Raw genomic sequence first — 72,089 nt, 5'->3', positions numbered from 1 at the left:
AACAAGGTGTTTATTAGATTGTCAGACTTCGTGGTTATGAACTTATGATATAAGGTATGGTTTTTTTCTATGTTTGTTTCGTGATTATTACTGCATTATTGTTCTTGATTACGTTGTGAAGATATTATAGATTCATTGAAGTTTATAGCTAATGTTTTACTCAGTGGCGGATCTAGGGGTGTTTTGGGGGTTCCGGGAACCCTCTCGGTTTGGAAAAAATGAAAAAAACAGTGGAAATTTTGTATGATTTAAAAAAATAGTGAGAATTAGTAACAATCTACTAAAAGGAACCCGATAGAAAAATTCTTGGATTCCCTATTGGTTTTAGATGATGCAACATGATTCTTGTTTTGATATTTGTGTGGTTAGATTTGTGCTTTATTTATTTAGCATGTTTCAGGGGTTTAAACTATGAATCTAAAAAGGATAGAATCATAGAATCAAAACTACGTCATATATCTCTCACTATCAAATACCAGTGTTTTTAGAACCGAACCGGATTGACCGGTTTGGCCAGGAACCAAACCAGACACATAACCGGTCGAGTTGTGTGTATTTCAATCGTTTTTATTTGGCTGCCGGTCGGACTGGGTGGTCATACAGTGGCGGATCCAGGGGTGTTTTGGGGGTTCCCGAGAACCCCCTCAGTTTGGAAAAAAATGAAAAAAATAGTGGAAATTTTATATGATTTAAAAAAAAATAGTGAGAATTAGTGAAAATCTACCAAAAGGAACCTGGTGAAAAAAATTCCTGGATCCGCCACTAGTCGTAGAGATTCATTAAAAAAAAGAACGGTTTGGCAAGAACCGTGATCCGCATAATGGGTTGAGATCGGGTTGTAAGTTGTAACCCTATACTCTGAAACCGGTTTGAACCTGGTCAAAGCCGACCCGAACTGGTCAAACTTGGTTTTAAACCGGTCAAACCTTATCAGGGGCGTCTCTGAGAATTCACGTACTTTGTTCGATCTTGAAAAAAATGTGCCCTTTCTTAATGTTTTATTATTATTTAAAAAAAAATCAAATTAGTATTGGGCTCAATAAACCTAATGCCAAGTGGGCTAAATACTAAACCATAAAAAATGATTTGTAAATGGGCATATATTGGAATTGGTATGTGTTTATTTTTATTTTTAAAAAAATAATGTGTACATATTGAATTTTTAAAAAAATCACGTGCCCTTCAAAATCACAAGCCTTGCGCGGAGGTCCTCCCCGCACACCATCAAAACCGCCACTGAACCTTATCCTTTAACATTCTTCAACCGGGTTCCAACCCGAACATGTTCTAGCGAAACTGGTTTTGACTTTTGTTGACCTAACCTGGAACCGGTTCCAACTCAAACTGGTTTGGGCAAATAAACCCGGTTTGTGTATGGTCGAGGCGGGTTTCAAACTTTTCTTTTTGTATTTTTCCTTGCAAATTATTATTTACACGTTATATTTTGTTTATTTAAAACTTCATACTTTCTTAATATTGTAAATTCGCACAAAAATAACATAAAGTATTGTCATATTTTATTTTAAAATAGTTATATATTCTTATGTTGGATTTATTAAATTATTTGTCACGTCACCCGTTTTTTAATCCGGTCCAACCATTGAACCAGTAAGGTTGCTGGTTCGATGACCGGTCCAGTTATGAAAGCCTATAACAATTATGTTGTATCAAAGCCTGTTTTGTTAGTGTTCTTGACATTACTATTACTAGTTTAGTAATTTGGAGCCTTTGTATATAGTAAAAGAGGCCCAATTTAATAAAATAATCCTGTTTTTCTAATGAACACTTGTTATGGAAACAGGTTTTTACACTACTAAATTATTAAGGATGTCTTCAGCTAATGGGACTGTTGGTCACATAGTTTCTTCATCATCAGGGATTTCATCAAATCTTCTTCACATGTCTTCCGTTTCCTCTGACGAAACTTGTTCGAAAAGAGCCTCGTTTGTTACTCAGTCATCAGGAATTCTTCGGTCTACAGCTTTTCGCGAGTATATGAAAGAAAATAACACTAGCTCTTGGTGTACTGATTCGCTGTCTGATTTTCTTGATTATACCGAAAACATGTCGTCCGAGGATGTTGGCAAGCCAAACGACTGGCAAGATTGGGCCGATCAGCTTATTGCTGATGATGACGGTGCAAGTCCGAATTGGAACGAGATATTAGTTGACACTCCTGTTGCTGATCAACATCCAAAGGTATCACTTACATTTTTAATAATTTTAGTTTATTTATTTTGGTCATTTAAAAGATATGTCACCATTTACGGTTTATTATGTATTTATACATTTTATTTATTTTAGATGGAATATTATGTGCGAAAACCGTCCAAAACTACATTGTCACTGCAATTAAACACACCTGTTCCTGCATCGCCTGGAGAGGCTTGCACCCCGATGACACCATCGTCGTGTGGAAGTGGGTCCCAGAGCAAGCCTCGTATGCGTTGGACACCGGAACTACATGAAGTGTTTATGGAGGCAGTCAACAAGCTCGGTGGAAGCGAAAGTATATCTATATATCAATATATATATTTGTTTCTTGCTTTATTTCTCCCTTGCTGTATATGTTAGTGGTAGTTACTTATGTAATTGGTCGTGTTTAACCGTAGGTGCTACCCCGAAGGGAGTATTGAAGCTAATGAAGGTTGAGGGCTTAACCATATATCATGTAAAAAGTCATCTGCAGGTGCGCGTTTCTGGTTTTTTTTTTTTTTTTTTTTTTTTTTTTTGCTAAATGCTTCAAGGGATCTTGTTTTATTTCATGGAAGATAATTTTTATTTTGTCTGTAGAAATATCGGACGGCTAAATACAAACCTGAGTCTTCATCACAAGGTAAACAATATATTCTTTAATTTTTTTTTGTTTTATTTTGTCACTTTGGCTGTGTTTCATGTGACAATTAGTTTCTGGAAGTGTTTTTGAGAATCAAAAAAAAAGGAGGGGGGGGGGGGGGGGGACACTTGCAGCATGCTTTGGCTGTGGTTTGACCCATTTGTTTAAAACGGGTCGATTTGGGTTATATTATATCTCCAATGAGTCAAAACGGGTAAAAAACGATCATTTTTCCGAAATGTGAAATTTTAATGTACATCCTCGCTACGTATGCCATCACACGTTTCTAGACTAGACGTAATATGTATCAATGAATTTAGTGATACAAATCTACAATTGATAAATGACTTCTTGCAGGACCTTCAGAGAAAAAGCCTACTCTAACGCAAGATTTACCGCCATTGGATTTTAAAACGTAAGTTAGTTGTTTATTTCCCCTTTAAGAAACACATTTTAAAATCTTTTTCTATATGCCAATGACCAAATTTCTTTTCTCACTTGTACTCAGTTTTCAGTTTTCCCCTTACGTTTAATGTTTATACGTATAAATGTATAATGTTTAATATAGTAATATCGTCATAGTAATTTGTAATTTTTACAACAGGAGTTCCGAGATCACTGAAGCACTAAGATTACAGGTGGAAGTACAAAAAAAATTACATGAACAACTTGAGGTATGCTTGGAATTCCTTTTTTGTTTAGTTCTTACCATAATTTACTTTTTTGACACTAATCAACGCTTGGAATTAGAGGTGTCGTTTTTGACCCATTTAATTACCAATGGGTCGACTTGGGTTACGTTTTATACTTTTCTTAAGGGTCAAATGCTTAAAATAATAAGAGTAAAATGCACGGATAGTCCTTGTGGTTTGGTGAAATTTCACCTTTAGTCCCCAACTTTTCAAAATTACACTCTTAGTCCCTGTGGTTTGACAAGTTGTTACTCGGATAGTCCCCAAAGCGGATGGAGATTAGTTTTTCTGGTTAAGTGGGTGTGAAATGACAAGGACTATCCGAGTAACAACTTGTCAAACCACAGGGACTATCCGAGTAATAACTTGTCAAACCACAGGGACTATCCGAGTAATAACTTGTCAAACCACAGGGACTAAGAGTGTAATTTTGAAAAGTTGAGGACTAAAGGTGAAATTTCACCAAACCACAGGGACTATCCGTGCATTTTACTCAAATAATAAAATCTGGTTAAAAAGAAAACGGGTCAAATGGGTGGAACAAGTCAAAAGTTACCAAATCGTTCGATTCAAAAAAATATATTAGTGTTGTAATATTGGTTAAAAATTCTTGGGCCAATCCGACCCGGCCTATTTTGACCATTTTGCCACCTCTAGTTTTGATTCAGGCCCTAAGGTGTGTTTTTTCTTTTAATTTTGTTTTTATTAAGAGGCATTTGACTAACCTTTCAAAGTCAAACATCATATTTTATTTTGTGATGAAAGATTGAAGAGTTAAATGTCATTTTAGTCCCTGTGGTTTGGGCCATTTTGCCAGTTTAGTCCAAAGGTTTCTTTTTTCGTCTGTAGGTCCAAAAAGGTTTCACTGTTGCCATTTTAGTCCACTGGGTTAACTTCATCCATTATTTCTGTTAACGAGAAGGGCGATTCGGTCGTTTTATATGGCCGAATTGCCTTTCTAGTTAACAGAAGTACATATAAAATGATCGAATTGCCCTTCTAGTTAATAGAAAAAATGGATGAAGTTAACCCAGTGGACTAAAATGGCAACGGTGAAACCTTTTTGGACCCACAGGAGAAAAATGAAATCTTTGGACTAAACTGACAAAATGACCCAAACCAGAGGGCCTAAAATGGCATTTAACTCAAGATTGAAATTACAAAAAAATAACACAAGCTGCATGTGTGCAGATTCAAAAAAACCTACAAAGGAGAATAGAAGAACAAGGCAGATACCTCCAAAAGATCTTTGAGAAGCAATGCAAGTTTCAACCCTCATCTTCCACCCTTGATAAATCAGAAACCGAGTTGACCAATGAAATCTCAAGTTCTCCAAGCCAACCCGAAACAGAACCCGGCCCGATTAAACTTGGACTAACTTCATCAGAAAAGCAACAAGAAGAAGAAGCTGACCACTCAGAATCACAACCCTCAAAACGTGCTAAATTAAACGAGTCATCATCTTTAGAGCTGTAGACATAACGTAGATACAAGCGTGCCTAGAGTCTAGACTTTGCTTGGTTACAAATGTAAATATGTATCGGATTTGCATTCTTTGTTTTGGCAGCCTAAGTTGAACTAGATGAACGTTTTCTATAAGGATTATTGCGGTTGGAAACGGGTCGGGCCAATGATTGTAGTCAAGTTCTTGTGGCACAAATCCATAACAGGTGTTTAAATATGATATCAGAAAATGTTTGTTACTAAGAGGGCATAGTCCAAGTAGTACTGCTTGTGGATTATGGGTTCAAGTCTCATCAGAAACGCGTTTTAAATAGTATACTGTATACTAATATTCGATTATGGTAAATGAGTTTGGGTAATCGGGTGAGTTTCATCTAACCCCAACCCACAAATATTTGTTAAACAAATCCCCAAGCCGAATAATGGTCCATGTCGCGACTCCTATTTTTTGACTTGTTAAATTTATAACTTATGTCTCATACATCCAAATTGTTTTTTAGTAAATTTAGAGGTGTCAATTCTCAATACGACACGACTTGAAGTGTATTCTGGTTAGAGTTGATATCTTTGACATAATTTCTGTGTTTTTACCGACCAATTTCACACGATTTACCATGTTTAATTTAATTTCAGAAATTACACTTTTTAAAATTTTAAAAAGTCAATAGGCTTATTTTTAACTGTTTGAACAAACTCGTGAAGCTTTTAAAATAAATTTTGTTGTTTTTATAATTTTCTAGTGAACGATCAATAAGCTGCGAAACATTGTAGATCATCATAATCATACTCAGTAAATCCCACCAATAGCAAAGCTAAGGTAGGGGTCTGAGGAGGGTAAGATGTAGACAGTCTTATCTTTGCATCGTAGGAATAGAGAGGCTGCTTCCAGTGAGACCCCCAGCTCGATAGTGGTTTTGCATCGAGCCTTGGGCATAAGGCACGTAACACTTAGCAATTTGGACAAAAGCCGATTAGTGCATTTACCCCCTTGTCTTTCGACTATCAACGCCATCACATGATGCATGATTAACCGTCCATCGCTTTTTAACGTTATTTTCACGAAATTAGTAAAATAACGTTAAAATTAGTGCACTTTCACTTTTATCCCCCCCACATATACACATTATCTATACATATAATAAAAGAAACCACTTTGGGGACACTTGTTATCATATTAAGCCATGTCTTATAGATAATTATAATTTTAATTTAATCTCTTCTAATTAATTATAGATAATCCTCCTACTAAATATTATTTAGTTTAATTATATTTATCTATTTACTTCAAATTCAAACTTAGTTATCTAATTTGATATTAGAGTAAATTACGATTTTTGCCCATGTGGTTATATCACTTTTACTCTTTTAGCCCAAAAAATAATTTTTTAACATCTGAGCCCTCAACGTCTTTTTTATAATCCTTTTGAACCCTCAACGTCTTTTTTATAACCCTTTTGAACCCTCAACGTCTTTTTTTCTAACAATTCCTATAGAAGATAATATAGTCTTTTGAAATATTTATTAGATTTCAAAATTATTTATCTTGAAATTAACAAAAGACTACACTAAATATAAACTAATATAATGTAAAGAGTTAAATGTCATTTTAGTCCCTGTGGTTTGGGCCATTTTTTCAGTTTAGTCCAAAGGTTTTATAATACACAGGGTTTATACAAATATAACAAGAAATAACTTTTTATTAAGTGGTATATAAAATTACATGTGCTCAACCCATACAATACATAAGGGTTTTAAAAATGTAACTTTTTTCATTATTTAATATATAAAATTACAATGAGTAAATTGCCATTTTAGTCCCTGAGTTTTGTCTAAATTTGTCATTTTAGTCCAAATAGTTTTTTTTTTCCTCTGGGTCCCTGACTTTTCCCTTTTGTTGCCATTTTGATCACATACACTAACTCCATCCAAAAACTCCATCTTTAACCAGGGGTATTTTGGGGATTTTCATTTTAAATGTTTTCAATTGCCATTTTGATCCAATTCCAAAAAATCAAAAAAATTCCAAAAAATCAAAAAAATTCCAAAAAATTCTAAAAAATCATAAAAATTCTAAAAAATTCTAAACTGACACCGTTTCAACGCGAACCGTTTCGACCCGAAAAAATCTAAAAAATTCCAAAAAATTTCGAGCTGAACCGTTTCGAGCCGAACAGTTTCGACGCGAACCATTTCGAGCTGAACCGTTTCGACGCGAACCATTTCGACCCGTACCGTTTCAACCCGAACCGTTTCGAGCTGAATCGTTTCGACGCGAACCGTGCCTCGAAACGGTACTGGTCGAAACGGTTCAGCTAGAAACGGTTCGGTTCGAAACGGTTCAGCTCGAAATGGTTCGGCTCGAAACGGTTCAGTTCGAAACGGTTCAGCTAGAAACGGTTCGGTTCGAAACAGTTCAGCTCGAAACGGTTCGGCTCGAAACGGTTCAGCTCGAAACGGTTCGCGGCTCGAAACGGTACGGGTCGAAACGGTTCGCGTCGAAACGGTTCAGCTCGAAACGGTTCGGGTCGAAACGGTACGGGTCGAAACAGTTCGCGTCGAAACGGCTCAGCTCGAAACGGTTCGGGTCGAAACGGTACGGGTCGAAACGGTTAGCGTCAAAACGGTTCAGCTCGAAACGGTTCGGGTTCGAAACGGTTCGAGCCGAAACGGATTTTTTGTATTTTTTTAGAATTTTTTAGAATTTTATGATTTTTTAGAATTTTTGTTATTTTTTGGAATTTTTTTGATTTTTTGGAATTTTTTTGATTTTTTGGAATTGGATCAAAATGGCAATTGAAATCATTTAAAATGAAAATCCCCAAAATACCCCTGGTTAAAGATGGAGTTTTTGGATGGAGTTAGTGTATGTGATCAAAATGGCAACAAAAGGGAAAAGTCAGGGACCCAGAAGCAAAAAAAAAAAAAAACTATTTGGACTAAAATGGCAAATTTGGACAAAACTCAGGGACTAAAATGACAATTTACTCTAATATTTTTCTAGTATTCATCCAGACTATGTTTTAGAAAATATAAAATATAATATAAAGTTATAACGAAAGCAAAATATATTTGCAATTAACTAATATAATAGTATATGTAATAATGTTTTTTTACTATTTATCAAGAGAATGTTTTAATATATATATATATATATATATATATATATATATATATATATAATAATGTTTTAATATATATAATATAGATTTGTTACCTAAAATAATACAAGTATTTAAGTATTATTCAATACATATTATTTAAAATAATGTTGAGAATTTAGAGTCGGCACTTTTGTTTAACATGGAAGTGTTTTATTATGTCAAAATTATTTACATTTGTTAAGTTTTTTACGTAAAAATTAAAATCTGAAATTACCTTCGAGATATAAATTGAAAACAAAATTCAACAGAATTTTAAAAAGATTCTGGTAGTCAAGTGTACGTGTCAGTGCCAAGTCAGATAATATTCAATTGAATATTGCTGAGGTGCACAGAATCTTATTCAAAAATAATTGAGTTAATTACTCTTTTCGTCCCTGTGGTTTGTTAAAAATCACTATTTCAGTCCATTAGTTTAAAAACTGTGATTTCAGTCCCTGTGGTTTCACTTTTGTAACCATTTCAATCCACCTTCGTTAACCCCATCCATTTATTCTGTTAAGTACACGTGAATTGTATTCTAGGACCCACTTGTTAAAACACAACCCAAGCTACCCCACACCACACCATTCCATCCCTACTCTCATTTCTGGCAAAAGTTTCCGGTCATCTTCTTCGGCATCACAACCCCACCCTCTTAATGTCCGACGACCCATTACCCCACCCCAATTATTATCTTCCTAGCAGCATCAATTAACATAATAACTTTGAAAATAATGCTTACCTGGATATTTTCTCATTCTAAAATCCAAAATTAAAATTTTGGAACCACATATGTAAAAATAGTGCTAGACTTCTACTTCTACTGAAGTCATGATGGGTCGAACCCTATAATCCAATTTAAGTCCATATGTCATACAACAATAAAATCATATAAATCCAATAATAAAATCATATAAGTCCATATTTAATTAAAACAAGGGTAATTTAGGTATTTCATTAAAAACTTAACTGTAAAATAGACGGTGTTAGGAGACTGGACTGAAATGGTTACGAACGTGAAACCACAGGGACTGAAATCACAATTTTTAAACTAGTGGACTGAAATAGTGATTTTTGACAAACCATTGGGACGAAAAGAGTAATTAACTCAAAATAATTTGTCTCCTCCTTACGCCTCCTTTTCCGTATAAGTACAGGATTAGTCATAACTCATATATAGATAGCATATCATCTTACTTACTGTAGTCCTTCACAATTCACTCCAAGAATAATGGTGATGTACAACCAGGAGAAGAGGTCCCATTCGGCCAAGTGGACTAGTCGCGACCATTGGCTGTTTCTAAATGCAGTGGCTAATGGCCCTCAACGTATGATTGATACCATCGGAGAGTGGCAGGAGCTAGTCAATGGGATTCCAGGTAAGACGCCCGATGAGGTCAAAGCATACTACAAGGCGGTGGAACACGATTTACTTGAGATTGAAGCGGGTCGGGTTAAGTTACCGAATTATCCTGATGATGATGATGATATTGGAGGGGAATCATCGGTTGTTGAGGAGGTTCCTGCAAGGGCTGGAGATTTATGGAAAGGGGGATTGGCGGAGCATATCGAGAATGATGGTGGTTACAAGGACGGCTACACAAGTGGCTAGCCATGCCCAAAAGTATTTCCTCCGCCAGGCTTCACTTAAATATCAAGATAATAACAAGGAAGAAAATAGAAAGAGGAAGAAGAGGAAGAGGAGCAGCATTCATGACATCACCACCATGGTGGTGCCTGTACAGCCGAGTTCAGCAACACCACCAGCCACTAGTTTGAATGACGGTGACCAAGGAACAGGAGTTCCAGCAGGACCAACAACATTGTCAACCCATGGGGGACAAAGCATTGGCAGCCACGACATAGCCGCAACCATACAACCAACATCACCAACCACTAGTTTATATGGTGACCAAGCAACAACACTGTCACCCTTTGGCAGTGGCAGAGGAGCACAATCATCAATAACACAATGGCCGAGCAGTACCACCACTGCAGTGTCACACACACAGCCGATATCATCATCACCACCAGCCGCTAGTTTCTATGACAGCCGAGGCAAAGATTTGTACTGTGGCCAAGGACAGCCAGTCACTAGTTTCTATGGCGGCCAAACAACAACATCATCACACTCTGGCGGTGGTAGAGGAGCACAATCATCAATAACACAATGGCCGACCAGTAACACCTCCAGACACTAGTTTCTATGAGAGTCGAGGCAAAGATTTGTACTGTGGCGAAGAACAGCTAGTCACTAGTTTCTATGGAGAAGCAGTACCCCTGCGGTATGAAATCATGGCTGCTAAAGATTACTCTGAAGAAGTATTTGGTTTTGAAAATATCAGCTACGTTAGTGAGCCTATCTTCGAATAGCACAGGGTTAACCTCAACCATAATGGCAAATTGAACTGTGAATATCAAGAACAATTGTTAATAGTGTTTGGATTTGAATTGGTTTCTGTTTATTCTATTGAAAATCTATTATTGCATGATTTTTTTGCTTGTCTTTGGAGCATCTCCAGTTGATCAAAACCAAAAAAAAAAAAAAAAAATATACAAATATGGATTGGAGTAGCAAAAAAATGGTATGTGAGAATATTTAAAAACTGCAGAAAACGCAAGTAGCACAAGTTTCGCGCAATGCGCAACTAAAATTTGTTCATTCTTTTTGGAGCTGGCCCGTGAATCACTTAACAAGATTTACTTGAATATATATTTTATGTTTCATGTTAACAATAATACACTTATGTTAACCGTATTGGTAACTCGACATGATCAGTTGGGCAACGGGTCACATTTTTCACTTAAGTTCACCACTGATTTTGTCCATACTGCAGCCCCTTCATTTTAAATGGGAGTTTTCACATAATTACAGCAGACTCACGCAAAATTTAAGCGTCATAAACATTAAAAGCCAGTTAGGGACAGCATCAATTGACTTGAGATAGTCAACCAAGTTTTATAAAATTACTTGGATACAAGGTGAAAAAAATTCTCAAGTACATGGGCGTGTTAAACAATTCTTGGGATAGATGGTATGATTCCAATAATCGGGATGTTACTGTGTAATTTTCGGGACATTGCTGGCCCTTGTTTCTGTATATATTGATATAGAGTTTGCTGTTAAAAAACATGGGCGGGTCAAACCTCTCCTGACCCTAAGTCTTAACTTTTCTTTAACTTGCCTCGGAACCAAAATACATTTATGGATCCAATCATTTAATCATGTCAAATGGATTAATGGGATTTCAGCCCGGCCCAACGACTCATGATGTCTTCACACAAACACATTGAAGGCATTCTAATTAATATGACAAATATAGATTGAAAACAGTGAATAAAATTTATGCTGAAACAAATAGAATCATTAGAAGCAAACAAGAGGGCCCATTGATGAGAATATATATACATAGAATTACAAGTTTGGTCTATAGTTGCCGACTCGGATTAGCGCCAATAATATCGTCATATGAATAAATTCAGTTACACAATTTTTTTTTATAATGTTACTAGGTTATCACCCGGGAATACTCCCGGGTTGTGAATCTTTATATCTAAAAAATAAATATACATCTATATATATTAATTAATAAAAATATACCATGTAGTTGTGAATCTTTATAACCCAGGAACATGCCGGGCAAAAAAAATCAATTTATAATCTGATTATGTCATTAAATAAATTAAAAGACATGTTTTCAAACGTTATTAAGTGTTTAAATAAATAAGTTAAAATTTGGTGTCAATACTATGCGGTACCAATGTTGAAATTAAAAGACATGTTTTCAAACGTTATTTGCCGTAAAATAACATTTTTTTTCCATGGGGCGCCTCCTTCCTTTTCTTTACATGTGCACCCCTATGCTATGTGATACGGTACCGGTTAAGCCAAAGCACGTATGAAGAAATGAGTTGAGCCAAACCACTTTTTTTTACCATAATCCCAAAGAAATAAAGGCACTTATGTTTTTAGCTTTTTTAACCGAAATCCGATTACCAAACCTGACCCAATGCTACCTAAACCGAGTATTTAACACAATTGTACATGAAGGTACACATGACCTAAGTAAAAAACATAACAAAAACTTTCCACATCAAACTTTCCACAACAAAACTTTTAAACACATTAAAAGAAGATAATTGAGATATATTTTATTTTTTAAACAACCAACAAATCAAATTTTATTAAAAAACAGATTAATGCTAATCCACATCCAAAAACAACCAGACAACAAACTACATCATAGACCCAAAAAAATTAACACGAAATTTCGCCAGTTTTCCCATGATAAACCAACGGATTTTGACTGATGTTTAACCCATAGGTACGCCAAAACTCTAATTTCCTACTTTAAACTCTCCACCTTAGGTTGTTTACGGTTGAAGATAATATTGTTTTGACTTCGCCAAATGAACCACACAACCGTTAGAATAATGGAGTAGACAACATTTCTCCACTTCACAGAGCCTCTCGCTTGCTTATAAAACTTCAACTGGTCCTCGAATTCAAAGAAAAAGAAGCCATAAAGCATGTACCATGTATTAATAAAGTCCCAGATAGTTTGTGTCATCCCACACGATTCTAAAAGATATTCTGAAGACTCCTCATATGCTCCACAAAAGCTGCACATAATAGACCCAATACTAACACTTCGTCTTGCTAGATTTGTACTCGTAGGCAAGTGATCCAACCCCAACCTCCACGCTAAAAAATGACATTAAGTGATACCCAATTGTTCCATTCAAAAACCGTGCCATTCTCCGAAGAAGATGTTGAATTCATTTTTTGTTTGAAGTTCTTTAGCAAAAATACACCAGATGCATCTGAACTCCAGACCCATATGTCGACGCCAAATCTGTCTGCTAAGATGGATAACAACATTGTTATTCCGTCTAGTTCAGTTACCTCCTGGAATGTGGATGGCTGTTGAGCCCAGTCTTCTTATTGTAGAAGTAGATTGCTTGTATCAAACAAAACCAATAATCTACTTAAAATTGAACATTCACCCCATGAGAGAGTGAGATGATGACTACCTTATACAACATCTACTCCAAAACCTTTAAATCATTCATGTAGTTGTCTCCAATGGAAGTGCTACCTAAAGAATGGATCAGATTTATCACATGCTATTGAACTAATAAAACAAATATTAAAAGTTCAAAATTCAAATTACAAAAGAAAAAAAAAAAGTGGCAGAGAACCGTTATCCCATGGTAGCAAAGACGTTCCCTGAGCTCTCATGCCATAGTTAATAAAGTACAATAAAAAACAAAAACATTATAACGTTGATTATTAATAAAAAATATTACAATACTTTGTTTATATATACAAAGAAGCAAAGCCATTCATCACAAACTTTCATGTGGGATATCCTCGAATTAAATCATATCATACCATGCAATAACACTAAACTTATTGTAAACAACGTATATGACAGAAAATATATTATTAAAAAATTGAAAAATGTAGTAAAAACTAAAATAAAAGGAAAATTGGTATTTAATAAACCAACATTTGCCCAGTTGGTAAATAATAATCCAACCTACAGAATTGGTATATAATAATCCTACCTATCAATATGTTGGTACTTAATGAACCTCCGTTAGTTTTTTTAACTGAAGTTAGTTTTTAAGTTTTATTTATTACACAAACAGTCCCTGTAGTTGTAATTTACTAGTTTTAACTATGAGTTAATAGCCAAAATGGTCCCTGAGGTTAATAGCCACAGCACCGCCACCGCCACCACCACCACCACCACCGCCGCCACCACCACCGCCACCACCACCACCACCACCGCACCGCCACCACCACCATCGCCGCCACCACCACCACCATCGCAACTCTCGGGATTCCGGAATTTTCTACCAGCATCAAGGGACTTCCATGGCAGATTTTTCCTTAGAAAATTCTGGATTCAAGGATCAAAAATATCTAGAAATACTAGAGATTTCTTAGGAAAATATCTTGGATATCTTGGATATTTTCCTTAACCATTCTAGACTAATCCTTGTAAATATCTTAGATATTTACTTAGAAATATCTAGATTAGGAACAATCTAGATCCATAAGCAACTAGTATAAATAGGTGATGTTGGCTCATTTGTAATTCACCTTCCAAGATTGTAATCAAGCATCCTTTGTAAAGAGTTCTCAAGCAATACAAGTGTTCCCTTTATTCACAGTCTTTGTTCCCCTTTGTTCAAGTCATTGAATCGAGTTGCAAGTTGGTGTCAAGGCTGATCTTAGCACGGTGACTAAGAGCCGCACGTGGGTTGAAGGACTAACTCCGTGACAACTTGGTATCAGAGCAGAACGATTCTTGGATACGTTGGAACGTGACTCTTAACCAAATGAGCTTAACATTTAGAGTATGGTTGCGCAATGGTGGTGGGAGAAGACCAAATATGGGTTTGCTTCGGCAAAGGTCTTTGTACTCCGCGAGTATGGGATCGTGAGAGCCGCTCAAATTATTTGTTTTAAATCCGGTATATTATTTGCATGAAGTTTTATAGAAAGAAAGGCAAAAAAAATCAAAAGAGAATAGAAATCAAGAAAAGGCTAATTACTTCTAGAATAACAGCATAAGTTATGGTTCATGACTCAAAATTGAAACTTTTGTCAAATTAAAAGCATTTAACTTGAAATATTACAGGAAAGAATATTCCTCTAATATATCTCACATTTACATAATCATACATCTGTCACCTAAAACAATGCTGTAGTCTTTATGAGAAAATAACACAATAAAATACCGTTTGTCCAATAAAAAATCTTCAAATAATATTATTTAAAAAAAGAAGTTGAGAACTTTTAGGAATTATATTCCTAATAACATATTCATAAATTTTTTTGATGGTTCTTATGGTGTGCAAAAGGAAAAACCCGACCTTACCCGACCATTACCCGACTCGACTTGAGAACTGATCAAACATAAAATACATAACCGATTCACTACCCTAAATATGGGGTCGGTTCCGGTCCATAGGTACAAGTCGGGTTTCACCATGAAAAGAATCGAGAACCGATCTAAATACCTGGGTACTTGGGTTCGATTCGGGTTGGGTATATTTTCGGTCCAGTTCTCGGTTATTTTCGGTCCGGACCTAAACTTGCTCACCCCTACCAAAATTTTGAATTTGGTCCCTAACTTTCCAAAAGTACATAGATGGTCCCGGTGGTTTCCATTTTGTAACACATTTAGTTCTCAACTTTACCAAAGTCACATGGATGGTTCATATGGTTTGCATTTTGTAACCAGGGGCGGAGGGGCGCCCGACCCCCCGAACTTTTCGCTCAGTAGTGTTATATATGTAGTTTTCGTATAGAAATTTTTGGTTATATACGTTTTTGACCCACCGGTTCTATAGAAATTTTTTGGTATATACGTTTTCGACCCCCCTGTCATTCGGGTCAAGCTTCGCTACTGTTTGTAACGCATTTAATCCCTAACTTAGACCTACTGAAACCTTAAGATTTGTTATCTAGGGGCTAAATGCGTTGCAAAGTGCAAACCATAAGGACCATCTGTTTACTTTTAAAAAAAACTAGGGACAAAATCGGAAGTTTTGGTAAACCAAAGGGATCATTTACTTTATTTAAAAACTTTAATTGGATAATGACACCTATTTTTTAAAAACAAAACGGCGGAAAATTCTGAAACAGAATCCAACTATATATATATATATTCAGAAATTCTAGCAGTCTTGTAGATATAGATCAACACCCAATAACAGAAGCTACTAGATTCTCGCTGATTCAATTCAATCATGGACAACCACAATAACAAATCCGTTGATTCAACGTGGACTCAACACGACCGTTCGATGTTTCTACACGCAGTGGCCAACGGCCCGGATGATATCGCCGGAAGATGGGACGAGATGGCCAATGCGATTCCGGGCAAGACTCCCGAGGAGGTGAAAGTCTACTACGAGGCGGTGGAACACGATTTACTTGAAATTGAAGCGGGTCGGGTTGAGTTACCGAATTACAGTGATGATATTGGTGATGAGTTTGTTGTTACGGTGAAAAAAGAAGACGAAGCGGTTGGGAATTTGGATTCGGAGGTGTTAGCGATGGGGGATGGAACGAAACGTGTGGAAAAAGAGCGGAAGAAAGCGACTCCATGGACCGAAGAAGAACACAGGTATGTTGTGGTTGTTTTTTTTATTGATTTCGTCTTTCGTAGTTACATTCGTTTATGTTATGGACGGAAACCATTGCAAGATATGGGACAAATGGGCTCTCTCACCAACGGGTTTCTTGAAAAAATTAACTTGTTTCGTCTTCTTGAAGTAGATATTAATTTTGCATGATTAAATTTGGATTCATGAATGATATCAGTATAAATTTGACCTTGCAATTGCATAGTCATTGTTTCTAGTTACATTGATCATACCTATTGCATTGTTTGACTTAAAAAGTCAACCCAATGAATCTTGATTAATTTGGTTCATGTTCACAGGAGATTCCTGCAGGGGCTTAAGGTTTATGGAAAAGGCGATTGGCGCAGCATATCGAGAATCATGGTGGTTACAAGGACGGCTACACAAGTCGCGAGCCATGCTCAAAAGTATTTCCTCAGGCAGGCTTCACTCAAGGAAGATAATAACAAGGAAGAAAATAAAAAGAAGAAGAAGAGGAGAAGGTGTAGTATTCATGATATCACCACCGCGGATGTACCCGTGGTGGAGGACACACAGCCGAGTTCATCGACACCACCAACCTCTAGTTTGAATGGTAGTCAAGGAAGAGGAGTGCCAACACCAACACCAACACCATCATCACCCCATGAGGGACAATTCAATGGCATTGGCAGCCAAGGAAGAGAACAATCATCGCTAAAACTATGGTCGGGAATTCAGGGCGTTACAACCACCGTTACCACCATGGTGGTGCACACACAGCCGATATCATCAACACCACCACCAGCCACTAGTTTCTATGGTGGTAGCAATGGTAGAGCAGTACCAACGACAATAGCAACATCGTCGTCCCATTATTTCTGTGGCGGTCAAGGAAGAGGAGGACAACCACCCACTAATTTCTATGGGGGACAAGGAGGAGGTGCACCGCAGCCGCTCAATAGTTTCTATGGCGGCCAAGGAAGAGGAGTACCGACACTGCCAGCCACTAATTTCTTTGGTGAGCAAGGAAGGGCACCACCGCGGTATGGGTTTATCAAAAATTTGGCTCCTACCCATGTTAAAGATTACTCTTTAGATGAAGACTTTAGTTTTAAAACCAGCTACTTTAGTGAGACTAACCTTTGAATAAGACAGAGTTAACCTCCAGTTAACCATCAAAGCAAATTGAATTGTGAATAGGTAACAATATGAACCATTATCAGCTCAAGAGACAATTGTGAATAGTGTTTTGATTTGATATGATATGATTTGGATTGGTTTATTTTGGTTTTTGTTTACTCTATTGAAGAACTACTATTGCATGAGTTTCTATTAGTCTTTTAAGCTTGTCAAGTTGCCAATTACCTACCTCTTATTTTGATTATTATCAAATAAGAGGAAACTTTAATGCATTCCATTTGAAATAAATGAACAAAGTATATGCTTTCATCTCAGACAAATTATAAATTTCAATACAAATGGTTTCAATGGTTTTATTTGCATCTCTTTATATTTATTTACATGCATTCTCAAATATCTCTTCTTCCTGCCATTGTTTAAACTTTATTTGCAACCAAATCATTACTCGACCCGATGAATGTTACCTTTTCTTTGAATGCTTTTATAAGTTTGGGTTTGATCATGTTCTTGATATGGTCATTACAAAACGAGTCAAACATCTAAACAGATTGCAGAAAAGAGATTGGAGATGAGATGGTAGAAAATCCCAATGACAAACAGAAAATATTATGTAAGAATCTTAAAAACGGAAGAAAACGCCATTAGCACGAGTTGTGCTACAGGCTCAACTGAAACTTACTCAACTCAACTGAAACTTACTCAACTGAAACTTATTCTTATAGTTCTCTCAGTCCTTCTTGACTTTATGGTTTCTGATGATTAAACAAATAAGTAGCTGGTTAGTAGTAAGAATCATGACCATGATAAAAAATGAACTCTTTGTTTAAATCAAAAGCCCCAAATAAATTTTCTTTAGGGTGCACGGGGTGCCTTCGGCAACCCCATGCGGTGACCCATTTAACCGAGCGGTAAGACACCGCCATCACTGCGGTGACCAAGAGAGAGGGGGTGTTCCCGGTGGCGGCTCACCGAAGAGAGAGGGAGGAGAGAGAGAGGCCTTGTCCAATCAATGCTTTTCTTTTTTTCTTTTTTTTTAACAAAAAACCAATTCACCTAAGAGGGGAGTGCCGCCATCAATTTAGGGTGTTAGGGGAGTTTAAGAGGGGAGTTGACGTGGCACACGAGGATTGGTTGGGCGTAAGAGAGGGGACTCACCTCTTAGGTGAGCACCCCTTACACCCGTAGCTTTGTTCATATACCGAACTTTAATAACAATAAGGCCACTAGGGGTGGTTCACTAGTGATGGAATTCCATCACTCCCACTATCCAATCAAGTAATGCCATGTCATCAATCAAATTTCCATCACTAGTGATAGAAATGTAGGAGGGGTGGAATCACTAGTGATGGAAGCATCATAATATAAAATCATCATAAGTTTATATACGTGCAACAGTCGAAATTTCAAACTTTTCAACGCGTGATGTGAACAACGCGTTGAAGATACCACGCGTGATCAGACCACCGGCGGCGGTGTGCCGTGGTAGTTCAACGCGTTATGGCTCTCCATAACGCTTCCGCCCCGTCTGCTCTAATCTGTTTAATAACAATAATTAGTTTCACATGAAAAATAAGAATGATCAACAATACAAAAACCTCAATTAATCAATTTTAAATGCAGAAATTCGTTCAATCTCTAGCATCAATGATTGAAAATCAATGAATTCGATCGATAATAAATATAAATTACCTTTTCGTCAGCTTTCTCTTTATCGGTTTTCTCTTTCGCTTCAGGCTTCTGTTTCTCCATTTTCTGCAGAAGAAAAGCAATCAATTAAACACTAAAAAATAAAACATAGTAACATACACATACGCAATACCTTAACGTAGAGATTTTCACGGGCACGTTCCTCATCCTCGAGCACACAGCCTTGGTCGCTGAAAAAACGAGAGACTAATATGGAATATGAGTTGTAGTTCGTAATAGACGTCAATATGATATCAGTTCGGACACCTGCTGCAACGGCATCCGAAGAAGATAAAAGAACTTGAAATTTTAGACATCCATTTTCGAAGCCCTGTAGTGGTCATTAGATAATTTAAAATAGAGGCCATCTCTATTAAAAGATTAGTGTGATTTTATTACACCAGCAGCAATGTATGTTCCTAAAGAAGTCATGCTTTTATCATATATTGCAAGCATTCCTCATGCTTTTGAATTTTGATAATTTATCTCAACCACTCATGTAGCTGCAAGGGCGGAGACAGCTTGTTAGCAGCTGTAGCACGGGCTACGGCTCAAAGTCGTGTTCGCAGTGTTTCGCAGTGTTAATTTTTTGTTTTTTTTTTCGATTTTATATAAAGGATACCCCTAAAAAAATACGAGGATACCCCTATAAAGGATTTTATATGAATACACCGTAATTTTTTTTTTTTTTTTTGGGATACCCCTGGTGTTAAAGTCTAGCTCCGCCACTGGGCCTGCAATTAACATGTTTTGTCACACTAAGCAATCTTTTGTTGTAGTAGCAAGTAGCAACTTCCCAGACTACAAAAGCACTTTTTTTTTAAATCAGCTTGTTTTGATCTGATCATCTGAACCCAATTTGATGAGAACCTGTTTCGACCATTTTGATCATTAACATGTCTTCCTATCATTAAAAAGTCAATTTTCCCAAACTAATACACAGTTTTGGACCATTTAAAAAAAATTAACTAACCTCCTATAGACCTATACTATTCCTCACAAGAACCAAACTAACCAATTGGTGTATATTGTATAATGTTTGTTTTTAATGGCGGATCTTATTTAACGGAATTATGATCATAAAATTCTAAAAACTAAGTGCAGCCACGATGAAATTCATGTTAAGTGCTAATGGCTATGTTGGGGATAGAGGTGGCATATTAGTGTCTTCACACATCTCATTATTTCTCAAGAGATATGAAATAAACATAGGTATATTTTTCATTTTGGATGAAAATAATTTTCAAAACATTAATTACTTCGCACACCTACTTCTCATGTAGATTAACACAGCTGCATTCATGAGCTGCCCAGGGTTGGTTTGTATAAAACTTAAAACGAGTCGAGCCTAAACGAAAGTTTCACATACATAGCTTGACTAAGGGGGTCGAGGCACCTCACGGGTTGAGGGTTCCAACCCTTGCGTTAACACCGCCGCCACCCTGGTTGAGGGTAAGTTGTCCGGGTAAGGTAAGCGGCAAGTGTAAGGGTTGAGGGTTGATGAGTTTAAGGTTTAAGGGTGTGTGTGATTGGTGGGTGGAGTAAAAGAGTGAGGTCAATGGTTCTAGGGTACTTAAGGTAGGTGACACCGGTGTTGTTATGTCAAAATCGACAGTGCATCGACGTTGCTAGGATAGTATCAATTTGGTTCGACACTTGCTATTGGTTACAATATATCTAGTATACTCTATACTCCTACTGAAGTTGTTCGAATGGTATGGGTTTGGTTCCTCACAGTAACGAACAACAAAATCAATTATCTATGACTCGTCCGATTTTGAACATAACTTTTATTGAAACGTAATTAATAATAAGCACATCGCAACGATATAAAGAATTACACTATATTATTAGAATAACAAAACAGGTGAAAGACGTCAGTTTCTAAAAAAGAAAACTAAATATGATGTAGCTTGATAACATGTGTGTTTGTATTTAGATAACTTGTACATTACCACTTATAACTCAATTTCTTTTTTTATTGAGATGTAGATAAAATAGATACGTCGAACTGGCATACTTGAAATTTTATATATTATCCCATCTTAAAAAGTTAAAAACAAAATATATTTGCAATTAACTAATCTTTCTATACTAATAAACGAAAATATTTTATGGACACATGTCACTTTCTGGTGCTTTCTTATCTTATTTTCGTATTTATCTCTTATATTAAATACTAGTTTACGAACCCGCGAGGTTCGCGGGTGGACTTAAACACAAATGAATATCTTTAATTTATTGAAGTAATCGTTTGAATTAAATAACCGTTCAAGAAATAATAAATTAGTAAACTACAATGAGACAAATAATGTAATATCTCGAGATACATGATGATGCAAATTTGTGTAATATTGTGTGTATGGAACATAATAATGTTATTATGATTTTTAGGGAACAGTTACATTACATGGAATGAATGATCGAACGATGAATGAGTACATGGATATCACAAGTCACGAATACTTCTTTGTAAACTACATTTGTCGTTTTATTAGTAGGTTTGCCGTCATTGTCCAAAATCAGAAGTTTAACTCCTTGTCTGGTTTTAACTCTCGATAAAGCAACATACAGCTGACCATGGGTGAAAACTGGCTGTTTGAGATACAGACCAACTCTAGACAGTGATTGTCCCTGACTCTTGTTAATAGTCATTGCGAAACAAACAGCCAACGGAAATTGTCTCTTTTGAAACTCAAACGGAATTTTTTTATCAGAAGGTATCAAACTAATCCTTGGTATATAAGTGCGAGTGCCTATGTTACCTCCGGATATTATCTCGGCTTCTATTACACGGTTATACATTTTTTTGACTTGTAGTCGTGTACCATTGCAAAGACCGTTTTGTTGGTCAATGTTACGTAATAGCATCACCGGCACACCAACTTTTAGTGCTAGCCTATGATTAGGTAAGCCGGACACTTTAAGACCATTAAGCACATCAGGAGAGTATAGTTTTTGTTGTGTAGCGTTTGGATTTTCAGACTGACAAAGAGTGTCTGAACTAAGATATTCTCGTTCTTCGCCTGGGAATAGTGACAACAACCGATCATTAATCTCATGCACAACCTCGTTCTTAGGTGCAAGTATAGCCCTCTCACTGAAATAATTCTGATTGTTGAAGTTTTCAAGAATTGAAGGATACACAAAATCAATTAAAGTTGAAATGGGGTCCGATGTATCAGTGATCAAAAGGTCGCTTGGTATTTCAATTGATGCTTCTCCATCATTTGGACCACCAACATTTCCCTCACCTATATCCAAAAGCCATTTTGCAAATTGTTTTATTTCTTCAGCATCACATGCTGAACTTCCAACTGTTAACCTCATGTTTTTTGTTAGTCTCAGCAACTTACATGTATTCCACAGATAAGACGAACTAATTGAGGCATTGACAATCTCTTGTCTTCCACCATTTGGAACAACCGGAAGGATCTGTCTAAAATCGCCTCCTAAAACAATAACCTTTCCTCCAAAGCGGATATGTGATCTGTTGGAAGTGTCGGTATTGAAAATGTCGTTCATTGTTCTATCCAACGCTTCGAATGCATGCTTATGGACCATAGGTGCTTCATCCCATATAATCAAGTTTGTTTCGTGTAGTAGTCTAGCTACATCTCCATCAGGTTTTATATGACAAACTGAATCCTCTGTAAGATTCAATGGAATACGAAACCTGGAATGCGCGGTCCTGCCACCAGACAATAACAACGACGCGATCCCACTGGAAGCAACGTTTAATACAATTTGATCTTTTGATCTGATTGCCGCAGATAATGTCTTCCATAAGAAGGTCTTCCCGGTCCCACCATAGCCGTACACAAAAAAAACCCCACCTTGGTTACCCTCAATTGCGTTGATTATTTGTTGGAAAACTGACCGTTGCTCCTCAGTTAGCAAATTAAGTTGATTATTAAATTCAACTTCAAGATTGGTTTGGTCGTATATACGCTCCTCGTTAATCAAACGATTGTCTGAATCAGACATAGACGCATTATCAGGGTACGGCATTGTCTCAAATCTTTTGAGTGATGAGTTGTTTCTAGCTAAGAATTTTTCAACTTCACTCAAAACGTAGTTTTTAAGCTGCTCATCTGGAATTGATAAAGCTGTAAAAAATCGAAAAACAAATATATTATGAAATTGAAAAAAAGTTAATGGACCAAACCATATATCATAAATTAAACACAAAACCATTTTTTCTTTAAACCGAAATTGTTTTTTTTTTTTTTTTTTTTTTTTTTTTTGTGTATCGCAACCAAAAACCAAACAAAGGGAAGAAGAACTACATTTTGTGTAAAAGAATTACCTGTAACTCGATGATATTTTCTAAGTCTGTAGATAAAGTCGTCTGTCATGTATCTCCATGTGCTTTCCCATACAACCTCTGGTCTGGATAACGTATTTGTTAATAGCAAAGTAGCAAATAAATTACGAAGATACGAAGGGGATCCAGTTTCATTTGCTTCCTTGATTGCCTCAATATATTCTGTGTCATCGTCCAAAAGACCGAGTGCATAACATGCATCTCTAAATGTATCATATACCTTACCATCAACTGTTTTAATATCATCAAAAGATTTTGGTCCTTTCACTTTGTTAAGAAGAATTCTTAAAAAATATGCTTCCCCAAGAGACGGACTTACAGCGTGAATTCTTCCAATAGACTTATGTCTTTGTCTAGGTTCCCAACAACGTTTATCAAGCTTCCATACATACCAACTTGGAAACTGAACATATGTAAGTGTACGAGCCAATGTGTCATTCGGGTCTTTGTTACGTTCCATCCAGGAAAGAAACATTGAAGCTTTGACAGATGGTTTGTTAAGGACTTGATTAATATCCTCGTCGGGTCCAAAAACAACAGGTTGTTTTCCGGGAAGATGGAATGGCAGCCTCATAACAGAAGGAGTCCTGTAATGCACATCGTATGCGAAGATCCTCCAAGATGCCTCACAAGCCGATAGATACCTACAATCATAATATTCTTTGACCTCGTCTTGTTGTAGTTCTTCGTTGTTACTATCATGTTGGACAACTGCAACGGTTGCTCTATCAGGGCCTTTATTTATATATTTAAACAAATATTTAATTGATCCGGCTTGATTGCACCACTCAACATTTATATGTGCCTGGTACCGTTTCAAAAGTTTTTTGTTGTATGGCACAACACTTCGGTTGTCTAAGTCGATTCCATTTTTTACTACAGAAACACCATTATCTCTTCTTTTGTATATTGGGAATCCATTTGAATCCAGTGTAGTATGATCTTGAAATTTCTTTGGAAAACCCTTGGAACACTTATTGTCAACCATACATGGACAACTTAAATTAGCGTTACCACATGGACCATGAATCATATAGTCTTTCACAAGCGCATATAATTCTGCATCTTCTTCTTCATTAGGGATTTCTGCAGTTATAAATGGATCAACATGGTCTACCGTTGGAAGTTTGGATTCATTTTCTAAGAATAAGCATAGGTGGGCATGAGGCAATCCTCTCTTTTGAAACTCGATTGTGTAAACAACTGTAAAAAAAATAAACCATTAGTAGATTTAAATAATCTAAAATCAATATAAAAAGGAAATTGATAAAATACCTGCTGCAACTTTTCCAAATAGATGGCGTTCTTTAAAATCTTTGCAAATTGAATCCAACTTTATTTTAAATAATCTGGTCAGTATATCGGGCCTATCTTCAGGTTTAAGATTTGTGTCTCTAAGAAACCTTTTTACCTCAGGCCACTTTGGATTGCACGTGATGGTTATAAAAAAATCCGGATAACCAAACCACTTACAGATAGCCATGGCATCTAAATAATTTTGCATCATATATCTCGCGCCACCGGTAAACGAAGAGGGCAAAAATATTCGTTTTCCAACCTTAGATATGTCTTGCTGGCCCTTATTTCTTAATTCACATAGACTTTCATAGCTATCTGACCTTAGATTCTTTTGTTGAAGTCGTATATAGTTAAGCCTTTCGCTCTCAATCATAGTATACGCATCAACCAAGAATTGTTGAAAGAGCCTCCTTGAATTTAGAATCAATGAAAACTGATTAATTCTGTTTTGCAAACGATATGCAAAGAACTCTCTCATTGTACAATTTGGACGTTTCTTATTGATTACGTCTACGACACCACGATGAGGGATGTCAATTCTATAACCATCATCTCCATAAGGAAACAAAATAGGATATTGAAGTGCAAGGTATGAAGGATGCAATTCACTAATTCGTTTCAAAGTACCTGTCCGCGTTTCAATAACTATATCTCTATTGTTGATGGTATTGGCAATATCCCCAACAATTAGAGCAGCAACTTCACCACAGGTTGGTAAATTATATGTTCGTCCATCCTTTTCTCTAATACCAATTAGACGAAGCTTGAGATTAAGATCAGGGTTTTCATGAAAACAGTCTCTAACCATCCTATAAGCTTTTACCAACTGATTTTCTGAATCTAAAAGACATTTTATATGTTCAATCAGTTTAGTATCAAGTTCAGCCACACTCGAGGAGGATGAATCCTTGGAATGACTGGTTAAAAAGTAGAGGAGTGTTACAAAACATAAAGATTAATAAAAATACTACTATAGAAAGCTTTGATTGGAAAAAATGTTTAGTTGGTTATAATTACCTAAAAACGGATTGTCTGTTGGAAAGTTCGTTTTCAGTATCGAAAATGTAGAGCTGGCAAAATTTAGGTTGATCTCCGTCTTCCGGAAGCAGGCTTCCAGTGCTGTGGTAGTTCTCTCCACTAATTCTGTAGCAGAATGGTCCATTACCTCTGTTAACAGTGGGATCAACCTTACCACCCATTGACGTGAAAGCAAACATGGAGTTATACCGTCGAATATTATTCAAAAAATGTTTGCTTTCTTTATCCTTATACATAAAAAGTTTCTTATAACTTGGAACAGCATCTTTATAATCTGGTAGTTCTACTTTGCCGTAACCACAACATAAGAAATAGCATATTCTTCCTTTCTCTTTTCTTCCCCTTCCTTTTTCAGCATCCCATAATTTAGCATTGCATACTTCACAAGTAATACATTGGTCACCATGATCGATATAATCTGTAAAGTTAGTTGAAAAAAAAAGAATATTACTTTACGAAGGAGGTGTTTGTATAAAAATAATAGATACTATTTAGTTAATTCAATAAGTAAAGTAATTTTGATTATACCTGTTGAAACTCCTTTGTAGATTGCCTCATCTGTAGTTTCCTCTGTCGTCAAGTCAATCATTGGTATAGGAGATGTAACTCGCGATTTACTTATTAACTTACGTTTTCCTGGCGACATCCTCTGTAAAGAAGAACTTTCGAGAATAGTAGATGTGTTGCCAGAATTTGTGATGTTTGAAGATAGAGAAAAACGACGAATGTTTATTGGTGTAGTCATGTTGTTTGTAAGACAGCTAACATTACCTAAATAACATAATATACTCCAACTTATTAACTTTTTAAAACATATATACTGTATTTGAAACTAAATCCGGATTATTCGGTAAATATAATCTTTACTTGTAGGTAACACCGACGATGTAGGAGTAACATTGTGCGTGTTGGAAGATAACAATCTTAAATCAGTAGAAGATGTTAAAGTATTGGAAGGGTGTAATTTTCGTTGTTGTAGAGTAGTAGATCTTTTACTGTCTAAATATAATTTCCTTAACCTCCGTCTCTCTTTGCAGTCATTTTGAAGAAATCTCGGGTCAAAAACTGTAATATTATAATAAAAAACAGATAATGTACATATAAACATTATCCAAATAATAAATACAATTTATGTTAAAAAATAGTATCCTACTTTAAACATTTATTAAAGTTTTACCTCCATATTCAATGGACGCCTGTGTTGTATCATTGACCATGTAATGCGGAATGGATGATGAACCAGAAGTAGATGCTATAACATCTATTGATTGTGATGTACCTTTTTGCATTCCATAACGTTTACCATCGATGTATAATTTTCTAAGTTTACGCCTCTCCTTACTCTCATCTTGAGTAAGTTTAGGGATGAAAACTTGCAGACAATCATTAAATATAAAACACATATAAGCTACATGAAATATAATGATACAGTTTAAATTGAAAATGTAAATATTCAGAAGATAAAAAGTTAAATAATACCGTTTGAAATGTTGCCCAATGGTGTTCGATGAGTGAGATCTGGGATAATAGGAAATACGTGAGTATAAATACAATACATGTGTATAAATACAATTTCATGTATAATTACAAATAAAGTATTAGAAAATAGGAAACAGTAATTTGTAATACAATGTCATGTTTTTTGACATAGGAGTAACAGAAAGGAAGTTGTATTGCAGTTTGGTAGCATATTAGAATTTGCAGTAGTTTGAACGACGACATAATAAATGGAATGGGAATGGACCAAAAATGATACGTTTATTTCTTTCCGGAAATGAAAATGGTTTGTAAGTTCTTAAATTACATATTTATTAGTAACATTTATAATGTATAGTGAATCAGTATATAAAAATACTTTCATTGTTTCATATTTTTTAAAAAAATTTTGTTATAGTTATTAATTATTTTAATAAATCAACCGGTTTTATAGATAATAGATTTGATTACATTAAGTAATCAAATAGATTTGTTATAGTTATTATTATTTATAGTTATTATTTATGTATATATAAAACTACACAAAAATTAATTGAAGATAGGGACTACTTCTGTAAATGAAATAAAGTAACAATAGGTTTCATCATCTACTTGTCAAATCAGATATCAGATAGGTATACATAACAATGATTCTTGTCTCTTTCTCTATTACCCACTTATTTATATTACACCAAACTTCATACCCATACACTGTTTTTCCGTCGATCGGCATTCACATTATCAGCGGTGAAAGAAAAATCACCAACAGGTACGATTCAAACTTATGTTCTCACATAACGTAGATGTTTAATTGCATCAGTGTTAGAGATTTGCAATCTAAATTTGGGGATTTTTAATAAACCGACATGTTCTTTGATAGACAACATATAGTTTTTAACGGCATTTTCTTCGTTGTTTCATCATATTATATAGATTTGCGTTTTATCTGAGCGAAATTAGATGTTTTGTGATCTTGATCTGCCGTTATTGTTCCAGGATTTGGTTTCGTATTGTTTGTTTTATTGGTTATGTCGGTTTAGGGTTTCGATTTGAACATGATTATCGTTGGGGCATTATTATTATTATTGAATGATTTATTTCTGCACATCTATTATTGTTTGTTTTAGGTTTTTTGGTCAGGATAATTGTTGATATGTATATTTGTTTGGCCTAAGTGTTACACACAAATGTTATTAAATTTGGGGATTTTTCCAATATAGATATGTTCTATGATAATCAACATCTATTATTTACGGATATAATTATATGTAGTCAATGGCGCGTTCTTCAACTGAGCGAAAGACACAAAATAAAAAAAGGAAGTGATACTGCTAACAGATTCGGACTCAGACGAATCTTTCACTTCGGAAGAAATTGACTGGAACGCACCAGAACCAAACCTCATTTTCATGCCCTCCTCTTGTTCACGTTTTGTAAGTATTTACATTGATTATTTTGTAGTAAGTTGACTGTTGTTGTTATATGGTGTCATTAGTGCCTTTATCATTACCGTCTGGATACTTGTTTGGCATTTCTTAGCGGATACCGGTTAAGGTCGCAAGAGCCATGGGAATCGATCGCTGCGGAAAGGTGACCATTAAAAACAGGCGTGGTGTGGAAACAAATCTGAACGTCACGGCTGAACCAAAACGATCAAAAAAGAAAAATCGGTTTAGTGTATTGGGATGGCCAGCATGGGTTCGTGAAAACAACATCAAGATGGGTTATCTTTGCGTTTTAGAGTGGTATGAGGATATGCCTACACTCTTTGTTAGGGATGTAATTGAAGAATAATGGGGTTAGTACCATAGATCGCCACCGTTCAACCATTTTGTATGGTAATTTTGTCTAACTAACGGTTTTGGCAATAAGTATATAAGTATGTAGGAATGGTTGTTTAGGAAGCTGTTTAAATGTTTTGTTTATGTTAGCTGTTGGAAAACAACTAAATAATATTTTGGCCTATGTTATATGTTTAAATATTTTGATACATGTATCCTGTTGGAATGCTACTTTAAATTTAATGGTCATCTAACAATTAAAACATCAATATACGATTCTAAGTTGTTAAAGACAAAAGGTTTTGATATTTAAATGTTTACGACGGAATCGTGGTCACGTTATCTGCATGAATGCATCTAACTTTAAAACTATTACATGAAGGTACGTTCCTTTCAGAATTTGATTTAGTTTACAACTATTACCTGAAGATACATTCCTGAGAGCGTTAGAATGTCTTTGTAGAGACCTATTTTTCCGAGAATCCAAATAGATTTTTCGTTGTCTTCGCCTCTCTTTCGCTTCCTTATTCGTATCAGTATAGCGAACTAAAAAAAATTAAAATTACAATTTACAAAGTATACATAAAAAGCAAACTACTATACCAACATATTAAAGGAATATGCATATATGTGTGGAATATATGTATACCATTAGTTATGTCTGAAAATGGAATCCTTGCTATGCAACCTGCAACATCAATAATAAAAGGATACAAAAAATAGTATATGTCATTTGTTTGAGCCATGTATCTACCTAATAATCGATAAACTGAAAGATATTCAAAATGCTACCACTTGTAGTGTTTGTATTGCAAGGTTGCTTGACGAAAGACGAAGACTCAATCTTTGACCTTTTCGACGTGAGTATAACTGTTAATAGGTTCATGAAAAATTAAGTTACCTGATCGCGAAATTTATACTTTATTTTGATAAATGAATGAAATGGCACTTACGGTTTGCAATGTTCTCGTTCTGTACATCTTTTAATGAAGAAGAGAAATTTTCATTTTTCGATCTTTTTGACATCACCGGAAATGTGATTAAGGTTACTGCAATAAGAAGAAGAAGAAGATACAATCGTTAAATGTATAAGCCTTTAGTAAAACATCAAACATGAGGCTTACATAGTAAACGAAGTAGTAGTCTTCGTTCAATATAAATAGTGGTTTACATATTTATGGAATCAATTTAATACCATATCAAGTTAAATCGCAAAAAAATTTCTTGATTTATGTTTGATTAGTTATTCCAAATATAAAATGACCTATAGTTTGACCTTTCCAAGTATAGGTTTTGTATTTTTGGTATGTTATGAATTACTACTATCAATTGAACTATATTGATTATATCATCAATATTAAAACGAAAGTATGAAACAAATGTGAATTCAAAAATTGACAATTGACAATTGACAATAAATAATATATTTAGTAGTATAGCATTCTAGAATGCTGATATACATTTTTAGTCATACAAACAAACATAAACTTAAACACTAAACATATACACAAAAGTTAGGTAACATACAAAAGTGCACTAACAAATAAGTCCATACGGTTACATGTTCAAAGGATAGCTACCAAAACAAAGACCAAACAGTTTAACATAAAGACAGTTTATAAAAGTTCGGTGCAGTTTCGCTTAGACATGTCGGACATTTTTTAAGATAACGGTTTTCTTTGAATTCACATAAGTGAAATCAAGCATGTCGCCATCATTCAAGTTATTTTCCGCCATAAATACAGGCCAGTCGATGACTGAATAGCGAAAAGCACTTCCGTTCTTTTCCCGTTTGACTTCGTAAGTACTAACTTGCCCCTGCATGTTTTCAATCTTCAGTGTATGAAGCTTCTTTGTAAAACCAGCGCGATTTGAAACCCCGACTGGAAGACGCTGCATGTAAAACGTTTATTTAACAGTTTAAATCTTAAACATCCAATAATAACGATAAATAATGTAAATGTAAATATTTAATTTACAAAATAATACCAGCCTGTATTCTCCTTTACGTGTAAAGTTCAAAAGTTCCGGATCTTCAGGAATAGTGTGTTGTCCGCGATTGTCTCCATGTAAACGCTTCTTATACTTGGAACTACCAACCAACCTTATATTTTCCTTTGCCTTTATGAATTCAAAAAATAACATCTTCAAAACTATACCATATTGTCGTTAACAAAATAATATTATTTGTATGAATCTATAAACTTACATCTTCTATGTGAGATTGAGATCCTTCAGATATAAAGGCCTTGGAAATAGATTGAACGTCATGTTGTTTAACCTTACTTGTATTTCCACTTCCCTCCATGGTGATAGTATCTTCTTGCGGAATACAACTATCCTGTTAAGAAGCCACATTTTACACTTATAAATATAATGTACATTTATACATGTTACACTAAATAGCATATAAATTTTATGTATAAAGATACATTTATAAAAATATACGATTACCTGGGGGACATTTGGTTCTTCATGTTTAAAAAAGAAGCCATAATCTTTACGTAAGGCCTAAAAATTACAATATGCAATATAATAACTCCCATATAACCAATAATCAGAAATGTGTTTATAGCTAAAAGTAGTTTACCTCGTCTATTTTCTGAACGAACTGATCACGAGATATTTCAAGAACCTCATCATCGGAATTGTCTCCCATTATTAACACAACCAGCTACTGAAAATGAAAATAGAGTTAAGTGTTAGTGACATAAAAGATCCAACTTAAAGGTAAAAGATAGTTCCCACAAAACGTTGACTACACTATAAACATGTATTTTCTGCCATTTGTTAAAAGAGAAACTTAAAAAAACTCTTTACAATTAACAGTCAAACCATCAAGTCTGCAAATGAAACAATAATTTCAGGCTATTCGTGATGAAATACATTAATGAAATTACAAAATCTAATAAAAACTTAATGGCTACCGAATCAATCGTTTTGAATGGAATACCAAACAAACATCACAACTGTAACAAAAAATATAACAAATACATAGATTCCGAAACACTTTTTTTATAATCTTCAAGATCAATATGAAGACATGCAAACATTTAAAATAATAATCGCTTAAAAATTTTAAAAGTAAATAAAAAAAAGAACAAAAACTTTTCAAAATCAGCAGATCCTTGTATAAGATTCAAGACATAGAACAAACATTCATCAGCTGTAAAACAACATTATACCTAAACATTCATCAGCTTTATACATAAACCTTCATCGGCTAAAAACCCTAAAATACAACTTCATGAAAATGTATATACAAACTGTGTAGATAATGCTTTGAGTTTCCAATACAATAAAAAGTAAAACATCAAAACTAACAAATTATATAGCAAATAACGATTCGTTGCCGAAGATATAAGATTTCGAAACACCAAACAGAGAAATAATCAGACTTCTGAACAAACTTCATGATAAAACTAAAGGAAAATAAAGTAGTTATTATTTAATGAGAATTACCGATCAAGAGTTAGATGAAGTTTTTATGAAGAAGATGAAGATCAAAAGGGTTTCTTGGTTATTGTGAAGCTTAAAGTTCTAGAAACATACCTCTTGGAAAGGAAAATTCGGTTGATTAGTGAGAAGATATTCTCAAATCCTTTGCCTGTATACTTTGTATAAATAAAAGGAAATGGTAAAAGTTGATTCTTTAGATATTATAGGGGTTATCATGATATTTATGTTACCAATGTATATAATTTCTTTGGAAACATGATAACCATACTTTATTTTGAATAAATTACGAATTTGTAAACTATTTAAATAAATATCTAATTTTAGTATGATTACAAAATACGAAAATTGTAAAAAGTTATCATATATAAATGGTATCTAGTAGATGATTAGTTATTTACTATGAATTAATTTAAATGGTATCCTAATACGAATTTTTCAGATAATATCAATCCACACGAAAAAAGTTAAATACAAAGCAATAGGTTTGATTATCAACGTGAGGAATCCAGTAATTGGACATCTATTCTATTATGGTTAAAAATACGATTTTATCAAATAATGCAAAAGTATAATACAGTTATACTTTTGTATTTTTGGTATGTTATCAATTATAATAATCAAATAACTGATAATATTATATAAACAACAATATATTTATTTGAAATGTTTATTTACAAACCAATGTTTAAATGTTATAAAACGTGTATTATAAATCGTAAAAAAAAAAATATGTCCATTTAAATAAAGTGGGAAGGAAAGAATTTATGTTAATTTTGTAAAAGTATAATACAGTTCAAATATATGGAACAACTACTATCATATATATCCAATGCAGATGTAAATAAAAAATATTTAAATAATAACATCAAATAACACTGCATTTTAACATCTCATTGAAAGGTTTAAAAAGTATATATAAATAAGTAAAAGAATGCCATGAAACATGAAATAATAAATGGGTCATTTAAAAATACAATCACATGGAATAGATGATCGAATATTAGAACCAATAAGATGTGATTCCGGAATGTTAGGCGAAAAAACGATGTTAGACAAATCCGTTGATCTCAAAATGTTTCCTGCAAATTATATTATAGATTTTTAAACAAATAATTGTGTCAACTTAAATGTTAAGATACAGAATAAAACAAACTAAAAAACTTACTGGTGTTGCAATAAACCAACTTGACCCGAGCAACGTATATTATAGACTTTTTTTCTATATTCATCCGAGTTGTAACGTATCCCAATCCTCTCATGTCATACAATTCCATTTCAATAACATGTCCTCTGTTATATTTTAATTTATTGTTAAATAATAAGTTTTAGATAATGTGTAGTCACCAAAAGAGTTGACTTACGTGTAATCTTGTAGGAATAACCTAAACATATGTTTATTTTTGTCTCTTTCGCCACATATTATTCGTCCAACAACATCTACATAAGGTAAAACTACTAACATAATTATTCAAATAAATGAAAAAAAATATATTATATTAACTAATAGATAACAAATACAATTAAACTTTAAACAATAACATGTAAGCATCAAAGTAAAAAGAAATTAAACTTACCAACAATATACCTTTCATGTCTTCTGTCATGAGCTAATGTTTTAATGCATGGTGTCAACGGGTACAAAACAAAACCTTTAGGAGGATCAACTAAAAAAGGCGTTAGTTTTGAAAAATCATTAAATACGATCTTTTTGTTTGTAGAGACAATGATGTAGCCTTCATATCTTGGATATTCATGATAAATAAGATTTTCGGTTTTGAATTGGGACAAAGTATATACACCACCAACCATCTTACTAAATGGGTATAAGTTAGAACAGTTGATAGGCACAATTGCTGCAATCTTCTGCCTCTAAACAAAGTCATGTAAAAGGATTTTCAATAAATTATAGTTAAAAGTAAGTTAGAAGTCGAAATTTTAGCAAACATGTTATGAAGTTACCTGTTGGTCGAGTAGCACAATAATCAATCTGTCTAAGTCTTTGTCATGCCATACAAATTCAAAGCTGACAAAGATAATAGAATACCATACACCATCTTCTTTCAAGTCAGAAAACAAATCAACGCATTCCACTTCTGCCGTTTCCTTCATTTAGAAAAGACATACTTTAAAAAAAAAAAAACAATAGCATAACAAAGCAAAAATTATAGGAAAATGTTAGCAACACAACCAATGACATACATACGAAAACGTAAAAGGAACATCTCTTATTAATAAACTTTCAACGACACAAAAGCATAAAAACACAAAAGTTCTAACACGGGAACCATTAATAGGTTTTACGAAAAAACAAACAAACAATCCACGAATAAATAAAAACCAATGAGATGTTCAAAACATTATTAGTTGCCACAAACTACTTCTCAACCTTGGGAATCAGTAATCCCACAGTGACACCATCATCATCGACAACCTCCTTGCCAGATTTACGGGGTTTTGTAGAGGACTGCGAAGACATCACATCATCATCGTAAATGCTGTCCAAATTCCGCTTCAAGTCGTTTTCAAGGACACGAATTGAGGTACCGTTGAGATCTTCATCGGGTGTTTTAAACATGTCTTTAGTAAAATTTGAAACAGGTGTCTAATCGGCTTTGGTACGGGAGACAGAATCCTTAAAAAAGGGAAAACAAATAACGATTAAAAAAAATGGAATTTTAACGAACAACCAGATAGAAATTACACACATTTACGGGGACCTCATCTGATGCTTTCATGTCAGAGCTAACAACATTCAAACGCTCATCGTCAACAGGCTGAAATATGAAATATAATATTAGTTATATAATTCGTTAGAGTTATATAAAATATAACAAAACATCAGTGCATAGGTTTTCAAGTACCTGAATGACATCAAAGATTTTATCTAGTTCGGCAATCACAGTTCGATTGTCTGTTAATTTTGAAACAGAGTAACCATCCGATTTGTGTTTTATGTTGAAAGGACTGATAGATATCTTGAATGCAAACTTCCTGTTGAGTAGAGCGTTGAGTTCGTGCGGAAAATGCCCTTCGTTAGCCAACTGGCGAGTAATATACAGAAAATAATAATTATGTCAAAAAGCGATGTAAAGATAAGTAACTAATAATAATCGACAGCTGTAAAACAAAACAACAAAATATAACGTACATCAAGGTTCTTATCCAACAGCTGACTCGCGTTAACCTTCAACAGCTTAAGCACCTCACGCTCAAATAGGGTGAGCGTCACAATCCCTGTACAATCCTGAACACGTATCGGAACCCTGATCCTGAAACACGTTAATTATAAGTTACACAACAGTAATGGAATGCATAAACATCAAAAAAATCAATTGATATGTAAAGTAATAATACCTCGGAACGGAGTAAACAGGCTTACTGTTACAGCCATCATCCTTACACTCAAGAACAACAATATCTTCAAAACCATCGGAACCATCTTGTTTTTCTTTTGAAATTGTTTTTGTGGTGACCGATCGATTACAATTTCTGCAGGCATTGTAAAACCAAGAATCCTCGGAAGCAAAACTCTTTATAGTTCCGACAATAATTACAAACTTTTTCTGTACAAAAAAGATATTACAAATGACGTGTTAATGATATGTCAAGTAAAGAAACATGGTAAATGTTAGACGTTTAGTACCTCCGAAATCTGATTTAAAGCTCCAATAGTACTGAACTCAAAATCCGAAAGATACTCTTCAGTAGGATCTTTTATTCTGGATGCACTCAATCCAGAAAAGGTGGAAGACGTTTCGGGGGTAATGTTTGAGAGGAACCTAACAACACAAAAAATTGAACATTATTTATGAAGCCAGTCAAAAAGTATTGATATGGTGATGTTAAAACATACCTCTTCTTAAATGTTAAAATGTCATCAATTTCAGCGTTGATCAACACGCGAGTGACAGTGTAGAGATTTGAAACATAAAGATACCCTGTTAGTAATCACAAAATTCTCAAATTCCTTATGATGGACAGTTGATAACAAAATATTGTGTAATTATAAGTACATTTTATGAAAATGTAGGAGTATACCTCCCCAGAACCTGTATTTTCCGAATTGAACAATTACAACGACATTTTTTTCATTTTGGTTGTCCCTTTCAAAATCCAAAATCTGTTCAGCATAAGCATCCCAAAGAGTAACATATATCTGCTTCCCTCTATGCAAAATAATAAGAAAAAGAAAAAAATTAGAACAGGACTGAATGAGTTACATATAGTTTGTAGACAAATAAAGGATTAACAAACTCTAAGTCCTGAAGCATGAATGTTAGCTTCTTTTCTTGTTTCCCGTCTTTGGTATCCTCTTTTAGATCATAAGGAAAACTCTTAACGACAAAACCAATTACGTCTACAAATAAAACAATATTAACATAAAATTATTTGTAACATCATATAAAAAACATATCGGTATTATTTATTAAAAATAAAAATAAATATACCAATGGGACTTTTAAAGGACTTGCTGTCGTCAGTAGGGTCTTCAACAATAGAACTAAAAGGAGAGAAGTTGAATCCCCACTCAGAACCAACAGGTTCATCACAAACCGACACTATTGCGTTGCTGTTTAGATTAATCTTGGTGGAAATATGAACATATTTCACTTTCTGTCGATTCTCGCCTAATGAAGGATTACGGATGAACAAACATTGCTTCTCCTTCAACAATTGTTCATACTCTCTTGCAGTCTTGGCTAAGACAAACGCTTGAATTTTCGTCCCCTAATATATACAATAAGTACAACAATTAAATCCAATAAAAGAACGTAAAATAATATGTATATGAAGTATGATTATAAACAATTTTGCTGTACACTTACTTCTTCGTACATTAAAATCATATCATAGCAATAAACCTTTCGAGAATCATTGAAGGCTGGTCGACTCCATAGTCTGACAATGCGAACTTTGATGGTATAGTCATCCTGGTTGAGATTCAAGTTTTTCAGCAACGTGATGGCTGGTTGTTCCATTCTACGTAGCATGCAAAAAATTAAAGAATTAAATGGACATATAAAATTAGACAAAAATAAGGAACATTTAAAATACTACATAGAAAACCTATATGAATTAACTATTGAAAATCAAGGAAAACTCTTACAATCTGGATGAGAGAATGATGATCTTTTTTTAGAATGAAGAAAATAAGTTGTGAATGAAAATGTATGTCGAAATTGGTATTTATGCTAATATATTATTTTTGGTCATTATAATTTCCTTAAATATATAAACCACTAAAAATGTGTACAATCAATTAAGAAGTTGAATTGGCAAGTATATTCAATCAATTTATTATTTTAAATTAAATTACAATCAACACCATATTTCAAGTTCCATTTTGAATTTCGGACTATTTAAATATATTGAATCAAAATATTAAACTGTAATCCATTTCACAATCATTACCATACCTAAATCATTACGATATAACTAAATTCAAGTTTCATATACGAAATTTTGAAAAAGATTCCAGTTAGTATTGTACAACATGATAAGTATTGGATTTGTTCAATCTACATTGTAGTTTAGTTTGTAAACATGATATGTATGTGAAAATAATGCGATTAAACTTACCTGCACGAGCCTTCCAATATGGTTTTTAAACTCCGACTTCATTATCTTTAATTGAAGTGTAACTATAAAAAAAATAAATATAAGATAATTTAGTTCAGGGCCTAAATACCGACTCGCCAACACATAAAACAATAAAAGTTAATTCAAAGAATAAATATCAGTTCATAAACTCAATTGTAACAAAGACATGAAACTAAATAGTTAGAGTCGCTAATTATAAACACGGAGATTTGGACCCGTTTATAGGTGTTTTAAATTGAATGGACAGTATAAGGCAAGCTATTATATAGCAGCTGGAAATTTGATGGTAATGGTTGCTTTGTAAAAAGGCTTATAATGAAAGAAACAATTTGTGGTAGTAATATTATGGCGTTTTATACTTTTAGCAAAATAGTAACCTATTATGTTTCTCCGGTGGATGCTGGATCTAGGTACCAATTCCGTGGGGAATAATGGTTTTTTGTTAACAAACGATCAGCTATCTTCATGTTTGTGTTAATCTTAATCTTAATATCTTAATCTTAATTCTTAATATGAGAATATATCTATTTAATTGTATGCTTATTAGTAGTTTATATATCATTTTTTATCAATCATAAATGTAGTGGGAATAAAAACTACTAAACACATAGAGTAAAATTGTCACACATGTAATATAGTGGTTAAAATAACAGTAAAGTTATTAAAATAATATAAAAACTTGAAATTCAAAACCAACACCAATGTTAAAACAAAAGATAAAATTGAAAGGCAAAAAACATGCCGTAATTGTCTTATAACTACTTGGTAGGCCTAACGTAGGGTACAACCCTCTCAACACTCAAAACCTGATCATTTTCATCAAAGGAAAAGTGAACCTGGTCACAGACGTTAATCCGAGCGGCTTTCATGAACTTCTTCCAAGAGGTTAAAGCGTATCGAAAAGAAGTCTTGCCTCTTCTTTCACGTCTTTCACGTCTGGTCCCGTTTGTAATCTGAATTGGCGGATCCAGATGCAAAAATCTAACGGTCAAATCCTTTAAACCTTCATGAAGTCTAGCCATGCGTGAAACAGGATCGGGAATCCTCTGTATTGTTGTAAAAAACAAAAAAAGAATGTTTATTAAGTAAAAATTGGATACCATTTGTGTATTTGCAGCATGTAAAATGAATTTATAACTTACAAAATGATCTTCACCAGCCATACGGACAAACTTTTTTACACCACCATGTATTTCTTCATCATTTTCATTTTCAACATCAACAGGTGCAACTTCAGCCTGTAAATTAGATGTATAACAAAAATTAAATTAACAGAAAAAAAATATAATTATGTACGAATATGAAACATACCTCATCGATCTCTACATCCGAAAAATCCATTTGAAGACCGTTTTTCCCAAATACTTTTAAATGGAAAAAATTACCAAAAGATTTTGTAAAAAACATAAAACAACCATCTTTCAACTCTAATTGACAAACAATTACGTCAATACCAACGGAAAAACCTACTTTTCCGTCAATTGTCTCAATGAGAACGTTAAACGTGTTGTTGTCTGTAAGTACAGTAGAGACTACATCATTTGACGAATAATCATAGTGTTTTGGCAGGATACATTCAGGAATGACCTGTGGAAATGATAAAGACAAAATAGCAATAAGTAAATTTAACATATGTATAACAAATTTAATACATCAATACAATATTTAAAATATAGATATAAGTTATCTTACATAAAATTGGGTTGATGGAGGGAGCAGATACGTCCAAAAAGTGGTATGACTAACACCATCAACGAAAGCTGTTAACTTAAACGTAGTACAATCTACCGGATTAAATAGTACCAAACACCCAATGGTTAGTCGTAAATGTTCAACCACATTGGACCAACCGTGAAAAAAGAATATCTTTCCTTTAGCAGCGCTTAATCCAACATTAAATTGTTGGCCATCTTCGGTGTTGATACCGACGACCCGAACGACGACCCGAGTAGCTCCAACCCGGCTGAATCCGGATCCACTCTCAAACCAAATGGGCTCCTAATGAATTGGGTCCAAACAAATTATGAAGAGTCCATATGAAGCCATGCAAAAAAGAGGAGTCCACGTGAAGCCTTAGTCTTTACCATTTGTTTTTATTTTAATGTTATTTTTAATTCTCATTTGTTTTGATTTATTTCAATTTCGCATCGTACTGGGTCAATTGTTAGTTCCTTGTTTTATGCCATACTTAGTAGTGGAGGTATGGGTGGTTATTTCATTGTAATTCTCTGGTACTATTAAGTGACGAATGAATGAATGAAACGGCAGAGAATTTGCAAAAGTTTTGTTGAGTCTCATTGATTGTGAGTCTTATTGTGTCCTGGCTATCTCGATCGGCAAACGAGAGGTGTTCAAAGGATCCGGAATTGTTTAACCGGTGGTGCGACTGTAACCGGAAAACAAGCCGTTGCCCAACGTTTCAATCGGAAGGTGTGACTGTAACCCGGTTGATCCGTAGCTCTTTTTTTTTGTTATACCCAAAATCCTAACCGATCCAGTGTTGCTCATAACATCTGGTATCAGAGCCCAAAGCCGATTCCTTACTTCCAATCCGTCAAAAGAAACACTTTCGCAGCGATGGCAGATGATAGACGAACCCTTGAGCAACAGGTGCGTGAATTGCAAGAACAACTTCGTGGGTTAACTTTAGCTATGAACCGTCAACGGAGGAATAACCGTTCCCCACCTCGTTATCGACCGAATGATGATGAATATGACAATGAAAACACTGATGTGGAAGATTACAACGTATTTGGTAGACGGTCTCCAGATCGCCGTCAACACAACGATATTAAAGTCGATATCCCAGAGTATGATGGAAAGCTCGATCCCGATGCCTTTGTCGAATGGCTCCGAACGGTGGAACGGGTTTTTGATTACAAGCAGATAACAGAGGAGAAGAGAGTTTAGATCGTGAACACTTTTGTGTTGATTTTATCTCATTGGATTATGGGTTAAAATTAATGGTCTACGCTAGCTCAACCGTGGCGCGTTGGGTGGTGAACTTAGACACGATTCTCTAACCGTAGTGGTGTATCTGTATCTTCGGTTGGAAATCGCAGCCCTACGGTTTCGTTTGGTGGTGAATCTGTATCCAAATGAGTCGTAGTTCTATCTTTTCTTTTTATCGTTTGATTTGAACCGATGATACGGGGTCTTACTCCTATCATTTGGTATCAGAGTTGTAGGACATTTATATACACCCCATAGTTTGGACACAGCGTCATCTGGAATACACTATTATAAAAAAACAAAATGATTTAAAAATAAAAAAAATAAACTGTATTAATTTATAAAAATTAGTAACAAACTGTACTTAATGAACATATAAAGAAAATAAAAAAAAAAACTTATGTAATACTTTGTCATTTACCATAATAAATTCGTCTGCTTTATTCATGTGCCTACAAAAGCAGGGTCCTCTGAAACTGATTTAAAGATTGCGATGTTAATCAAGTGTAACATGTTAAGGTTAGCATGAGAAATAAATCGAGTTAACAAAAGACAAATTATATAAATGAATTACCTAGATGAACTTTCAGCCATACGAAATACCTAAAATAAGAGGTTACATAAACAAAGCAAGTCAGATTAATTTTTTTTTGGAAAAAAATGACCTATATGAAACATAATAATAAAGGACAGGTCTACCAAATGATCTAAAATGACAAATAATAAACAAACCTCATCAGATAAATTCATATGCAATGATTATAATTCACAAACATGTTTACATTTATACATTTGTAAGTTCAAATATACAAAACAGTTTCAATCAATCATCAATCATCAATCATAAGGCAATATGAGCAATGTTCAGAAATAAGTTATTTGTATAAATGTGTTAGTTTCTAACGACAAATGCTTGAAGAATTGTCAGAATCTAAAATCCTTATAATATACATCAATGAATATGTAGGTTGACGATTACAAAAAATATAGTAAAACTACACTAAAAAAAATTTACAGGCCTCAAAATTAAAAGAGTCAATAATATGCAGATCCTAATTCAACGTTAAGTAAAACTAAAAATTGTCTGCATCGGAATAACAAATTAACAAATAAGTTCTAAAATTATATACAGCATCATAATTCCAAGATTCTAAAAAACGACAGAAACATATGTGATTTTAAAATCAGAATAAGGCCTAAAAATTTAACCACTAAAAATTCTTACATATTTGAATATTTAGAAAAGATCCATATGCTTACTTATGATATTCGGAGACAATCAACACAAGATCGGATATTTAATCAAAACACATATTAAAAAAAAAACACTAAATTTTGTTACAATTTAAGAACATCGGAATAAAATATTAACAAATAAGTACTAAAATTTTATACAGCATCATAATTTCATGATTCTCAAAATCGATACAAACATATGTGACTTAAAGATCAGAATAACCCATAAAATTGTAAACCACCAAAAATTCTTACAGATTTGAATATCTAGAAAACATCCATATGCTTACTTATGATTATTCGGAGACAATCAACACAAAATCGGATATTGAATAACAAAAATCATCTAATTCAAAATAAAACCCTAAAATTTGTTGCAACATTAAGCACCATATAAAATAGGCATATCAGTGATAAATAATCGTACCTTAAATCAGGGTTGACAGATCGTTTGAATGCCAAGTAGATATGAACAAACAGATACGATCGATAAATCGTTTGCCCTAATAATCGATGAGAAGAAACCGCAGAATTCAGATGGATTTATAGATTTAGGGTTTGTGCGATGAAACACAATTAAAGATGGGAACCGAAACATATTTTGGAAGATGATTTGAAAAAATTATGGAAACTTGAAAAGTCTTTATGAGCGTTGCAACCAAAATACAGTGGCGGTAGAGTAAATAAATAACAATGAAAGAGAGGCAGAGCAAGTGAATGGACGTCTTGCCGCTCAATTGAAAATTGTGAGGTATATTTAGATGACAGGTGGCACTTATAGGATTAAGATAATGCCAAGTGGCACTAAAATGTTTTGTTTTAATATAGATAATAGATTGATATCTCTTATATTAAATAATAATAATAATAATAATAATAATAATTTTAGACATAAAAATTTTACTATTTGAATATACTATTGAACCGATAAGTGATCACAAGTTTGAAATATTTTTGGAGACAGATGATTAATTAACTCAATATATAAAAAGTAATAAATGAAAAAAAAAATCGAAACTGATCGAATGAAATAAATAAAACTTCCTATACTAATAAATGAAAATTTTTCTTAATACGTGTCACTTTTTGGTACTTTGTCATCTTATTTTCCTATTTATCTCTTACATTGAACAAAATCATAATTTTAAACAAAGTTAGATAAGAAAAAATATTTATTTTTCTATAAATAACTTTAAACAATAGATAAGAATAAACGTTTGTTATTTATATAATTATAAAGTTAGATCCCGAGTATTTTTTTAAACGGCTGACAACATCAATCCCAAGTACTCTTGGGGCACTCACTAGACTAAACGGAATACTCCGAGAGCAACTCGAGTCCACAATGTACTTTGGAATTCGGTTATTGAAATTATGGTAAATTAGAAATCAAAGGTTTCCATTTGAAACTGAAATGTTATAATAAGTGAATAGTACACCAAATTCATTTTTAAAAGATAAATCTTGACGATTGTAAGTGTTAACATATGACATTATATTTTATTCAACACGTGCGATACACGAGTTTTTTTTTTTAAAATATATCATTTTTATTATTTATTACATAAATTATATTTATGCAGCCCGTGTAATACACGGGGTTCAAACCTAGTATAATAGTATATATAATAATATTTTGAGTAAATTGCCATTTTAGTCCCTGAGTTTTGTCTAAATTTGCCATTTTAGTCCAAATAGTTTTTTTTTCCTCTAGGTCCCTGACTTTTCCCTTTTGTTGCCATTTTGATCACATACACTAACTCCATCCAAAAACTCCATCTTTAACCAGGGGTATTTTGGGGATTTTCATTTTAAATGTTTTCAATTGCCATTTTGATCCAATTCCAAAAAATCAAAAAAATTCCAAAAAATCAAAAAAAATCCAAAAAATTCTAAAAAATCATAAAAATTCTAAAAATTCTAAATTGACACCGTTTCAACGCGAACCGTTTCGACCCGAAAAAATCTAAAAAATTCCAAAAAATTTCGAGCTGAACCGTTTCGAGCCGAACAGTTTCGACGCGAACCGTTTCGAGCTGAACCGTTTCGACGCGAACCATTTCGACCCGTACCGTTTCAACCCGAACCGTTTCGAGCTGAATCGTTTCGACGCGAACCGTGCCTCGAAACGGTACTGGTCGAAACGGTTCAGCTAGAAACGGTTCGGTTCGAAACGGTTCAGCTCGAAATGGTTCGGCTCGAAACGGTTCAGTTCGAAACGGTTCAGCTCGAAACGGTACGGGTCGAAACGGTTCAGCTAGAAACGGTTCGGTTCGAAACAGTTCAGCTCGAAACGGTTCGGCTCGAAACGGTTCAGCTCGAAACGGTTCGCGTCGAAACGGTTCAGCTCGAAACGGTACGGGTCGAAACGGTTCGCGTCGAAACGGTTCAGCTCGAAATGGTTCGGGTCGAAACGGTACGGGTCGAAACAGTTCGCGTCGAAACGGCTCAGCTCGAAACGGTTCGGGTCGAAACGGTACGGGTCGAAACGGTTAGCGTCAAAACGGTTCAGCTCGAAACGGTTCGGGTTCAAAACGGTTCGAGCCGAAACGGAACTTTTGTATTTTTTTAGAATTTTTTAGAATTTTATGATTTTTTAGAATTTTTGTTATTTTTTGGAATTTTTTTGATTTTTTGGAATTTTTTTGATTTTTTGGAATTGGATCAAAATGGCAATTGAAATCATTTAAAATGAAAATCCTCAAAATACCCCTGGTTAAAGATGGAGTTTTTGGATGGAGTTAGTGTATGTGATCAAAATGGCAACAAAAGGGAAAAGTCAGGGACCCAGAAGCAAAAAAAAAAACTATTTGGACTAAAATGGCAAATTTGGACAAAACTCAGGGACTAAAATGGCAATTTACTCAATTACAATACATGAAGTTCTTAAAAATGTAACTTTTTCACTATTTAATATATAAAATTAATTAAATTTACTTAACCCATAGAATACACGGGGTTCTTAAAGATATAACTTTTTTATTATTTAATATATAAAATTACATTTATTCAACCCATGTAATAAACGTGATTTTTAAAGATATATTGTTTGTTATTTGGTATATAAAATTACATTTATTCAACACGTGTAATAAACGAGGTTTTTAAAGATATATTACTTTATTATTTAGTATATAAAATTACATTTATTCAACTCGTGTATTACACGGGATTCTAACCTAGTATACACATACAGCAAACGGAGCCTTAAAAACGAAACATTGTAGATGTTATAATAATATTTGACATTTTGGGCATTGGGTTTTGGTTTCAATACTCATCAGAAAGGCTGGAAGGTTGCTATCACTGTCTATAATTTTCGGATGGTATGGCATTTTCAATTTCTATCCATTTTTGGTGGGATCCGGCAGTTGGTCAATTGCTTTTCAATACAGATTGATTGAGAATGAGATTTGAGACGCATCAATGAATGCTTTCTAGCGTCATACACGGCTAACTGATAGTTTTAAGTTTTGTTGCTCGCTAAGCGTTCGATGAAATGTCTCAATGAACTTAAAGAAAAATGATAGAATCGCTATCGAATGTTGTTCACTTGTTCCCTTTAGCGATGGTTAGACATACTTTTCGACTATGCTAAATATGAACATGACTAGGCATTTGAATTTTTGACACGACATAAACTTAATACGAAATTTGTTGGTTCGAGCTTAGTCTAAATGTGTTCAGGTGAGTTTTAGGTCGAACCCGAACCCGAACCTGAACCCAACCAACCCGAGTTTTAAACGGGTCACCTATCGTGACTTTTGCTCAGTAAAAAATCCCGAACAACCTGACTCGGAAAACCTCATACCCGATAAAAAACTCGAAGAACGCCCCTAAGTTGTGGCGGGTTCGCGGGTTAATATGTTTAACTCATTTATTTATTTTCTAAGCTTGTAATATGTTTTAATACAATAACTTAAACTAGCTATTTGGATATTTTTTTTGTCAAAATATAACTTTTTAAAAAATAAATTGACATGGTTTGATTTTAAACATAACTACTTCAATAGAAAAAAAAATATATGTAAGTTTACAATTTTGAAGTATTAATATGTAAAAACAAAAAAAAAATCTAGTTAAATGGGTTATGTTTGTATCAACCTGTATAAATACACGTGTCATGTTTGGGTTCATGTATTACACGATTTTTGGGTTTAACCCGTGTAGGAGTCCTAAATATAAATTCTTTAATGATCATCATAGATCATTTTTATATTGTTACATCTATTTAAAAAATATGTCCAACAACCAAAAGCAAATCAAGAGTTTAGACACTTAGAATGTAAGATATCTCTAAAAAAACAAATGTAACTTCTCTTCTAATCAAACCTTTGACACCCAACCATCAGTTGGTGAACTGCCACCATACATCCAATCACACTCTTCAAAAGGCCCTATTCTCGACCACCATAACCTCATGCTCCACCCTTTGTTTCTCCCATGGCTGCACTCTTCACAGGCTCCCATGGCCACCTTGAAACCAACATATGCAAGGTTTGTGGTGACGAGATTGGTCGAAAGGAGAATGGTGATCTTTTTGTTGCTTGTCATGAATGCAAGTTCCCCGTGTGTCGGCCTTGTTACCTTTACGAGCGAAGCGAAGGGAACCAATGTTGTCCGCAATGCAATGTTCGTTATAAACGACATAAAGGTAATGTTTTTTTCGATGTTTTTTTCGTGTGTTTGGTCGTGTGATTCGGTTTGTTATAATGTGTTGAGTTGTTTTGTGTGTAGGGTGTCCGCGAGTTGTTGGAGATGGCGAAGAAAGTGACGATGGAGATGATTTTGAGGATGAGTTCCAGATAAAGAGTCAGCAAGAAATCCGAGATCATAATCGTGTGGATAATCCATCGGTAATTCAATTTTACTTCTTAATACGTGGGGTGTTCATGGTCAGGTTCGGTCAGTTTTGATAATATTTTGGAGGTTGGACCGTCATAGTGGCTATTTTTTATTATTTGAAAAAAGTTAGTTTTTAAAACAATTTACGATGGAATAAAATATAAATTATACTATATTACTATTTTATGAAAGGTCTTAACTACAGTATCTTAGTTGATTGGTCCACGTGTCATGTTATAACTAAACAATGGGTGCGTTTGCACTTTGCACGCCTGTTTCTCTCTCTCAAATGGGGCATCCTCGCTTACCGCCGGGTATCATCTTATCTACAGTAACCGTCAAATGACAGTTACACCCTCACCCTCAGTCCAAATCTACAAAAGCTCCAAAATTATTGCCCTCTTTTTTATAAGTTTACATCTCTTCGGCCTCCACCAGAAATTGGCGTGGTGCAAGCTTCTCCCACCGTAGCTTTATAAGTGCTTCCACCGATTCGGATACCACCAAATATAGAACGGCGTCGTTGATACCTTTCGATTTATTCGATTAACGTTTCGAATCTGCCATCGCGAACAACCAGCAAAAACTCGGACATTAGAGGGATAAGAGAGAGTGTAGAGATGGAAAGCTGTTGGAGTCTCGAATAGGAATTTGGCAGTGCACGGTCAAGTTTTTGAGCAGCGGAAACGGGAAACAGTTGATAATGTGATACGAGGAGGAATGTGGAGCGAGATGGAAGTGAGGCGGAGGATGACAGATGTTTGGTAATGCGATGATTTTGGTGAAGAGAGAACCTGGGCTTGGCGATGTCTCACCCTGGAGGTGGGCTGTACCTGTTAGTCACCAATGTTGTCGCCGATCGTGATGAAGCCGAGTGGAGGAGTCCCGAGGCGAGCAGTGTTGAGGGTGTAACCGATGTCAATGGAGCTCGGTAAGAGTATTGCCGTCGCCGGTAGCCGTCCGATGATTGTTGATCACGCCTGAGAACTATAAGCTTCTAATCTTTTTGTCTCCGGTGGGATAAGGACAAGATGATGGGTTAATGTGTCAATTTAAGGTTTGAAATGAAAATGAAAACGAAAATGCAAATATCTATGTATTGAACATGTGGTTTAAAAGTGGGTTATAGTATTATAGATAACCAAAAGTTTATGTTAAAAAATATAAATAAAAAATTGGATTAACATACACAGTTTTACTATATTTTTTTCCCCATTATGAATACACCTAACTACAAAATTGCAGACAGATTAATAACCTGGCATTGGTACGATGCTTAAAAAGATACAGGAGGCATTACAACTTTAACTTGGCTATAGCCGTATAGGTAATTATTCAGTGCATCACAAAGTGCGTTAAAGCTATACAATGATACAGTCATATTGCATAGACTCAAACTAAAAAGGATAACTTGTAAATGGTTTCACAATTATGGACACACAAATAACTTGTGTTTCGCTAAAAAAAACTATGTACATAACTGTTTTTTATTTTGCTCTTGGTATTTCGATACTGAAATGATGTTCTATTTAAAAAAGAGTATTTTTTATGTCGTAAGCTACACAAGTAAAGTACTGTGACGAACCTAACAACATCCATTGGTATTATGATAACTGGTACCAGTATATGTCTATTTTAAAGTAAGTTATGGTTCTCGGTTGATGTAAAACACGTTTTGATATCGCGTATGCTATACAAAGACTTTGGTTTTTTTCTTTTCGAATACTACAGAAGGTGTTGATACCGTAACGAATTAAACTGATATCGTCTGAGTTCCCGCCGCGAAGCTGCGGGAAATCCCACTAGTTAATATACAAAACCAATTATTTAGCTCTACGCCACTATTTCTTTTTTAAAACTTTAATTACGCATCTCACTAGATTTCACATCACCATAATATACCTTAGTGAAAAATGAGACTAATTTTGTACTCCTGCCTACGTGGTTGTATATCATAACGCTTTTTTCACCTTACCATAGTACTTAGTTTAAAAGTAACATGGAGAAAGCTGATAGGGTTCCATTTCTATATTCGAGAAATCTGTTTTAAGAAACGAGTAAAGTTTCAATTATGATTTTTTTTAACAATTGTTATGTTAAGAGAAATAAATTAAATGAGCTAGATAGCATTTTCAATGTATAACAACGTAAAATTTGTGACACGTGACATTATTTAGTTAGTTCCATCTTTGATCATTAATTTTCATTGAAAATTTTTGTGAAAAAAAAACGTTATTTTCGATGTGAATTTCCAAAAATGCGTGAAACCATATATATGTGGTATTATTTGATTGATTGTGTCCTAGGTCTCATAATTTCATACAGAATCATCAAAAGACGTACTTCTTACGGAGGTGTTTAGAAAAGAAAAAAAAAAACGTGGAATCATGGACACGTGACAATATTTGACTAAGACGTGCTTCTCACGGAGGTATTTAGAAAAAAAAAAACGTGGAATCGTGGACACGTGACAACATTTGTCTGACTCCGTTATTTTTGGAGTAATTTTAAACTGAAAATCGTCTTTCGTTGGAAAATTAAGAAAACGTGGCTTTTTATAGTCACTTGTTAGCTTTTAATTTTGATAAACGTCTTTTAATATTGGAAAATTAAGAAAACGTGATTTTTTATAATCACGTGTTAGCTTTTAATTTTGATAAACTTTTATAGAAAGTTGGGTAAATATATTTAACGCATGACCTAAAGTACGTTGACACAATATATTAATCAAAACAACTAGGGATGGCAAATAATCCAAACCCAAACAAGCAAACCCGAAACATTCAGGATAGGTAATGAGGTAGATAAGACCAGATACGAGATTTGTTTTTAAAATTCACTATCTTAATCCCTAATCGGTTGCCAAAACATGCATACTCATACACAGTGGTGGATCCAGCCAGTTTTTTCACCGGGTTCCTTTTTCCAAATCATACAAGATTTACACGAATTTTTCAGTATTTTTTACAAATCATACAAGGTTTACACTAAAAAAAACGTTTTTTTCCAAATCGACTGGGTTCCTAGGAACCCGTAAAACCCTTCTACATCCGCCCCTGCTCATACATATTTCTATTTCTTTAGAAAATAAAACTATATAAATAATAAAAGAATAAATTAAAATGTATTGAAAACTCGAACCAGTAAAAATATTAAGCCGAATATAAAACAAACGATTTTACAATAGAATGTGATACCGATAATATGATAATGAAATTACCAATACGGTCCGACTTTCCTCTTTGCTTGGTTTACCAAAACTCATACGTTAGCACCAATAACTATATTGTGAATTCCAGTACGTCAAATCCTATAAATAGCAACACATATTCTTCTACGATATCGTCATCTTTGACCACCTCTCTCTCGGTCAAAAATGTCCACCACCTCCTCCCATTCAATATCCAAAACTTACCATATGCTCTCTCTTTCTCTTTCTTTAAACACTATAAGAGGTACCCCTTATTATTCAAGTCTTCGTTCAACCATCCCCGCCCCCTTTTTCTGAACAACTTTTTCTTTATTTCCATACCCCACCATCGATAGTTCAGTCATCGTTTACTCGGTCCTCCTTCGCACACAGTCAACCAGTTTAGGTGACAATTGAAAATCAAAATCATAATCAAAAATCCCCATGTTTCAATCTCATAACCCTCTTTCCTAGAACCATCAATTTCTTATTATTTTAGTTTCGGAAATTCATACCATGTTAGAAGAAGACGACACCCATTCACCTTCACCAACACCAACACCAACACCACCACCACAGCTGCCGCCGGCAGCCGGAGACACCCGGAAGATATACTCCAGGTCAGTCTCATGGGCTGCCGGAAAAGCGAGGGCCAGTTTGCCCCCACTTCAGCCGCTTTCAGTTACCAGGCCCAAGGCCCAAGAGTGGCCCACTGCAGGCTCTGATGATCTCGGTGTGTGGCCCAATATCACCGCCACCTGCACCACCCCCGGTGCTAGAGCGAGTGCTAGACCACCTACACCACCGTTGGATTTAAACACCGGAAAACCCCCCAGAGAATTCGAGTTTAAGAAAGATAAACTTGCGTTTTTTGATAAAGAATGTTCTAGAATTATAGATCACGTGTTTTTAGGGAGTGATGCTGTTGCAAAAAACCGTGATGTACTTCGGAAAAATCATATCACACATGTCTTGAATTGTGTGGGTTTTGTGTGTCCGGAATATTTCAAAAAAGATTTAGTCTACAAAACATTGTGGCTTCAAGACAACCCGTCTGAGGATATCACTTCTATTTTGTACGATGTTTTTGACTACTTTGAGGATGTCCGTGAGCAAAACGGCCGCGTTTTTGTGCATTGTTGTCAAGGGGTGTCACGGTCAACATCTTTGGTCATAGCCTATCTTATGTGGAGAGAAGGCGAAAGCTTTGAGACCGCGTTTCAGCGCGTGAAAGCGGCTAGAGGCGTGACGAACCCCAACATGGGGTTCGCGAGCCAGCTGTTACAGTGTCAAAAACGGGTTCATGGTGTGCCGGTTAGCCCGAATTCGGTTTTGAGGATGTATAGGATTGCGCCGCACTCGTCTTATGCGCCGCTTCATTTGGTGCCGAAATTGTTGGCGAGGCCGGGTGCTATGGCGCTTGATTCGCGTGGGGCGTTTATTGTTAATGTTCCGTCAGCTGTTTATGTTTGGGTTGGGAAGAAGTGTGATTCGTTGATGTGTGAAAGTGCGAGGTTAGGTGCGTCACAGGTTATAAGATATGAGAAGGCGAACGGGCCTGTGTTGACCGTTAAGGAAGGTGAAGAGCCGAGTGAGTTCTGGAATGCAGTCGCTGAAGATCAAGTAGGTAGATGTGGAGTAGGTGAAAGGAAGGTTGTTGATTACGACATAGATTTCGCGGTTTTTGATAAGGCTGCGAATAGCGGTGTGGTCCCGCCTTTTTCGGTGTCGGGGAATGACTACGAGATGTGTTTGCCAGCTAGGCGAAGCGGGTGGGAAAGGTTGAGAAGGAAGTTTGCTACTGGGATCATGAAGGATTTGATCGCACCATCGAAAGAAACTTTAGCGCCTTCTGATTCGCCGGTTTCTTGTTCATGAATATAATATATACACAGAACTCCGTATTTGAAAAAAAGAAAAAACAATAAAAAAAATGTTGGGGCGGTTACGTGGCCGGTTCAAAGTTTTGAACCGTTTGCCGAATCATGAACCGAACTGTATAAATATTGTACCATCAGAACCGGCCAACTTGTTTTAATTCGGTTTTGGGTTTTCTGAATTCGGTTCGAACTGAATAAACCGAATATCTATTAATGATTTTTTTAATTTTTAACATTTAGCCCGATCTAAAACGTATAATGGTAAAACAAATTATAATAAACAATTTCCTTTTGGAAACTGAAAACCGAACCGAATCAAAATTCAATTCCATTTTTTCGGTTTTGAACTTTCTAAATTCGGTTCGGTTTTTAGGACCGATTTTTTTTCTAAACGATTAAATCTAACCGAATAAACCGAAAAAAGAAAAAAAAAGCTGAAATTTAAATTCTAGTGACTGATTTTCACAGGAAAATGGTGACTCTCAACCTCCAAAACAGTCCAATACCAATGGATTTGCTTTCTCCTACGCTGGAAGTGGTAAAGATAACATTTTTATTTATAGAAGACGATTTAGAATCATTGTTTGGGTAACATATATATTATTTACCCACTGTATGCAGTTGCGGGTAAGGATCTTGAAGGCGATAGAGACGACGAATGGAAAGATCGCGTCGAAAAATGGAAAACCCGACAAGAAAAGAGAGGCCTCGTGACAAAAGCTGACGGTGGTGCAAGCGATCCTGGCGAAGAAGACGATTTTCTGTAAGCATTTCCCGCGGTTTTTTATCAGTTTGACTTTCAACAGTCAAAATCAGTTTCTTTAACCGTTTAAATTGAACACTATACGAAAATAATCCGGTTTTGAGTTGGCGTATCTACCCGTTTAGAAACGGGTTCTGTTTGGGTTGACTTGTTTAATTAAACAAGTCGTGTTTAGGTTGACCAGTTTGACCCGTTTAGTTAAACATGTTTTATTAAAGAGGTCAACGCATTAACCTGTTTAACCAATTTTTTACAACCCACCAACCCATTAACAGGGTTACAACTTGATTATTACCCGTCAACCCGTTTGACCCCTTTAGGTAAATCTGTTATGTTAAACAGGTCGTGTTCAGGTTACATGGTTTTAAGTGTGTGCAGGTTAGGGTTGAATCGTTGATGTTTCAACATGAAAAAACACGGGTCGTGTTTGGGTTGAATATTCAACCCACCAGTCTGCTAACCCACAACCCGTCAACCCGACATGATTGATATTTACTTGAACATCAATGCAGGATGGCTGAAGCTAGGCAACCCTTATGGAGAAAGCTCCCAATCTCATCAAGCTTGATCAACCCGTACCGAATCGTCATCGTTGTACGTTTCGTGATCCTCATATTCTTCTTCCGGTTTCGGATCTTGACCCCGGCTTCCGATGCTTACCCGCTATGGCTCATATCCGTTATCTGCGAAATCTGGTTCGCATTGTCCTGGATACTTGACCAGTTCCCAAAATGGTTCCCAATCAACCGAGAAACCTACCTGGACCGCCTGTCCCTACGGTTCGAACGCGAGGGTGAACCCAACGGGCTTTTGCCAGTTGACTTCTTTGTGAGTTCGGTCGACCCGCTTAAGGAACCACCTATTATTACTGCAAACACGGTTCTGTCGATCCTGTCAGTTGATTATCCGGTTGAGAAAGTGAGTTGTTATGTGTCGGATGATGGCGCTTCTATGTTACTGTTTGATACATTGTCGGAAACCGCTGAGTTTGCTCGACGATGGGTTCCGTTCGCTAAGAAGTATAGCATCGAGCCGAGGGCACCGGAGTTTTATTTCTCGGAGAAGATTGATTACTTGAAGGATAAAGTGCAGCCTACGTTCGTAAAGGATCGTAGAGCCATGAAAGTAAGTGTAAAACTGACAAACTGTTTAGGGTTGTGCTAAATGTACCTCAGCTGTATTCTCCTTTTTTTTAACACTAAAAGACAAAACACAATCTATTGATTTGTTATTTTTATAAAGGTTAAAGGGGTAGGGTACGTTTAGCCAACCCCGACTATTTATTCTTGTTGACCGTATGGTATTTTTATATGCAAATAGTCGAGTACGAGAATTTAATCGTTTTTTACCCGACAGAGAGAATACGAGGAGTTTAAGGTGAGACTTAACGCATTGGTGGCTAAAGCTATGAAGAAGCCTGAAGAAGGTTGGGTCATGCAAGACGGGACACCATGGCCCGGTAATGACAGTCGAGATCACCCAGGAATGATTCAGGTATATTTTCTTTTTACTATAATGATTCGAAAAAAAAATCGATGAATCGTTGTTACTTGAGTGCCAAATACATATATAATGCACAAAATACCAGTATCAGATACTATATAACAACGATTCACACGGATATTTTTACGTACAAATTATATATGGCAAAACGGGTAGGTCGGGTCAGGCTGGTGATAGGTAGAACGGGTTCGGGTCAGAATCAACCGTTTTAAAAAGTAGTCATTTTGGTCTGGGTCAAAACGAGTTTTGACCAAAATAGGTACGGGTTAGAATGGGTCCGGGCCAGGACGTGTTCGGGTCAGAACGACCAGTTTTAAAAAGTGGTCATTTTGGTCCGGGTTAAAACATGTTTTGACCAAATGGATGTGTTCGGGTCAGAACGGCCCGTTGTGAAACGGGTTCCGCTTAATCTCGACTTAACATGCATGTTATGTTCTACTCTGCACAGGTTTATCTAGGAAGTGGAGGTGCACTTGATGTTGAAGGCAAGGAATTACCGAAACTGGTTTACGTTTCGCGTGAAAAACGACCCGGTTATAACCATCACAAGAAAGCCGGAGCCATGAACGCCCTTGTACGTTACTCTTTTCGACCCATTGTAGCCTATTCAGTCAACTATCAACAAAGTATCCGCGGTTGTGTTTTAATTCAAGTATATTTGTTTGTTTTCTGTACCAGATTCGAGTGTCGGCAGTGCTTACAAATGCACCATTCATGCTCAATCTGGATTGTGATCACTATGTCAACAACAGTAAAGCTGTAAGAGAAGCTATGTGCTTCTTAATGGACCCACAGTTGGGTAAAAAGCTCTGTTACGTCCAGTTCCCGCAACGATTCGACGGTATAGATCGCAACGATCGTTATGCTAATCGCAATGTCGTGTTCTTCGATGTAAGTTTCAAACTTTCAATAACCAGCTATTAACAGATGGCAATTTTGACCCGTTTACTTACATAACAGATTAACATGAGAGGACTTGACGGAATCCAAGGCCCGGTGTATGTCGGTACAGGATGTGTCTTTAACCGACAGGCGTTATACGGATACGATCCCCCGGTATCGGAAAAAAGACCGAAGATGACATGTGATTGCTGGCCTTCATGGTGCTGTTGCTGCTGCTGTGGTGGGTCAAGGAAAAAGTCAAAGGATAAGTCAAAGTCAAAGAAGAAAGGGCTAAAAGCTCTATTTGGGTTGGGAAAATTTGGAAGCAAAAAGAAGTACTCGAAAAAGTCGATGACACCTGTTTATGATCTCGAGGGGATTGAAGAAGGGCTCGAGGGTTACGACGAGTTGGAGAAGTCGTCGTTGATGTCACAAAAGAATTTTGAGAAACGGTTCGGGCAATCTCCGGTTTTTATAACTACAACTTTGATGGAAAACGGTGGGATTCCTGAAGGAACTAACAGTAATTCTTTGATTAAAGAAGCCATTCATGTTATTAGCTGTGGATATGAAGAGAAAACTGAATGGGGCAAAGAGGTAAAAGAACTAAAAATACAGTTTTTTTTTTTTATTTTTTTTTATTTTTTTTATTTCTGTTAAGTAACTCGGAAAACAATGACGGGTTGGTAATGTAAAGAGGTGGCAAAATGGGTCAGTTGGGTCACGGGTTAGAACCAGTCTAGTTTGTCGGGTTGACCCGCAGATACTTGTCCATTTTTTTTGGAAACTACATGATGCAATAATTACATAAACTATATTATTATAATAATATTAGTTTGTGAGACAGGTTTGGGTAACGGGTCAAAACAAGTATTCTTTTTCGTAGGGGTCAAAATGTGCCAACCCGGGTTGGGCGGACCAGTAAACAGTAAACACTGTTTTATCTACATTTTCAAAATTATTAAATCATTAACATGCAAATATGATTAAAAAGTTGGTATTTTTTTTATAATAATAAACACATGTTTCTAGTAAAACAGTTTAGGTTTTATGTGTTTAAACAATTGAGGTTTGGATAACGGGTCAAAACAGGTATTCTTTTTGTACGGGTCAAAACGTGTCAAACCAGGTTGGGCGGACCAGTAAACATTGTTTTATCTACCTTTTCAAAATTATAAAATAATTAATTTGCAAATATGATTAAAAAGTTATATATATTTTTTTATAATAATAAACACATGTTTCTAGTAAAACAATTAAGGTTTTATGTGTTTGAATACACTATTCAATTTGTTTGACCCATTTGACACTTTTTCTTTTTAACTGAATATCGTCGTACCCCTTTCTTCGACAGATTGGATGGATTTACGGATCGATCACAGAAGATATCCTGACAGGATTCAAGATGCATTGTAGAGGATGGAAATCGGTTTACTGTATGCCAAAAAGGGCCGCATTCAAGGGGTCTGCACCGATCAATTTGTCCGACAGGTTGCACCAGGTGCTTCGATGGGCTCTTGGTTCGGTTGAGATTTTCATGAGCCGACATTGCCCCCTCTGGTACGCGTGGGCCGGGAAGCTGAAAACGCTCCAGAGGCTCGCGTACATTAACACAATCGTTTACCCTTTTACTTCAATCCCGTTGCTTGCTTACTGTACCCTTCCGGCTGTTTGTCTACTTACTGGAAAATTCATCATCCCAACGGTAAAGTTTCTGTTGACAGTTAGTTAGAAAATGAGGGTATTTTCGTCTTTTAACATCTAAATAAAATGAAACTACTCTATGGCTAGTTTTTGATCCACTGTTCTACAGAAGCATTTGAATACATAAAATTACTATTTTAACCCTCGTAGCTGTTTCGAAATCGAGGGTATATTCGTCTTTTAACGTCTAAATAACATAAATTTACTATTTTAACCTTCTACCCTGGTTCAAAAGTCAAAACCAAGGGCATTTTCTTCTTTTAACTAACATTTCTATATATATTCAACAGCTTAACAACCTTGCAAGCATGTGGTTCCTTGCGCTTTTCATTTCGATTATAATGACGGCTGTGCTCGAGCTCAGGTGGAGCCACGTCAGCATCCAAGATCTGTGGAGAAACGAACAATTTTGGGTGATCGGTGGTGTCTCCGCCCATCTTTTCGCCGTATTTCAAGGTCTTCTAAAGGTTCTTGGCGGCGTTGACACCAGTTTCACCGTCACATCAAAAGCAGCCGATGATGGTGAATTCGGTGAACTATACTTGTTCAAATGGACAACACTTCTAATCCCACCAACAACTTTAATCATCATGAACATTGTTGGTGTTGTGGCGGGAGTATCTGGCGCGATCAACAACGGGTATGGGTCGTGGGGCCCGCTGTTTGGGAAGCTGTTCTTTGCATTCTGGGTCATTGTGCATTTGTATCCTTTCCTAAAGGGTTTGATGGGAAGGCAAAACCGGACTCCGACTATTGTTGTTTTGTGGTCGATTCTTTTGGCGTCGATCTTCTCGTTGGTTTGGGTTAGGATTGACCCGTTCTTGCCAAAACAATCGGGCCCGATTCTTAAACAATGTGGGGTGGAATGCTAGAAGATGGTTGATTGTTGAAAGCTTGGTTGGGTGATTTGACCAAATGGTTTTGAATTTTTGCAATGATTTGGATACAAGATCATAATGTATGTTTGAATTTTATTATACTTGTATATTTTGAATCTAAAGATCTTTTGTTTTTGGTTATTTGATAGTATGTTATATTTACCTACAAGATATCATAACACTATAAGAATCAAACACTATAACATACTAATATTAAGCCCCTGCGTTGCAGCGTTTGTCAAAAAACTTAGTTAAGTAGTAGCAATACTATACCATTGTCAGCGACCACCAACACCGAAAAAGCTCGTAAAAACAAAATAAATAAAAACGGGAAAAAATAACGCCGAGCGAAAAGCAGACGTAAAATATTTGAATCACGCACGCTCGTTGCTGAGAAATTAAACCGAAACGTAAAACATAGAAAAAAATAACTAAGTCCATCCAGGACCCGTGTGTTGGACGAACTTGTCACACGCAGAAAAATATATGTGACGCGACGGGCCAGTCAAACGGAAAAAAATATACAAAAAATGTTGAAGCTCACACGCATGTTGCGGTACGTTAACTCACAAAATTTAGAACGAAATGAAAAACTTGAGAAAGATGAAAAGTATGGTGGACCAAAATTGAAAATAAAAAAGAGTTAGGATTAAAATGCAAAAGATGAAAAACTTTGTGTTTAAAAGTAAAAAAAACAAAGGGTCTTAATTGCAAAATTAAAGTTATTTATTAATTTTAGATAAAGATAAGGATAAAAATAAGTGATATCTACATATTGGTTTTTAATTCATATTAGGGTGAGAGGGGCACTCCTCTCTTAGGGGAGTCCCCCCTCTTACGCACGGCCAATCAACACGCGCCACGTCAACTCCCCTCTTAAGTCCCCATTTTGCACTTAAATGTTGGCATCACTCCACTCACACAATTATTTTGTTATAAAAAAAGAAGAAAAAAATATGATTGCTGGAAAAAAAATGGACCCACATTAACAAGCAATCACCCCTCTCTCTCAATCGGTGAATACCCCCCCGCTCCCACTCCCCGATTAACTTCCCCGCATTGATGGCGGCGGTGTTCCCGCTCGGGGACTTGGCTCACCGCTGGGCTCCCCACTAAGTGCCCCGGACACCCTTAATATTAAAATAAATTTATCAAACAAATATAAATAAAATTTATAGGATTGAAGGAAAGAATGTCATGTATCATTATTTTATTTGGAGACTTTTATTATAAGTTACATTTACAACAATGTGTTTTGTAAACTATACAAGACTTTAAAGGACAATGAGATCCAACATCAGAAACTTGAGAAATCCGATTGGGCTTGCGGGCTCTCGTGGCTGCCCATCCTCTAATTCCATGAATCTTTCTTGATAATGATATTCCTTCATGTCTGAATTGGCTGTTTTTCAGTAATCCTAATGACCCATCTCGGCTTTCCCAAATAAAACACAAACCATCCGATACCCAATCCAATTAACATCCCAAATCCATATCCCATAGCAACAGATTCCCAAGAAAACCCATTAAAGAAAGTATCATCTTCGTCTTCATCCTCATCCTCATCTTCTCCAGGCATCAGAGAGGATGACACACCATCGTCTCCACAGTTCTTTGTTAATGGGAATCCACATAACCCATCATTCCCTTGAAACGAACTACCATCAAACGTATTGAACTGTCCACCTTTAGGTATAGCTCCTTGAAGCTGATTTTGCGAAAAGTTCACAACTACAAGAAACGTCAGACTTGCAAGTTGTCCAGGAATTTTTCCTACCATCTTATTAGAAGAAAGATCTAAATGCTCAAGCCGGACAAGGTTTGTTAAGTTTGTCGGGATTCTACCCGTGAGACTGTTACGCGATAGGTTGAGAAACCGAAGTGATCTTAGCTGTCCAATCGTGTCGGGTATCTCCCCTTCAAATGTGTTAACCGAAAGATCTATAGTATTGTAGACGACTGATATTCTCTCTAGGTGTAGTCTCAATCCTTTCACTCCTAGCTCCACTGTATCATAATACATGGACTTTCCATCCATGTAGAACTCTCCGGATGCAGCGCCATCCACGCTCATCATAGCTTTAAAGTTCGTGAAGTATTTTGAAGGCAAAAGACCCGTGAACTCGTTACTAGATAGATCAAGAATTCGCAGCTTTGGAAACGGGGTTTCGGTGTTGGATGTGTGTAACGTCCCATTGAGTTTATTACCTCTCAAGACAAGAACTTGCATCTCGGGAAGCGTATCAATCCAGTGCGGGAATCCACCGGTTAACTTATTGTTTCCCAAATCCAAAACTTCAAGCTTCCTACAGTCGATCAAAGTCCCAGGGATCGAGCCTTGAAGTGATTTCCGTTCAAGTTGAGAGTCTTTAAGTTGTTGTTTCGCTTCAAGAATGTTGTGGGAATGGTTCCATGCAAACGGTTCAACCGTAGATCCAATACCGTGAGATTGTGGCTGAAGTTAACCAGGCATTGCGGAATCCCGCCACTAAACTGGTTACTTCCAAGGTAAAGAGTCTCCAAAGATCTCAAGTTGCAAATCGATTTAGGGACGGGACCAACTAGCGAGTTATTACCTAAAGTCAAATATCTTAGTTTTTTACAGTTGAGTATCCCTTCAGGAAAATAACCCGAGAGCTTATTGTCATGGAGCGCGAATTGCTCCAACTTTGTTAGGTTACCAAGTGAATCTGGGATCGGACCACTTAGCCGATTAAGGAGCAAAAGCATCTCAACAAGAGAGTTTAAGTTTCCTAACTCTTTAGGAATAGAACCGTTAAATTGGTTGTCGTTGAAGAACAACTGCTCTAATCTGCTTAGATTTCCTATTGAAGCCGGGATTTGACCGCTAAGCTCGTTGTGACTGAAGGCTAATTGAATCAACGACTCTAGTTTTCCGAGTTCTGTTGGGATAACGCCTGAAAGTAAGTTTTCATGAACATCTAGTATCTTTAACTTTGTCAGGTTTCCAAGTGAAGCCGGGATGGAACCCGTGAGCTTATTGTGGCCGAAAAGTAACAGATTTAGACTCTTCATGTTTCCTAGCTCATCAGGAATTCGACCCGAAAGCTTGTTCATGTATAAATATAAGATCCTTAACGAGCTCAAATTTCCTAAAGATGGTGGGATCAAACCCGTAAGATTGTTTAAGAAGAGATACAGTTCAGAGAGTTTAGTCAGATTTCCTAGACTAGACGGGATGTGTCCCGTTAGGAAGTTGACCGACATATTGACCGTCACAAGATTGTACAAGTTTCCTAGTTCTGGAGGTATAGAACCCGATAGGTTATTATTATCGACACGAAGATAACCCAACTTGCTCAAATTTCCTAGAGAAACTGGAACATGACCTTCAAGATTGTTACTATGCAATGAAAGGGTCTCAAGATTCGTTAACCTTCCGATCTCTTGAGGAATCGTTCCGGAAAAACGATTACTAGAAAGATCAAGAAACATGAGTTAAGAAAGATACCTGATCCCAACCGGGATGGATCCAAAAACGTCGTTTAGTCTAAGGTCTAGATGTGTTAGACTAGCGAAAGACGAAAAGGTGAAGTGTTGAAGTGTACCGTTTAATCTTGAAGTGGAAAGGTTGAGTTTTACTACGTCCCCTTGATCATTGCAATGAACACCGTACCAGGTGCATGGTGCGGTACTTGTGGTTCGGTTTACATGGGTCAGATTAGTAGTTGGATGAAGGGACCATGAAGATAGCAAGGGATTGTTTTGGTTTGTGAGGCTGGTTTTCCATTTGAGTAAAGCATCAGCTGCTGCTTCTGGTTTTGCGACAAAAGTAGGAAGGTATGAAGAGAAAAGTGTAAAAAGAATGAAGAGTAAGTTCAATGACATTTTGATTTGAATAGAGAATTGTTTCAAGGCTGCAATTTATCATTGCAAGATGTTTGTTGACTTTAGAAAAGTCAAAGTCCTTGCTGATGAAGTTACATAGCAATGACAACATTGTTGTTTGTAGCTTGTAAACAATGATTTTTTCTTGTCATTTTTTGATCAAAGAATGTTAATAGCAACTAAAATTTGTTATATTAGTGAATATAATTACAGGGGGGATATTTCAAGGGTAATTAGTGTGAGGTAGATAGGACACGTTAAATTACAAGTGGTTTTAGACGCACGGTTGTAATGAGTTAGAAGCATTGTTTGTCGTACAATTCATGTTGGCTTTGTTATACTCAAATTTAAAGAAATAAAACTTTTTAGTTTGTTACCGAGTCTTTTAAAAAAGTAATAAAGTATATAAAAATTATTTAAATATAAAACATCGATGATACTAGATTTAAATGCTAAAAGACTATATTTTAGTTGTTCCTTTGTTGTCTTTTCAGCCAACCATTGTTAGTTTTTTGTTAATTAAAATATTATAAATCTTAACCATTAAATTAACGTGATAAGTGACTCTACGAACATTTTCTTTTATATTTGGTATATATCTCTCTCTCTCTTACACACACACATCAGGGCTGAACCTTGGAACTTGAGGGGCCTGTGCAACTAGAAAAAACGAGCTCCAAAACATAATCTTATTTATATATAAAAAGACGGCCCTAAAATATAAACTTAAAAAGGTTATTGGGTTTAAAATTTGAAAGGTTATTTTTTTGAAGTTAGATTTTGGAAAAAAAAATTAAATGAAAAAACCAACTCTTGAGGGGCCATATGTTGATTTCTACAAAACGAAAGGTTAACCACGTTCAACAAGACTAGAACAAGCGTCTGTCTTACCTTGACACACACAATAAACTTAGAGCTAAGTATTTTATAAATTCAAACTAAACTTATATAGAGTAATTACGCACCATATTATTATAAATAAAAAAGAAGCTCTTGTAAGAATGTGCCCTGGTTAATTGCTTACCCTGCTTTGGCCCAACCTTGACACACAATAAACTTAGAGGGTGTTTGGGTTGAGTTTTGAAGGAGATGTTTAGATTATTGAGTTTGAAATCGTAAATAATCAGTTTTGAGTGTTTGGGTAAAAAAATTAAAAAATTGATTATTTGCGTTTAGAAAGTTACAAAACGTAGTTTTCCAAAAACAGCTCCCCCCTACTGTAACAAAACGCAGTTTTCCAAAAATTGATTATTTGTGTTTAGAAAAGGCTTTTCACTTGTTCATTTTTTTAAATATATATATTTGTCGAGCACTCAGATAGTTGATTATCTGATTATTGTGATATCAAGCAACATAATCAAATCCAAACAATATCTTTCAACATCATGTTTTGTTACTGTTAATTATCTGATTCTGATTATTCAAAACACATAATCTATTTTCAAAACTCAACCCCAAACACCCTCTTAGAAAGAACTATAGTTTTAAGTCAATTAATGGTTTTAATGAGTAGGGTATGGGTATAACACGAAACCAAAACTCGGTTGTGTGGTCCATTAAGATTTTCTCATGTATCTATCTAACACGTAAGGAATTTTGGGGTATGGAAATTTCCTTTGTATTTCTTGTGTACTTCCAGCAACCTTACATTCATCTCGATTGTCATTATCATTATGTGCACATTCAACAAAAATAATTAGGTTTCTACTTTTAGTAAGTCATGGCTACAATTTCAACCATTGTGAACGGTCTTAAGAGTGGGAAATGGAGTTTAGAAATCTTTGACCGACCCTCATGTGGTGGTGACAATAAGTCAATAACATTACATAGACTTTTAGCCTTTCATTTTTAAGTTATCTTAAATATGATGCTATTGATGAAAAAAAAATTTTTCTTCAGAAAGGGATGGCGGCGCAGTTTGTTGCTCGTCTACCTGCTATCCTTATGTAATTTGACCTGATGATTGGAATGAAATAAAAATTTGGACAACAAAAATGTACAAAAAAAAAAAAAAAATTACCAAACAATTTCATTAAATTATATAGCAGTATTATGAAAAGTTTAAGTTAGTGTAAAAAAAATAGAGTTGGAGTAGATTCTAAAGTTGACCGATAATTGGAAAATAAAGAAACTTGAAAAAAAAAAAAATTTTTATGCATGTTTGAACATTGAAAAAAAGAGAAATCATTACTTGAAAATGGTCTTATCTGAAAATGGTCTTACCGAAAGAACTATTCATCGTTAAGTACCAACCGTGACTAACCCTATAGTTCTTTCGGTAATTTTAAAGTTCGTCACGCTTGGTACTTCACAATGAAGTTCTTTCTGTAAAAGTATCAACTTAGTGGATACTAGCTAGAGGAGACTAGAAATCAATTTTTTTATATAATGGACTGATAATTGCACGATATGTAATTGATTTGGTTATAAATGGTGATGGATAACTGTTGGTGGTGATGAGCGGTATGAAGTTTTAATGTGTGTTGGTGCAGGGGCACAACTTCTAGTGGGCGGGAGTGGACGATCGACCCCTCGAACTTTTCGATTAGTAGTGGAAAGTATGTAGTTTTCGTATAGAAATTTAATGTGTGCTGTTTTAAACGTATCCTCTCTCTTCACACACTCGATGGACTTTCTCATAATATACGGCCGTTAAAAGGCTAAATTTATTTTACGAATGTGAAGGACGTGTAGAATTGATATGCATCATGTTTCTAGCTTGCAACACATGTCAAATGGCAGAAACAAACTTGAGTTGTTTTGATAATGTGTGGGGACGTTTTGGTGGTGATTGGTTTTGAATTTTCCTCATCCCCTGGGAAATTGAAATTTGCAAGTCTTTGAGCGACTTACTTGTGGTCACAACATCGACTTCTTTTCAAAAGTACTATTATTCATAATCATCTTGTGATAAATTATATTATAGGTCAAGATTTAGAGAAAACGGTGAAAAGTGTGAGAACGGTGAGAACGCTTATTAATCGTCCGATCAAAACAATCTATGGACTAGCTTGACGCGGTGACGTTTTCGTAAATAACATCAATTTTATTACGTGGACGCGATTCATTAAGGGTAAAAAAGTCTTTTGACTACTACACACAAAACGCCATCTCATGAAATAAAACGCCAAACAAATAGCACACACCATTCTAACTATAAAACGCCATTAGATATAAAACACCAAACTTAATTATAATAAAATACCGCCTAAAAAACCGCCAAAAAAATCCTACATATACAACATCTAAGACCTTTAATTAAAAACACACACAAAACCCCAAACTCCATATTTAATATATACCATTCTTCTTAGAAACGCCAAAAAACCCAAACATCAAATATTTTAAAATTAAAATGTTTATTTGAAATTCAGTTTGGTTGTCTGTAAGGTTCACTCAATGTAGTGGACAATATACTTAAGTGAGGATATTGTCCATTTCATTGAGTAAAATCTTATTGACTTTATCCTCAACTTTCATCAAATTTATAACGCCAAAACATATAAAAACATTATTGAGGTTTGTTGTCAATAAAGTTTAGATTTATGGGGTGGACAACATTGTCAGACATCTTTCTTAACTGAGGATTAACAATGTTGTTCACCATCATACAGTGAAACATTATTGATTTAGCATGATCAAATTTAGAGGTTTAAGGTGCTTTTATTTAGTGGCGTTATTTTTCTCGGTAAAACGCCAAAAAGTTAAAAAAATCAAACATCGTTCATTGGAAATTCAAGATTGTTGTCTGAAGGGTGAAAGCTCTATTTGGGTTGGGAAAATTTGGAAGCAAAAAGAAGTACTCGAAAAAGTCGATGACACCCGTGTATGATCTTGAGGGGATTGAAGAAGGGCTCGAGGGTTACGACGAGTTGGAGAAGTCGTCGTTGATGTCACAAAAGAATTTTGAGAAACGGTTCGGGCAATCTCCGGTTTTTATAACTACAACTTTGATGGAAAACGGTGGGATTCCTGAAGGAACTAACAGTAATTCTTTGATTGAAGAAGCCATTCATGTTATTAGCTGTGGATATGAAGAGAAAACTGAATGGGGCAAAGAGGTAAAAGAACTAAAAATACAGTTTTTTTCTGTTAAGTAACTCGGAAAACAATGACGGGTTGGTAATGTAAAGAGGTGGCAAAATGGGTCAGTTGGGTAACGGGTTAGAACCAGTCTAGTTTGTCGGGTTGACCCGCAGATACTTGTCCATTTTTTTGGAAACTACATCATGCAATAATTACATAAACTATAGAGTAAATTACGTTTTTGGCCCCTGTGGTTATATCATTTTGGCCCCTAAGTCTAGAGATCATGGGGGGGGGGGGAATGGTTAGTTATATACGAAAAAATGTTGAAGCCCACACGCATGTTGCGGTGCGTTAACTCACAAAATTTAGAACGAAACGAAAAACTTGGGAAAGATGAAAAGTATGGTGGACCAAAATTGAAAATAAAAAAGAGTTGGGATTTTTTTTAAGTAATATATAACTTCGTTATTTCATTCTAATCATCAGGGCAAATTACACAAGGATAGCGGGTAGACGAGCAACAAATTGCGCCGCCATCCCTTTCTGAATAGAAAACCCCAATTTACTAAAAACAAAGCCCCGCCCCTGAGGGGTCGAAAAGTTGCTGTGGACCACACGCTGAACTCTAGACAAGAACCGAACTGCCTCCGGTGCCAAGGAGCCGAACGTGTCGAACGCCAGGGGGAGAAAGGCATGCTGATTATCCTTTGTGTTTAAAAGTAAAAAAACAAAGAGTTTAAATTGCAAAATTAAAGTTATTTATTAATTTTAGATAAAGATAAAGATAAAAATAAGTGATATCTATATATTGGTTATTAATTTATATTAATATTAACATTAACATTAATTTATCAAACAAATATAAATAAAATTTATGAGATTGAAGGAAAGAATGACATGTGTCATTATTTTATTTGAAGTCTTTTATTATCAGTTACATTTATTACAACAGTGTGTTTTGTAAACTATACAAGACTTTTAAAAGGACAATGAGATCTAACATCAGAAACTTGAGAAATCCGATTGGGCTTGCGGGCTCTCGTGGCTACCCATCCTCTAATTCCATGAATCTTTCTTGATAATGATATTCCTTCATGTCTGAATTGGCTGTTTTTCAGTAATCCTAATGACCCATCTGGGCTTTCCCAAATAAAACACAAACCATCCGATACCCAATCCGATTAACATCCCAAATCCATATCCCATAGCAACAGATTCCCAAGAAAAGCCATTAAAGAAAGTATCATCTTCATCTTCATCCTCATCCTCATCTTCTTCAGGCATCAGAGAGGATGACACACCATCGTCTCCACAGTTCTTTGTTAATGGGAATCCACATAACCCATTGTTCCCTTGAAATGAACTACTATCAAACGTATTGAACTGTCCACCTTTAGGTATGGCTCCTTGAAGCTGATTTTGCGAAAAGTTTACAACTACAAGAAACGTCAGACTTGCAAGTTGTCCAGGAATTTTGCCTACCATCTTATTAGAAGAAAGATCTAAATGCTCAAGCCGGACAAGGTTTGTCAAGTTTGTCGGGATTCTACCCGTGAGACTGTTACGCGATAGGTTGAGAAACCGAAGTGATCTTAGCTGTCCAATCGTGTCAGGTATCTCCCCTTCAAATGTGTTAACCGAAAGATCTATAGTATTGTAGACGACTGATATTCTCTCTAGGTGTAGTCTCAATCCTTTCACTCCTAGCTCCACTGTATCATAATACATGGACTTTCCATCCATGTAGAACTCTCCGGATGCAGCGCCATCCACGCTCATTAAAGCTTTAAAGTTCTTGAAGTATTTTGAAGGCAAAAGACCTGTGAACTCGTTACTAGATAGATCAAGAATTCGCAGCTTTGGAAACGGGGTTTCGGTGTTGGATGTGTGTAACGTCCCATTGAGTTTATTACCTCTCAAGACAAGAACTTGCATCTCGGGAAGCGTATCAATCCAGTGCGGGAATCCACCGGTTAACTTATTGTCTCCCAAATCCAAAACTTCAAGCTTCCTACAGTCGATCAAAGTCCCAGGAATCGAGCCTTGAAGTTGATTTCCGTTCAAGTTGAGAGTCTTTAAGTTGTTGTTTCGCTTCAAGAATGTTGTGGGTATGTTTCCATGCAAACGGTTCAACCGTAGATCCAATACCGTGAGATTGTGGCTGAAGTTAACCAGGCATTGCGGAATCCCGCCACTAAACTGGTTACTTCCAAGGTAAAGAGTCTCCAAAGATCTCAAGTTGCAAATCGATTTAGGGACGGGGCCAACTAGCGAGTTATTACCTAAAGTCAAATATCTTAGTTTTCTACAGTTGAGTATCCCTTCAGGAAAATAACCCGAGAGCTTATTGTCATGCAGCGCGAATTGCTCCAACTTTGTTAGGTTACCAAGTGAATCTGGGATCGGACCACTTAGCCGATTAAGGAGCAAAAGCATCTCAACAAGAGAGTTTAAGTTTCCTAACTCTTTAGGAATAGAACCGTTAAATTGGTTGTCGTTGAAGAACAACTGCTCTAATCTGCTTAGATTTCCTATTGAAGCCGGGATTTGACCGCTAAGCTCGTTGTGACTGAAGGCTAATTGAATCAACGACTCTAGTTTTCCGAGTTCTGGTGGGATAACGCCTGAAAGTAAGTTTTCATGAACATCTAGTATCTTTAACTTTGTCAGGTTTCCAAGTGAAGCCGGGATGGAACCCGTGAGCTTATTGTGGCCGAAAAGTAACAGATTCAGACTCTTCATGTTTCCTAGCTCATCAGGAATTCGACCCGAAAGCTTGTTCATGTATAAATATAAGATCCTTAACGAGCTCAAATTTCCTAAAGATGGTGGGATCAAACCCGTAAGATTGTTTAAGAAGAGGTACAGTTCAGAGAGTTTAGTCAGATTTCCTAGACTAGACGGGATGTGTCCCGTTAGGAAGTTGACTGACATATTGACCGTCACGAGATTGTACAAGGTTCCTAGTTCTGGAGGTATAGAACCCGATAGGTTATTATTATCGACACGAAGATAACCCAACTTGCTCAAATTTCCTAGAGAAACTGGAACATGACCTTCAAGATTATTACTATGCAATGAAAGGGTCTCAATATTCGTTAACATTCCGATCTCTTGAGGAATTGTTCCGGAAAGATGATTACTAGAAAGATCAAGAAACACGAGTTTAGAAAGATACCTGATCTCAACTGGGATGGATCCAAAAACGCCGTTTAGTCTTAGGTCTAGATGTGTTAGACTAGCGAAAGACGAAAATGTGAAGTGTTGAAGTGTACCGTTTAATCTTGAAGTGGAAAGGTTGAGTTTTACTACGTCCCCTTGATCATTGCAATGAACACCGTACCAGGAGCATGGTGCGGTACTTGTGGTTCGGTTTACATGGGTCAGATTAGTAGTTGGATCAAGGGACCATGAAGATAGCAAGGGATTGTTTTGGTTTGTGAGACTGGTTTTCCATTTGAGTAAAGCATCAGCTGCTTCTGGTTTTGCAACAAAAGTAGGAAGGTATGAAGAGAAAAGTGTAAAAAGAATGAAGAGTAAATTCAATGACATTTTGATTTGAAATTTTGAATAGAGAATTGTTTCAAGGCTGCAATTTATCATTGCAAGTGTTTGTTGACTTTAGAAAAGTCAAAGTCCTTGCTGATGAAGTTACATAGCAATGACAACATTGTTGTTTGTAGCTTGTAAACAATGATTTTTTCTTGTCATTTTTTGATCAAAGAATGTTAATAGCAACTAAAATTTGTTATATTAGTGAATATAATTACAAGGGAGGGATATTTTATGGGTAACTAGTGTGAGGTAGATAGCACACGTTAAATTACAAGTGATTTTAGACGCACAGTTGTAATGAGTTAGAAGCATTGTTTGTCGTACAATTCATGTGGCTTTGTTATACTCAAATTTAAAGAAATAAAACTTTTTACTTTGTTACCGAGTCTTTTAAAAGTAATAAAGTATATAAAAATTATTTAAATATAAAACATCGATGATACTAGATTTAAATGCTAAAAGACTATATTTTAGTTGTTCCTTTGTTGTCCTTTCAGCCAACAATTGTTAGTTTTTTGTTAATTAAAATATTATAAATCTTAACCATTAAATTAACGTGATAAGTGACTCTACGAACATTTTCTTTTATATTTGGTATATATCTTTCTCTCTCTCTTTTACACACACACATCAGGGCTGAACCTTGGAACTTGGGGGTCCTGTGCAATTAGAAAAAACGATCTCCAAAACATAATCTTCTTTATATATAAAAAGATGGCCTCTAAAATATAAACTTAAAAAGGTTAGTGGGTTTTGAATTTGAAAGGTTATTTTTTTGAAGTTATATTTTTGGAAAAAAAAAATTAAATGAAAAAACCAACTCTTGAGGGGCCGTATGTTGATTTCTACGAAACAAAAGGTTAACCACGTTCAACAAGACTAGAGCATGCGTCTGTCTTACCTTGACACACATAATAAACTTAGAGCTAAGTATTTTATAAATTCAAACTTAAGTTATATAGAGTAATTACGCACCATATTATTATAAATAAAAATATATAGAAGCTCTTGTAAGAATGTGCCCTGGTTAATCGCTTACCCTGCGTTGGCCCAACCTTGACACACAATAAACTTAGAGGGTGTTTGGGTTGAGTTTTGAACGCGATGTTTAGATTATTGAGTTTGAAATCGTAAATAATCAGTTTTGAGTGTTTGGGTAAAAAAATTAAAAAAATGATTATTTGTGTTTAGAAAGTTACAAAACGCACTTTTCCAAAAGCAGCTCCCCCTACTGTAACAAAACACAGTTTTCCAAAAATTGATTATTTGCGTTTAGAAAAAGGATTTTCACTTGTTTATTTTTTTTAAATATATATTTGCCAAACACTCAAATAGTTGATTATCTGATTATTGTGATATCAAGCAACATAATCAAATCCAAACACTATCTTTCAGCATCATGTTTTGTTACAACTAATTATCTGATTCTGATTATTCAAAACACATAATCTATTTTCAAAACTCAACCCCAAACACCCTCTTAGAAAGAACTATTAGGGGGTGTTTGGGATTGCGTTTTCAACCTGATTATTTGATTATTGTGTTTTGAAATTGCAAAAAATCTATTTTGAGTGTTTGGTAAAAAATTAATAAAAAGTGATTTTTACGTTTTGTAGAGTTCAAAACGTGATAATCCATAAGTAGGTCACCCTTTGTTGCAGGAAAACGTGATAATCCAAAAACTGATTTTTTACGTTTTCACTTATTTATTTTTTTGAAATATATATACTTGCGAAACACTCAAATAGTTGATTATCTGATTATTGTGATATCAAACAACATAATCAAATCCAAACGATGTTGATTATCTGATTGTTGTCATATCAAACAACATAATCAAATCCAAACACTATCTTTCTGTAACACGTTTTGTTACAGCTAATTATCTGATTCTGATTATTCAAAACGCATAATCTATTTTCAAAACTCAACCCCAAACACCCCCTTAGTTTTAAATTAATTAATGGTTTTAATGAGTAGGGTATGGGTATAACACGAAACCAAAACTCGGTTGTGTGGTCCATTAAGATTTTATCATGTATCTGTCTAACACGTAAGGAATTTTGGGGTATGGAAATTTCCTTTGTATTTCTTGTGTACTTCCAGCAACCTTACATTCATCTCGATTGTCATTATCATTATGTGCACATTCAACAAAAATAATTAGGTTTCTACTTTTAGTAAGTCATGGCTACAATTTCACCTTTGTGAACGGTCTTAAGAGTGGGAAATGGAGTTTAGAAATCTTTGACCGACCCTCATGTGGTGGTGACAATAAGTCAATAACATTACATAGAATTTTAAACTTTCATTTTTAAGTTATCTTAAATATGATGCTATGGATTAGGATCATGAGTGAACAACATCTTGAGAGTGAACTAAGTGAACTAATCTTGGACATTGATCATTTTTTAAATAAAAGGGTAATGTTAACATTAGCCAAGTACTTTTAATTAAAATCCCTTAATTTTCTCCTCTCTTAACTCTCTCTCTCTCTATCTCATTTTTAGTTATTTTTCTATTATTTTAATTATAAGAGATTGAAGGGCTAATGTTTTTTTTTAAACTGTTATGTTCCTTTTAAAATTAAATATTAAACCTAATTAAATTATAATTTTTAACATATGTTTATAGAGGTCAGTATATACAAGACTTATACACATGTGTATTATTACATCTTGTTTCCACGGGTCGGTATAAACCAGATTTATACACTTGTGTATTATTCAAGTACATATGTGTATACGGGTCGGTATA

General features: G+C 35.3%; 6 protein-coding genes, 1 long non-coding RNA gene and 1 pseudogene across 8 annotated transcripts in view; 4 read left to right on the top strand and 4 right to left on the bottom strand.

The window, feature by feature from the left end:
* Positions 1-5,235, top strand: part of LOC110910335 (protein PHOSPHATE STARVATION RESPONSE 1) — a 5,334-nt gene extending 99 nt beyond the window's left edge. The window contains exons 1-8 of the mRNA XM_022155008.2: positions 1-54; positions 1,802-2,199; positions 2,305-2,509; positions 2,613-2,689; positions 2,794-2,836; positions 3,194-3,251; positions 3,441-3,510; positions 4,720-5,235. The exon at positions 1-54 is cut by the window's left edge and continues 99 nt beyond it. Of these exons, the coding sequence (XP_022010700.1) occupies positions 1,828-2,199; positions 2,305-2,509; positions 2,613-2,689; positions 2,794-2,836; positions 3,194-3,251; positions 3,441-3,510; positions 4,720-5,004 (1,110 nt within the window). The 5' untranslated portion in view covers positions 1-54; positions 1,802-1,827 and the 3' untranslated portion in view covers positions 5,005-5,235. The remainder of the gene's footprint in view (positions 55-1,801; positions 2,200-2,304; positions 2,510-2,612; positions 2,690-2,793; positions 2,837-3,193; positions 3,252-3,440; positions 3,511-4,719) is intronic.
* Positions 5,236-8,507: 3,272 nt separating this feature from the next.
* On the top strand, positions 8,508-10,618 carry LOC110914705 (transcription factor KUA1-like). The gene has a single exon (XM_022159472.2). The coding sequence runs from the start codon at positions 9,500-9,502 to the stop codon at positions 10,331-10,333; it is 834 nt and encodes a 277-aa protein (XP_022015164.1). The 5' UTR covers positions 8,508-9,499; the 3' UTR covers positions 10,334-10,618.
* A 3,615-nt stretch (positions 10,619-14,233) lies between these two features.
* On the top strand, positions 14,234-17,541 carry LOC110910336. The gene is made up of 3 exons (XM_022155009.1): positions 14,234-14,618; positions 15,973-16,279; positions 16,598-17,541. Exons 1-3 carry the CDS (start codon positions 14,504-14,506, stop codon positions 17,403-17,405), a joined length of 1,230 nt encoding a protein of 409 aa, XP_022010701.1. The 5' UTR covers positions 14,234-14,503; the 3' UTR covers positions 17,406-17,541.
* A 23,728-nt stretch (positions 17,542-41,269) lies between these two features.
* LOC118487356 lies at positions 41,270-42,883 on the bottom strand. The gene is made up of 4 exons (XR_004881527.1): positions 42,682-42,883; positions 41,593-41,621; positions 41,440-41,494; positions 41,270-41,303 (listed from the first exon to the last, which is right to left on the bottom strand). It is a non-coding gene; the product is annotated as an uncharacterized LOC118487356 (long non-coding RNA).
* A 3,635-nt stretch (positions 42,884-46,518) lies between these two features.
* Positions 46,519-58,061, top strand: LOC110910338 (cellulose synthase A catalytic subunit 4 [UDP-forming]). Of its 2 annotated transcripts, XM_022155014.2 has the most exons (11): positions 46,519-46,908; positions 46,992-47,110; positions 52,638-52,707; positions 52,791-52,932; positions 53,445-54,057; positions 54,289-54,426; positions 54,884-55,009; positions 55,114-55,326; positions 55,396-55,914; positions 56,672-57,022; positions 57,312-58,061. In XM_022155014.2, the coding sequence occupies exons 1-11, from the start codon at positions 46,698-46,700 to the stop codon at positions 57,891-57,893; spliced, it is 3,084 nt and encodes a 1,027-aa protein (XP_022010706.1). In that variant the 5' UTR covers positions 46,519-46,697; the 3' UTR covers positions 57,894-58,061. The 2 variants fall into 2 exon arrangements, with proteins under 2 accessions (XP_022010706.1, XP_022010704.1); XM_022155012.2 differs by lacking the exons at positions 46,519-46,908; positions 46,992-47,110 and adding an exon at positions 50,514-52,152.
* A 1,225-nt stretch (positions 58,062-59,286) lies between these two features.
* Positions 59,287-60,129, bottom strand: LOC118487415 (receptor-like protein 54). Its single transcript, XM_035984248.1, has one exon. The coding sequence runs from the start codon at positions 60,127-60,129 to the stop codon at positions 59,287-59,289; it is 843 nt and encodes a 280-aa protein (XP_035840141.1).
* Positions 60,130-60,192: 63 nt separating this feature from the next.
* Positions 60,193-61,748, bottom strand: LOC110910339 (annotated as a pseudogene).
* A 4,932-nt stretch (positions 61,749-66,680) lies between these two features.
* Positions 66,681-69,489, bottom strand: LOC110910340 (receptor-like protein 52). The gene has a single exon (XM_022155015.2). It carries the CDS (start codon positions 69,378-69,380, stop codon positions 66,870-66,872), a length of 2,511 nt encoding a protein of 836 aa, XP_022010707.1. The 5' UTR covers positions 69,381-69,489; the 3' UTR covers positions 66,681-66,869.
* Between the last annotated feature and the right edge of the window lie 2,600 nt (positions 69,490-72,089).

The sequence above is a fragment of the Helianthus annuus genome, chromosome 15 (genome assembly GCF_002127325.2).
Source record: "Helianthus annuus cultivar XRQ/B chromosome 15, HanXRQr2.0-SUNRISE, whole genome shotgun sequence".
Taxonomy (NCBI): Eukaryota; Viridiplantae; Streptophyta; class Magnoliopsida; order Asterales; family Asteraceae; genus Helianthus; species Helianthus annuus.
This window is presented reverse-complemented; position numbering and strand designations above follow the sequence as displayed.

What these genes read in the sequence shown, in the direction of transcription:
- LOC118487415 (XM_035984248.1), bottom strand. Translation starts at nt 60,129, where the DNA reads ATGCAAGTTCTTGTCTTGAGAGGTAATAAACTCAATGGGACGTTACAC.
- LOC110910336 (XM_022155009.1), top strand. Translation starts at nt 14,504, where the DNA reads ATGGTTGCGCAATGGTGGTGGGAGAAGACCAAATATGGGTTTGCTTCG. An exon ending in AATTATTTGTTTTAAATCCG is followed by an intron (nt 14,619 to 15,972) that starts GTATATTATTTG and finishes TTCTACACGCAG; the next exon opens with TGGCCAACGGCCCGGATGAT. An exon ending in TGGACCGAAGAAGAACACAG is followed by an intron (nt 16,280 to 16,597) that starts GTATGTTGTGGT and finishes TCATGTTCACAG; the next exon opens with GAGATTCCTGCAGGGGCTTA.
- LOC110910338 (XM_022155012.2), top strand. Translation starts at nt 50,806, where the DNA reads ATGTTAGAAGAAGACGACACCCATTCACCTTCACCAACACCAACACCA. An exon ending in TTTCTCCTACGCTGGAAGTG is followed by an intron (nt 52,708 to 52,790) that starts GTAAAGATAACA and finishes CACTGTATGCAG; the next exon opens with TTGCGGGTAAGGATCTTGAA. An exon ending in AGGATCGTAGAGCCATGAAA is followed by an intron (nt 54,058 to 54,288) that starts GTAAGTGTAAAA and finishes TTTACCCGACAG; the next exon opens with AGAGAATACGAGGAGTTTAA.
- LOC110910340 (XM_022155015.2), bottom strand. Translation starts at nt 69,380, where the DNA reads ATGATAAATTGCAGCCTTGAAACAATTCTCTATTCAAAATTTCAAATC.
- LOC110914705 (XM_022159472.2), top strand. Translation starts at nt 9,500, where the DNA reads ATGGGATTCCAGGTAAGACGCCCGATGAGGTCAAAGCATACTACAAGG.